This window comes from Acomys minous (genome assembly GCF_964271855.1).
Source record: "Acomys minous genome assembly, chromosome: 2".
NCBI classification, from domain to species: Eukaryota; Metazoa; Chordata; class Mammalia; order Rodentia; family Muridae; genus Acomys; species Acomys minous.
In genome coordinates this window covers 92,451,225-92,523,313 of record NC_140484.1, presented here as the reverse complement: position 1 = coordinate 92,523,313, position 72,089 = coordinate 92,451,225, and positions in this window count along the sequence as shown.

Below are 72,089 nucleotides of genomic sequence, written 5' to 3'. Positions count from 1 at the left end.
TCACCCAAGCAAGTTCATTGCTTCTGTGACTCACCTAACATCAGGAATTTCAAGGAGGCTTGACACAAACAGACTGCCTTAACATACTTTTATTTTCATTATTATGCCAAATGACTTAAGATTTCTCTTAAGGCTATGTCTCTTGTTGGAAGCAAAGTAAATGCATTACACAGCCATAGTGTACATATATAACATGTACAGTGTGAATATTGTTAAAACACAAGGGTTAACTCACAGCAAGTAAGTACTTGTAACCTTTCCAGAGGCTTACTTCACCCTCAGTCATGCTGGTTGGAACTGTCACCTACAAATCTCAAAAGTGAACAGCTGAAATAAGGTCTGTGCAGAACATTAAAAAGCAAGGCTGCAATACATCTCTATGATGTTCCAAATTAAGTGTTAGGAAAAGAGCAATTCCTCCACTTTACTTGTGAACTTGTCAAATGATCTCACACTTCCCTCTTTGGTGGAAAGTTAAAAGCTACACTCTCAATCATAAACAGCTATTTCAACCACATCTGCCTTTTGCCAACATGTCACTTCATATGTTCACACATCTTTGTTTTGTTTTGTTTTGTAATGAAGAGAGATTGCCACCAATTTCTACTCAATACCAAAGGCTTAGTCAGTGGAGAGGTCAAGGAGGAACGAACTTGAGAATGAGAAAGAGGAAGTTGTGCAATTTTCATGGAAAGGTCGTGAACTCTTCTTTTGTTTTAAACCTTTCCCCCATGCCTACACCATTCTAATGACTTTCCTGTGTGAGTATCTAACATTCTGTGACACGCCAACATAAACTGGACCATTTGATGACACTCAGACTGGGCCTTGTCCGTGGAAACTACTTAGTAGGAGCAGTCCAGGGACCTCACTGTGTCCAGAGTTCTAAGTGTGTTTTGTTCCTCGCAATGATGTAGTCCTGTGGGTCTGCACAGGTGAACTTGAACAATGAACTTTCCTCAAAGCCATTGATGTGACATTATTAGTCTACATTTTCATAACTTCTTTTATTTTGACCATATTGACAGCATAATTTGGAAGTTCTAGACTTAAACTGAATAATGTTACTCTGCATTTTTTCTCGTGAGGATAACATGGAAATTTAGCTAGTGTTTCAAAGTGGAGCATTTGGATGATAAAGAACTGGCCTCTTCACTGTACTCGGAATAGTTTTCTTCACAGATAAGGAAGAAATCTTTGCACTGTTCAAAGTAGGCTTTCTGACTTGCCTGGGCACACTAGTGTGAGAGGTTATTAAAGGTTACCCTCTGAAATGCAAGAACACTTTGGTAGAATGAGCCCTGCTGAATCCTTCTAATCATGTCATCATGATGGTGCTAAGTCAAGTTGTATTTATCTGGGCTGGACATTCTCATTTGCATATATTATCATAATTAATCTGCTTGACAACTTAAGAGGGCCATCATTATCTCCTTTCCATGGACCAGAGAAAGGTGTCAAAGAGATGTTAATTACCATTGTAAATCCTGTTAATTTTAGATCTCAGATTCTGTAATTTTAGAGTTTAATTCCATATAATAGAGCAAGTATATTATGGTTCCTTTTTTTATCCCACTCCACTGTTAATGAATAGATGAGTAATTGTTTCTAGACCCTAGGGTGAACCTTAAGTAAGATTCTGATGATTAAGAATTCTCACCTTTACTGTGGCTGGAGGAAGGCACAGTCCTCATAGGAGAAATGAAGAAAGTCTGCATTAACGCACATTGACATCTTACTTAGTTGGTCCATGGACTCCCGGCATAGCAAGCATTGTATTATGTTCCTACATGCTTTTCTAAACAAGAGATGTACAACTGAAAAGAAGGTTAAGGTGGGTGATCAAGTGCCCATAGTCTGCATTTATTTGATTATCAAGAATTATATGAATCTAGAATACAGTGTTTTTATTTTAGGAGCTATTCCATGTGCATTCTGCTAAAAAGATGAGCCTATTTCACATTTCTATGAAAACCCTCCACTGTTTCCCTCCTTGAACAGAATATTACCATAAATTAGTAGGTTTTTTTTAATTTGGTCTGTACTGGTCTAGAATTTTGAAATTAATTTAATAAATATCTATTTTCAGTTTGAATAAACTTGCTAGTTCCATGTTATAGTATTACATGTTACTACATGTTACTCATTGGAGGTGTCCTAAACAACACACTAGATTTGTAACCTAAGCTAATGTATCTTAGTATTGACAGAGAGACCTGGTTTAGCTACATGCTGCATTCTGAAATACACTTTTCAAAAATTATTCTTGCTGTTACTAACATAGATTTAACCCTTGAGGAAAAGTTAGGGAAATATCTAGGATACACATTTGTAGGAAGTCGTTTCAATAAATAGATCTCAAGATTATAAAAACACATATCGCTTCACATTAGAGCATAAGGGCTGACAGGCTCCAATTTGGCATGTCTTTTCAGTCAATTGTGTGCAGCAGTGAAAAAGCACTGACAATTCTCCTAACCACGGCCCAGTTTAGCTTTGGGCCAGCTCTCATTTCTGAAATGAACAGAGCACAGAGTGAGGAATGGGCTCTCCCCCTTGCTGTAACTCCCTTTACCTGTAGCCTGCTGCGTATCAGGACTGTGTGTGGTTGGAGAATCTGTTTAATCTTACTTTAGATTTTGCTGTAAATGGAATCCTCCTGATGCAGTGCAGGAGCCAGGTGTTCTCATCTTCCCTCATAGCAGGAGATTTGTTCTTGAGCAGAGTGACATGACAGAGGAAACTCTTCAGGAAGTTCTGGGGTTTGTCTGATTTTCCCTCTGTGGCCTTTGAGAAATCTCAGTCTAAGTCTCAGTTTTCCCTCTTGAAAATGTGGATCTTTGAACAAAACGGAGCCTTTATTCTCAGCTTGTCTTCTAACAGAAGACTCCTTCAAGTACACTTGAAGGGATTATCACTCCAAAGCTACAGGCAACAAGTCAGACATAATTACAGTGCAGACTCCACCCCTGCTTTAACACCTCAGAGGGTTTTTTTTAAAACACATTCTCGGAATAAATATGCTGGTTACTTGGTTGACCTTCATTTGAGTCTGAGTGGATTCAGATTCCTTTGCTGTGAATAATTCTGTGTGCTTTACACTCATGAAACAAAGTTTTTATGAATGTCTCCTTTTCTTTGTTGGAGTTTAATACAATCTTTACCTTTTATTTCCTCTTTCTACTACATCACCCTCTATGGTCCACTTACTTGACACATGTCATTGTCAACAAATATTCACACATTGGGAGATTTTCAGGCAACAAAACATACTTTTTTTCATGTACTTACTTAGAGCAAGGCATTTGTGGCTCCAAAGTTGCTCAGAACAGTGGCTCTGAAGGAACCCTGCATACAGTGGCTCTTAGAACATAGAATAGTTGGACTTATTTTCTGCTAGTGGTTTTCAAAATGTTTTCTGTATTATATACTATTTCTTGATGCAACATTTTTCCAAAGTTTTTCTGAGTGTTTATAAAATTTAAAGATTGCTAATGAAAGCAATGAACAAGTATAAAACGAAGTCAAGCAAATTTTTAAATCTACCCATGTGGTGAAAACAAAGTACCTTAGTATTCACTGATACCTCTAATCACGGTTTTGATTTGATATTATGGTTTATACAGTGTACATGCAATTACACCATAAACAGAAACACAAATAGCTAAATATACACTTCTGTGCTAAATCACATTCTATCTGATTAAAGTAAATGGGGCTAATTTTCATAATAATTAGGAAAGTACACAAAGCCAACCAGATGCTGTGACAGCAGATCAATGCTGAGAAAAGGGGCCCAGATATGAAGTCATGTTCACTGCTCCTGCTTGCTTTTCCCTGCCTACCTTTTGTTCCTTTAGCAAACAGAGTGTCTTACTAACTGGATCCTACCCAACTGATATACATGTGAGATTTACTTTACTTTTATGTCAGTACACATGAATTTATGAAAATTAAATTTTAGCAGTTGATAATAGTTTCACAATGTATTTACTTTGTTCCACAGAATACCCAAAACTCTTCCCATGAGCTACTTCTGTTTTTTTGCAACTTTGTTTGGTAGGGTCTGTGATTATTGCTATTTGCTACATGAAAAAATTGCACTCAAGGTTAAACTAAGTCTAAAATCTTCCATTACCACATGCCACATGGTGTGAGAAAGAAGACAAAACACCCTTTATCTTTTTGTCATTGGAAAGCAGATATTACAACTGAAGTATCTAAATATCTAAAATGGTATAATATTTAAAGTGGTATAAAATATTTTGTCCTAATACACACTTGTAGTTTTATGTAAAACTATGGCTGACACTCAATTTTGTGTAATATTTAACAGGAGATATATAATTATAACTAATCAGTTTTATTGGCCAAATGACTCAGGTGCTGAGTGACTGACATCAGTCTTATTTGTGTAAATATAAACCTCACAGAAAATACTAAAATAAGAAGGAAAGTGTCATATACTCTCTGTTTATATGAACTTCCAAGATAAGTCACAATTTAAATACTACCTGTTTAGTTGGGTAACATATAATTGAGCCCTACCTAAAAAAGTTGTTTTCAGCATGTTTTCTAACAGTTACTTAGAAACAGTTCCACATATGATGCCACAAATCACAGATAGTAAAATGTCATTTCACATTTCATAAATCTTAAGTGTCTTTTGGTTCCATGTTACAAGGTTAAATTCATCCTTTCAAATGCATGAATTTCGCCTTGTCTCAATTTCACAAACAACCCATAAATGCTGGAATTGTCACTGTCACTTGTCATAAAGAAAACAAGATCTACAAAGATTAGAAAAAAAAGAAAGAAAGAAAAGAAAAGAAAAGAAAAGAAAAAGAACCATTCTAGGTAATAAGTACTTAGGACTGGAACTGCAATCTCAGGATCAAATACATTCTCTTTCAGAGGCTCCTGCTGAAGACACTTCTCTGATCCATTTAAAAAGATGGTTACAATTATTTTAAAAAGTGTGTGTGTCTGACTCACTGTGTCAAAGAGTTGGGTGGGAAACTCGTATTACCTCTCACCATTTCATCATAGCTAAGGTGAGACTCCTTCCTACATCAATTGCATTTCCTTAAAAGTGTCTTCGTGTATCTCTGAGTTTGTAGCTGTCCTCTCTTCCTTTGATCCACATAGCAGCCTCATCCTGAGCCTGGAATAAGGCACAGAATTGCTGGGAGCCGTGGGCATCCTGAGTGCACTGTATCATCTGGGCAGAGATTCCCATGGAAGCATGTGGTACAGCTGCTGACCAAGGGCCCAGAGGAGACCTCACAGGTGCCCCCTAGTGGGAGGACAATAACCAACCATCTGTTTAAAGCTGTTCCTGGTGGAAAACCATCAGAGAGGATGGTAGGCTGTCACCTCTCCCCTGCTATGCCCTGCTGTCTCTCAGGACATTTGGAAGTTCACATTCCAAAACCACTGGGAGCACAGATACAGCATAGAAGATCTAAGAACCAACCACTACAGCACAAGCCTCCTCCAGGACTCCATGGCTCCTCTACAGGAAGAACTTCTGTGCAACTGTTCTCCCACCATTCTTCCTGCAAGTCCTCTTTCTGCAGTGTAGATATTGCCTTGGAATAGCAGTTTAATTCTCCGGTGGAACGAAACTATTTGAAAACTGCAGCCATTCTATTCCAAAGCTATTCAAGCTTCTCATACAGTAATGTTCTCTGACCGATTGCGTTTGTGCACCGGTTAAATGGATCTTGGTATTAGCTACATTTCAGATTCTTAGTTTGGCTGCATTATTTTATATTTCTATGTACTTTCCAAATGGCAGAGACAATATTCTAGGAAATTGAGGTCTCAGAAAAAAACCAGACCAAACCAAACCAAAACTCCATGGAGCTCACTAGGGAAAAAAGAGGAAAAAGCTTATCGGAATAAAGCTGAGCATTCAGGTTTCTTTCAGAGCAAATTAAGACTAAGTCAAGAGTGTTGCTATTATTCATATTGATGGAATTATGGGATGGATGCCTGTTTGATGTCTATGTGGTCTCTAGTTTTACTGGTACCTCAATAGAAGTATGGATAAAGAAACTGTGGTACATATACACTATGGAATACTACTCAGCTATTAAAAACAAGGAATTCCCGAAATTTGTGGATAAATGGATTGAGCTAGAAATGATCATAATGAGTGAGTTAAGCCAGAAGCAGAAAGACTCAAATGGTATATACTCAATTCTTCCTATTTAAAAGGCAGAATTATCTGAGAATTTCCACTCTGTAGCTAGAGAACACCACTATAAAGCACCCGTCTGCTTCCAGCTACAGCGTCTGTTTCAAAGCACTCATTCATTTCCTTCAAGACAGAGGTGAACACCTGGCCTCCTGCAGAAAGAGCAGGCAGTTCTCAGGAGCTTACCCAGAGCGAAGCATGGCAGAGTGAACGCGCTTCCACATCAGGAGTTTCTGCTCCACACTCCCCACACCTGAGAAGGATCTTTAGAGTCAAAGTGGCAACTGTCAAACTCTGTGAACTTAGTCAGAACACGTAAGCATGTGAGATGCAAATGCCTCACAGAATGAACCACTAAAAATGTCAGCTAACAGAAAACTCAGCCACAGGTGGCTGAACCACAACATGATGTTCCATAAAACAGCAGGCCCATCACGACTAGTGCAACTCTATTCATAGAGCTTTACATTTTTATGCTTGCCATACGACAAAGACAACTTCTGTCTGCGGGAAGGAGGATAGCCTTCTCTGAGAGGTCTGTAAAGCGCATTCTCTTCTGATGAGTGACATACTCAGAGTATCACATTCATTTTCAAATATGTTCACAATCATAATGTGACCTGGGTAATCTAGTGCAGTAAATTGGCCTACATAAATTATGTAAATGAGCTACTAATTATGAACATTCACTTTTCAAGTCCATCTTGTATTGTTTGTAAGACTAAAATACCAATGCCATAAAATGTTCCTATCTAATTTCAACTTAGAATAACTTAAATATTTTGTAACAAATGTGTGGGCTTCCAGTCTTTAAAATAGAGTCTTTCATAGATGGAGAAGTTGATGGCTCTTGCATTACAGAACTAGCAACAACCTTTGGGTAGAGATTACAGAGTTTGTTTACTAAAGTGACAGCTGCTTTAAAAGCCAATGAACCCTATGCTCCACTTAATGTTTGTCTATGGGTCTCTGCATCTCTTTCCATCAGTTGCTGGATGAAGCCTTTGATGACAACTGTACCAGGTACCAATCTATGAATATAGCAAAATGTGATTAGGATGCATTTCACTGACTTTTCTCCCTCCTTCCTGTTTGGGTCAATCATGGGTCTCTAAAGTATCCAGCCTCTGGCTCCTGACCCTCCAGATAATGTTAGTGGTGGGCTCCCTCTCATGACATGGGTAACATGAGCGACAAGCTGGACCAGTCATTGGTTAGCCACTCCCCCAATTTCTGAGCCACCTTTACCCAAGCACATCTTCTGGGCAGGACAAACAGTAGGGGGAGGAAGGATTATAGGAGTCAGTGGGGTCAAGCACACCACAAGAAAACACACAATAAACTAACCTGGGCACATAGGAGGTCACAGAAGCAACCAGGAGCCTGCATGGGGCTGACCTAGACCCTCTGCACATAAGCTTTAGTTGTGTAGCTTGGTCATCTTGTTGGCTTCCTAAGAGTGAGAGCAGGAGCTGTCTTGGACACTGCTGCCTGCCTTTGAGGCCCTTTCCTTTTACTGGGTTGCTTCATCCAACTTTAATGGGAGGGGGGGCTAATCTTACTGTAACTTGATAAGCCAAGGCTTGTTAATATCCATGAGTAGGCTGCACTTTTCTTAAGAGAAATGTGAATTTACTTTTAGAGAGATATAGAATCAGATACTGTTTCCACTCATGGGGATTTGAAAGAACTCCCACCCTGTGTGTTGCTTTATTTCATGGAGGCCAAGAGAAAGGGGTTGGTGCCAGTAGGATGTTCAAGGCATACAGAAGAAATTCAGTCCCGGGCACTGAAACAGGCCACCCTTGTGCTGTGCTTGTGGGAGAATAAAGCAAATCCATCACCAACTCTGAAACTGGATTCCCAGTAGCAGTCACAAAGCGCTCCTCAGTCAGTGCGTTTGAAATCTCCACTAAAAATAGGTCCTCTGTGCTGGGGCTGAAATTCTCATCCTTGGCCAGTGATGGAGCACAGTGCCTGATTGTTCAGAACTAGCTTCTTTGCCTCAGTACTGTCTTGTAACTTCTAAACCGAAGCCTGCTCCACACACAGCCAATGAAGTCACCTGCCACTAAGGAGATTCAAGACTTTAGCTTGGCCATCTGAGGCATTTGGGGATTATTGTACAAGTCTTAGCATCATCTGCTTTCTCTGGCTTGCTGAACCTTAGAATCTGTCCCTGGTAGGGGAGAGGAAAGGAGAGGGCACTTTGGCAACATTCCCTTCTCTCTCTACTTCCGCTGCATGCTGTCCTGCTTCTGTGTGATCACTGTTCCAGACAACAGGGCTCTGGGGATTGGGGTTGCCCTGGTTGAGGTTGAAGGACTCTGATCACTCAGCATCTTGCTTAAGTGGAGGTGCCTTTCTCAGATGTGTGTAGCCTCCTTGCTTGGAAAGTCATGCCCCAGGACTCACCTGGTGCTGAGGACCACTGCAGACAGCAAGCGCAGCTGACAGCAGGCACTGTGCCGCTGTGAATTTCTTGTTGCTGCCCTCAGGTGTACTTCCTCACTGGACTGTGTTCTTTTGCCTCCACTTGTTTTGTCAGTCTCTTTGGTCAGTCACTGCTCAGTGTCCTATTCCCTTCCAGGGATCCCGGAGCCCTCTCTAGAGGACCCGCCCCTCTGAACACACAAACAGGCACTGGACCAGGCGCGCGCGCGCACACACACACACACACAGATAGAGGTTTTGTAAGGGCAAGTATCAAAGCACAAGTATCTTTAGGAGAGATGACACTCATGAGCCATGCCAGGATGGTACAGCTCTGTGCACAGGGCGGGTTTAGCCAGGTCACTTGGTCATTCCTGTGCGCATTGGCACTGGAGCAGATCTCCTCTTCCAGGCTCCTCGTGAAGACAGGAGGGGAGAGCAGGGAGCAAGGAACAATCTCATATTCCAGTATCTGCAGGGTGAGAGACAATTCGCTGGCAAGGACTCCAGACTCTTTAGGTCTCACACCAGCTTGCTTTTGCAGAGATGTTGCTTGGAGGGTAAGCTTAAAATCTTGCTCTCATTTTATGCTTATTGGCTTGCCTGCTGTGTATGGGGTGGAACAGTAGCCAGTACAGACCAGAAAAAGGATCTTACTCAGTCCAGTCTAGGAGGTTTCTATCAGAGAGATGGTCCAGGACCAACAGAGAGTCTGAGGCTCTGGGTTCTGTTGCATCAGGTCCTTCCCTTTTTCTAGTCTCTGTGCCTGTCAGCTGTTCAAGGATGTACATCTGGCTGCAAGAGTGTGTATGCCTTCAAGGGTTGTTTCCTCTCAGCAAGACCACAGAGACCTATGCAAATAACTCAACGGTAGGGGCAGGGGACAGAGGACCCTATATATCACTATGCTTTGTATAGTTTCTAAATGTTGTATAGCAAGTATCCAATGTTCAATGAATTTTATTTAGGAAATTTTAATCAGAAAAAGGAAATAGCACAACTTTAATGCTATTTACTATTTTGCAAAATCTTTTCTAGAAGAAAGGCTAGCTTCACCTACAGATATTTGGAACTTCGCTATCTTCATATCATGCTGTGTGTGTGTGTTGTGTGTGTGGTGTGTGTGTGTGTGTGTGTGTGTGTGTGTGTGTGTGTGTGTGTGTGTGTTAGCAGGAAGCATACATGACATTCCTCTAGGGAATCAATGTATTAAAACATTACAGTTTTCCTACCATACACGTGAGGAGAACAAGGAACCCCAGTATCTGGACCTGACTTTTGTTTCCTAAACAAAAATGTTATCCCATGTCCTAAGACAACTTTGTTGCTGCAGTGAACATTATGGCCGAAGCTGGTCTATACTAATGAGTCTGGCACATGGAAAACCGATAGCATCAGTGCCAGCAGGTGTCATTCCAACTACTCAGATGATGGGCTGTGTTCTGCCCATGGCAGCCTTTTATAAATAAAGCTTGAAAGAAGAATCTGTGATTATCTCAGAACTGGAGACGCAGTTGAAATAAAATAATGCATTTAATATGAGGCTCTGAAAAGGGTGGAAATGCAAAACATTAACCTTCTAATTACTGTTTAGCTCCAGTTTTCTCATTGATGAGGCTAAATTTAAAGGTCTACCTACTGAAGAAGAGCAAGGATCTAATATAAATTCCTACTATTTGTATGCAAAACAGCCAAATTGCAAATCAAAATAAATTAACTAAATGTTTTTGCTTTTATTTATTTTTTTCTTTTTAGGAATACCCAGCCCAATGCCTTCAAAGTCATGTCTGAATGGCTTTACTGTGTTGAATGTAATTCTTCTTACTCTTCCTAGTTCACATGAATGATGCAGAAGCTCTCTAGTCACTGTTCTGTGCACTTTGATGCATGCATTCCTCCTTGGGTCCTAGCTTTTCTGGATGCCCTGAGAAGGAATTATTCTGTAGTGAAGTTCATGCACTCAAAAACAGCAGTAGGCAACCTTAATTAATCTCTTTAACTAATATTTTGGGTGGTGGCAACTAGAGACAAGGGCACCATGTGTAGACCAGACAACCCTGGCATTCCCACTGCTTCAGCTTCCCGAGGGCTAAAACACACCTGCTCCTAATTCTTAGCATTACATATACACTACTGAAAACCCTGCGTCCAAATTCAGGACTTACTCTGGGCCAACAGTCTCTCAGAGAATCCTTCAGGGCTCATGATTCCCACTAAGGACTTTACTAGAGAAATCTTTTGAGGAGTATAGAAATGCCTTGCTATGGGAATGCCCTTTTGTTACAAGGTTTTTTAGTCTTTTACTAGTTATTTTCAAGTCCTGATATGTATTTTAACATGGTGACTAACAAGTCTGTTCTGTCTAATTTTGAAGAATTAAATTATGCCTACATTTACAAATCAGTAATGTCTCTTATTTCATAATAGTAAATGTATATTTTCTTTTTCACATGTATATTTGCATCTTGGTGAATGTTTTAGCAGAAATTACACCACTATTTACTTCCCATTCTATGATGAATAAAATACAAACATAAACAAACAAACAAAAAACCTTTGAAGACTTAGTTCTGCCTCGCTAACTATATCTCACATTGCAAATTTTATTTGTTGAAGACAGCCTGTCATCACATGCATGTTTAATTCAAGTGAAAATTAATGAAATTCATGCCTCTGGACATATGGGGATAATTAAAAACATATATTTCTTGACTTCTGTACAAAACTGAAAAAAAGGGAAAATTAAGATGTGACAATTTGTGATATCTGTGAACCTGGAATAATGAGATCACAGAAGATCCCTGTTCTCCCTGTATCTACTGAGACCTCACAGCTGCCGCTGCACAGAGAGGACCACAAGTCCGGGACTCTCTCACAGGTTGCTGAAAGTCAGAACTTTTGTTGTGGGATGTACACAATAAGGGGAAAGATGTCTACAGAAAACAAACTTTACACAAAATACTCAAAGGCATGTTTGGCATTCAGTGAACATCTCTGCCCCCAAAGCCATGATATGCAAACAAAGGCCTGTGGTTCTGCAGGTCAGGTCGGCTAACCTCTTCTGAGGGAAGGGTGAGACAGGGTCAGACTAGCCGAATTCCCACAATGCCAGGGACAAAATGTAAATTTTCTTCCAGCCATAGAGACATCCAAGTGTTGAGTTAAAACACATGAAACGTTGTTTTAGAAAAAAACAAAACTCTCCTTAGTGTAAAGAAGTTTTTAGGGAGCAAAGAAAAAACTGATAGAAGAAACACTATAAAAACAATGTTAAAAAAAGAAATAGAGATATGTCTGAAAGTAGCACAAAGAGACCCACCTACAGCAGAAAACTTACCATTCGCTAAAGAATTCCTCCAGGATGTAGGGTAAAAATACAGAGCTGCTACAACATAACCATAAAAACTTTAGAACCAGAATCAGTAATAAATGAAAATTACAATAAAACTTAATAATGAACAATGAGTGGTGATGTAGTCTGGATGAATATACATGAAAAGGCTTTTTTTAAATGAAGGTGGAAATTTAACATATGACCTTAACTAACAAGGCATATAAAGTTCTCTAACAAACACATATTTGAAGTTCTACAGGATTAAGGAAAATTATTACCTTGCAGAAATTATATTTAAAATGTTGAACAAAATATTAGTATATTTAAAAAGAAGCATATTTTATGGCTTGCACAAATTTATAAAACTTGAGAAGAGTTATTCTGTATAGAACTGTTGTTAGAAATTTCATCCTCAAACTTCAAGAAAGTTGAAAATTAAATTAACTACACACTTCCTGATGAAGAGCCCTCCAAATTCATAACAGATCTACTGACAATAACAAATAATATTTGAGTGTGATAGGAAGTATTTGTAAATGATAAGAGGTTGTTAGCTTGGAAATCTATGTTGAACAAAAATATCTCTCAAATGTGGATATAATACATACTGTAATAATACCCCAATGCATTAGTGGCTGCCTCTATAATAGGATTGCTAATATTTTTTAGGCTGAAAAACATTATTTTATAGATTAAAATGAGGAGCTTTAGAAATTATGTATATGCATAAACACATATATTTACATATATTTCATTCTTCAAAGAAGAAACTGAAAGCAAACATGTAGCATTGAGGGTTGGAGTATGTGCCAGTCTACTGTCAACAACAATCTGGCAGAAATGGTGAAAGAATTCCATTGTTGACTGTAAACATCACCTGTAGGCAGAGTGTGGAACCTTTGTATGCACAACATGGTCACCAGAGTGAATACTAAATCAAAGTGAAATGCATGCAAAGAGATAGTCTGAGGCAGAAATAAAAACCAAAATAGAAACATAAACTTTAATCTAAATTAGAAAATAACAAGAAACACACAAAAATAAAATAAAATAAGTGAACTAACTGAAAAGCAAATCACAATTAGGATAATTAAATAATACAAGTTAATTGTTAGTTGATCAACTCATGGTCATGTCAATTACTAGTCTATTTTTATCACAAGAATACACATCCTAGGTTTAAGAGATTCATATGATTCTATAGATTGATAAATTAAAATAGTTAGATAAAGTCTTAACAATCTCAGAGACCTACAGAATATGGCAAAGATGTTTTTTTTTATTATTTTATAGATTCATTGACAGAAGACAGGTTAACTCTTGGTAACACCTGGCCTACCTCAAAGAAGATGATAAACATCAAAGAACCTCCTTATGGAGATGGCTTCAAATTTGGCAAACAATCCTGCCTAAAAATGCATAAGCTTGGATGCAGGCAGAGTTGACAGACAAATTCTGTCAAGAGAGAGTAAGTCCTCAGTATGGTTGTCAGATATATTGGGCCAGGAGGCTGAAGACGATGCTCCAACATTATAGAGAGTTTGGAGTGACTGTTCAGACAGTGGACCGTCTCTGTCACTTTTTTTTTTCATTGTGAAAGCTGTTAATCTGCACTCCTGTCTACTCAGATAATTAATTTTACTCCTTCTCAAGTCTCCAATGGAGTTGAAGACCAGATAGTTCAGTTTTACAATTAAGATTAGTTGTTTAGAGGTTAAGATGTTCTTATGTCTATATAGATGTTTTAGGTTGATAGAGATGAGATATGATAGATATTGATATACATTCAGAATTTTCCACTCATCAAGATAGGAAAGATATTTTCTTCAAGGTTGCCAAACACAAATAGCCAAAACACTATGAATGTAAAATTTAAATAATTCCTGATTGTTTTGTGGTTCTTCTTGCTGTATGTTTTTGTATATAAGTGTAATAATACAAATGTATGTGTAAAAAAAGAAAAATAATAAAAAAGAAAAAAAAAAGAAAACCAACAGCAGAAGCTACCAACTATAATAGATAGTTTCTCAGCTATGAGGAGAGGCTTGTGAGCTCCTCCTGCTTCCATATGACAGTGTTGATGTTTTTCTTGTGTAGTTCTTATTCAGGCACCCACAACTGCAGTTGTTATGTTCTTGAGTGGAAACTGTTCCTAACTGAGCACGTGATTATAAAAGAATGTTCCAGTTTCTGAACCTTTCTTCCTTTTCTCATGTGATTGCTCTGACTTGCACTTCTTCTTTTTATTTTGTGACAAACCAATGGTCCTACGAGAAAGCAAGCATATGTCATACTTACTATATTTGAGCTTCCAGAAGTGTGAACTAAGTAAAACTCTTCAAACAATAAAAAAGAAAAGTAAATAATAAAACTGAAGAGACAAACAAAGCCATATCACTAAATAAAGTAGATGATGTTAATACAAACTATCAAAGCGAGAAATGCTTATGCAACTAAGGCTGCCTATAAGACAAGTTTTTGAAAATATGAAGCCAAAAGTCTGTGCATAAAAATATTTGGCTGGCAAATTAATAAAAACAAAAAGCATTTTATGAATTTTCTACAAGTTAAAAAGAATGTTTTATGATAGATATATATATATATGTGTGTGTGTGTGTGTGTGTGTGTGTGTGTGTGTGTGTGTGTGTGTACCTCAATGTATATAGCAACAATTAGTTTAAAAAGAGTTCATGAATTTCAAAGAGAGCAAGGAGGTATATATCAGAGTATTCTGAGGGAGAAAAGGAATGTGGAATCATGTCATTATATAATAATTTCAAAAATAAAAGAAATATGGTGAAAGATGAATGTTTGAGCACTGTTCCCATAAGATTATGCATTAAACAAATATATGCTCAGAACGCTTTGAAATTAAAGGAAGAAAGCACAAGGCAAGCATTCTGTAACTTGGGAGCTTCATGTGCTAGCAAAATCATAAGGAGATGCCACTCACACCTGAGAGGATGGAAAAGAACAAGGGCAGGACATGACTGGCAATGGCCAATTGTGAAGACAGGAATCTCCGTGCTCTTTTACTGTGGTTGCCAATTACTGCATCCACTATGGAGAATACTATGGAATTTCCTTAAAATTTAATAATGAAACCACTTCATGTTTAAATAACCCTAGCTTTCGTTACATATCTGAGGAAATGAAATCTGTGAACTGAAATGTCAGCTCTCTTCCATGTTCACTGCAGCTCATTCAGGTACCAAGCTATGAAAGGAAACAAACAGTGTCCATTGACAAATAAAGTACTGAACATTTAACTATATATTTTGAAATATTCTATCCTTTGGCCATGGGTGTTACATGACAATATGAACAAACATGAAGACATTGAGGTCAGTGAAACAAGCCAGGTCCAGAAGGGCAACTTGTCCAGATGAAATGACAAATATTGACCTCACTGAAACAGAAACGCAATGGTGGGTCACTGGGGAGTTGCAGAGTATCCAGCAGATCTGAATTATAAGGCAGAGAACTGTAATGATTCAATGTCCAGACTGATGAAGTCAACAAAACTCTATAGTTTGAAATTTTTGTGGCGAATCAGAGGCAAATTTTACATAGGATGCTCTGGTTCTGTTGACAAGAACCATATTATTTATTTAAGTCCAAGTTGACGCTACAGAACTGCGAGGAAAGCCATTGATGACCCGAGGAATTACTAGGAGGCAGATCCTGGGTGAATATTTTCTGAATGGAAACAGGAAAGCCAGACTCTCCAAATATGATAACCAACATTTTACTCAAACTGATTAGCCACCATAACTTCAGCAAGTAGGACACATATTCCTCTAGTGGGTGTAAACATTTCTAGTCATGAATTAACTACAAGGAAAATGGAATTGCATCATTGTTTGGTAAATCTGGAACTCTGCTCTCTGCACATACTCAGAGGTATTTTAAGGAAGAGAACCATCATTCTGCACAGCAATTCAGTTTGTTTAATATATTGGGCATTTATGTTCTAAAGAAGTTTCAATAAAGACTCACTTGTAAATGTCCCAGGAATAGTGAGAATAGATGGAGAAACTGATGGCAAAATATGCATATTCCACATGACTCAGCTTCAGACAAAGCTATTCATAGTGTCTATGTTCCCCAATGAGCAGAACTGTATTTCTATCCCATAGTAATATACCTTAAGCATGTCCACAGTGTTACTGTGACATATAAACTATTTGTTTATAATGGACATTCATGTTTTATCTGATTATTAGTTTTTGATATCTTAGCTATGGTTTATGTCACCACACTGATCAGACATTTTAATAAATGATTTTTATTTATTGAATTTTGAGTTGTGGTTATGGATTGTAGGAATAAATTAAGTTTTGTTTTGTTTTACTGGCTCTCATCATGGGGCACAGGTTAGCTTTGACAGAATACTAATGAGAGATAAAAAGCTAACAAACTTTTGCTATTTTAATATGTGCTGTTCTTGTCAGAATATCCAAAGCATTAGAAAATCTTTTGCTTTACGGAGAAGCTGCTAACACATGTTAGATTCTTAATGAGTATGTTCTGATGAGTGAAAGAGTAGTTGCAAAATAGACAATTGTCCTCAATATTTTTTTTGTTAATTTTGTTATGTCACTGAAACTCAGGCACTTTAAAAACATTTCAAACCAGATCATATTTCAAATGTTGAGTCAAAATAGCTGCTATGCAATGAGTATGAAAATTCTACTCTTTGATGCTTTGCTAAGAGACATGAGAGTGTCACACAGAATGACAAAATATATAGCAACAAATCTACCTCAACAAGAAGTGAAAACAATGTCAGGCATCATGGCACACACCTGTACTCCGGGCACCCAAGAAACAGGAGGATCAGAGGTCAAGGTAAGCGTTAGCTACATATTGAGTTTGAAGCTATCCTGGTTTATAAAAAAAAAAAAACTCTTGTCTAAAAAAGATGAAAAAATAGAGGGACAATCACAAGAAATTGTGATTTGTGTAAATTGACAGTTGAATGTCTGTAGTCCAAGGTGAGGTCTTAAGCAATGGCTTATAATTGAAGTCCCTTTTAGTGACCACTGGGACTGTGGGTACTCAAAAAAAAACCGCAGTTTGGAAGGTATCCTTAGGAGAGTGAACTTGTTCATGAATAACTGCACAAGTAATCTAAAAACTGACATTTTAAGACCCGAATGAGCCCAAGTGTAAGTACACAAAGGTTATGTAGAGTCTCTTTCTTGGTGCCTATGTCTTCATAGATGAAGCCTGTGGCATAACTCAGTTATTGGAGCTGATGTTGACACATTTTGAAGTTGCCTAAGAGAATGCAACATGTCACTATTCCTGCTGACTTGTTTGCTGACCCCTAAACAGCTCTGTGATGAGAAAGAACACACGGCTTCAGGTACCCATCTAAACAATCCACTCACCATTAGCTCATTTGTGGGCATGAGGAGTCTCGGCCCTGGCCCCTGCCTTATTCATTGTAAAGCAGAGGTTAGCCTTCATACAAAGTATCATTTGCAACTTGCAAGTAAATGGGGGGTTCTCAATAAGCCCGACTTCAGGGGTGAGAATACAGGGGAGAGAGAAAGCCCATGGGTAGAGTAAAGTAGGAGCTACCCTAAACCGACACAGTATTCTCGGTCATGTTTTCCCATGATTACAAAGACTACAAATCGCTATTATAATATTTGTCATACCTTCATTTGCAGTGATATCACTTGGTCTGCAGAAACAGAGTTACAGGAAGTTGTGACCACCATCAGTAAAAACGTAGTGACGATAAAATTCATCTTATCATTTTCCAGTCATCACTAATCTTACAACACTCAAAATCTGCTGTTTGTGTAACTTCCCTGCTCTAGTAATGACAGATCAAATGCCTGTTCTTGCAATATTTGAGGAAAAACTGCTAGATTCTGACCACTAATGGGGCAAGCAATAGAGCACTGCTTCCCTGCCACATGATCCACACAGTGACTGACATATTATGTGTTATGCTGGAGACCACTGTCTGCTTCCTTCTCCCTATTACTCCCTGGGAGCATCACATCTGCATCAGGTGATTATATTTGTTTTTGAAACTCAGCATCCCAGCTACATTCTAGCCAATGAGAATGGGAGAGTAATGATGAAACTTCTTCATATAAAAATTCCACTTTTCATTCTTTCTCCTAAATGCTTGTGGTATGGACATAAAGACCAGGGTGTTGCAGTTATTGTGAATCTAAGATAAGAGGACAGACACACGAGGAACATTGCTTCCTTAGATACCAGCATCTATACTGGTTGACTGCACACTTACTAAGCATGTCCTGAGAACATGGTTCTGCATGTCATTCAGCTGCTCATATGGCCAGATTTGACTCTTCCGAATGTTGAATCCTGCCCTAAATTCATTTAAGGGAACATGATTTTCTGATGTGAAGAATAATTCATTACTGCCCATTTCTATTTACCCTCTTTTATAAATGACTATTACCTCATTGATTATTGGGATACCCCGTCTTCAAAGAAACCAAATAATGATATCAAAACCTGCTGAATATTTTCATCAACTACAGCTAATGTCTTAAATCAGGAACACAACATGCCCCCACTTCACAGTAGCTACACTGCATAAAGGCACTGCATACAACACCTGCTTCAAGACCATACTATACCTCCATGTTAATGTTTGTCCACTATCTGGGGTACCAGTTTTCTTACTTATAAATGTTCTCACTATTGCTGAAATTACAGCTGTTGTTGTTCTTTGGGTTCTTCTGTTACCACAAAATTCATGTGCTGGACCTCTAACACACAATGGCATGACCCTTGAGGGTGGAGCCTTTAGGAGTGTGCTGGTGTAGAATTGGTAAATAAGAAGTGAGTGAGAATGATGGGAACCATGTCTTTACTAATGGAAGGAGAAGGAACAGCTCTTCTGTGACGTGGAGAAAGGGTCACATAAGCATTCAGTAATACTGTAGTCTGCAATGCTGAGACCGTCTCACTATGGCACAGGTAATACTGACACTGCAACTGTGGACTGGAGGAAAAGTAACACCTACCATCTAAGCTACGTAGTACATAACACTCTGATGTTACTGAGTAACCAGTTCAAGTGGGCTTGCCTTCCTTCAAGTCCTCCTTCATGTATCTCCTCTACTTCTACATTTCTTTCCTCTCTCACAATCTTACAACCAAACGTGGATGTTTCTTATTGTAACACTTGGAACATATGCACTTGGCTTTGCCAGCTATATTGAACTTATTTCCTTTAATATGGCAGGCCTTGGACCGTGTCCTGCTCCAAGAAAGTAAGATCAATGACAGATAAATGAACATCTAAATTTTATTCAGTTAGAAATGGTACGTACATTCTGCTTTTATCTTTCTCTGTAACAAACAGGTGAAACAATGTTGTATTCCTAATCATTTCTCAAACAATTAGGATTTCAGTAACTGAGACTGACTTTGTTACCACATCTGGTAGAGGCACACAATGTAAGCTGTGGGAGAAATACATCATTTGAGGCTTGGTATGTAAGAATGAAACATATAGATTGAGTAAGGAATGGAAATATAGAATTGGTCATTGGAATTCTGCAGCAATTTAAATTTGATTTGAAAACTCAGTTCTTTATGCAAGATCAATACTGAGATAAAATAATAGGTCTCTTTGCTTTTGCTGATTCTTTTATATTTCTTCTAAAAGGAAATTAGATAGTTTTAGCAAAATGCTAAAAACTAGAGAGGAACACAGAAACATGTGAGCTACTAATTAACTCTATCTAAAATTGCATATCAGATATTTGAAGACAATAATTGCCTATTTCACTGCACTCAGGCAACAAAACCAGAGATAAAGCTTACTGAATAGATTTTGTTCTCGGATCTGATTTCACATCATGGCTTCATATCTCCCCTAGAATGACTGTGAACAAGTTCCTGACTTTATTGTAATCCTTTTTATCTCCAAGTAGGAACTGGATTATATTTCTACCTATCACTGGTGTTTGTGGGCCACAGGAATCCATGGAATAGGGGGAAGTCATTTATTTACCGTGTGAGTACTGAGGTGCTGCTGTTCATGAATGGTTGTCTTTAGATGGAGTTTCCTCTAGCTTAGCCTAATCTCAACCTTACTATGTAGCCAAGGATGACCTTGAATGCTTAATGTATCCACCTGGTCTCCTGGATCACAGACAGAAGCCAGAAAATCCATCACTGTGTTATTTATGTTTTATTTTTCAAAAGACTTCTCTGTGTGATCTGCCATGGTAACTTAATTGAAGGAAATTTGTTTCATATATGGTGGTAATAGTTCTTGTTAGAGAAGGCTGGTCAGGTGGCACACAGCAGGTCACAGTGCTTGTCACTAAACCTGATATCCTAGTTCCATTCCTAGAACGCAAATCATGGAAGAAGAGAACCAGTTCCCTCCTCAGATTGTGTGCATGTGTACACTGTGCAAATATTAAAATGTTTTACAAAACGTACAGATGTTCATCTCTGTGTCAAGTTCCATCCACTATAAGGAGCTCCTCTGATGAGGGCTGGATGATGCAGTGACTATAGGTATAGCAATAAGTCACTAGGAATTGTTTTATTGCTGCATTCCTTTAGTAGAATAGCAGTACTAAGTGCTAAGTACTAAGCAGTATGCCCTTCATTAATTCACTTTCTCTGTTAAAAAATTGACATAGTAATTTTTTCTTTTCTTTTTTCTTTTTTCTTTTTTTACATATACATTTATATTATTGCACTTGTATACAATAAACGAGCTACAGCAAAAAACAATCAGGAATTATACAAATGTTACCTTCATAGTGTTTTTGCTATTTGTATTTGGAAAACTTGAGGAAAACATCTTTCCTGCAGGACAAAACATTATTTGTGCTATCTTTAAATCCCTAAGTAGCCATTTATTGCTTTGGTGTGTAAGATAACATCTTTGTGAATATTATATAAATCCTTTGGAATGTGCAAAACACACCTACATCTACCTAGCAGAAGCTAACAATAGTATCAGATAGCATCTGAGGCCCGTGGCAGAGAGCTCCCGCTTTAACTCACTCACCTGATGTCTCTACCGAAGCCCTTGAAGTGTCTGACTTATGTAGTCCCTTGCTTGGTTACTGTAGCATCTAATCAAATGCTGACTCTGTTGGGACATGGAATTTGGTGTAACGTGAATCTGTGTTCCCAGGCTGTAGTCACTCATATTTGACTCCAAAATAAGCCACCTCTAATCTCCTTTGAGATGAAAGCTGTGATTTTCACACGAGCTACTTCTAGGATCTTGTATCTATTATTTTCCCAAAGCCTTACCTGTGAAGAGTCTCCTGAGTCATCCTCCTTGCAGAAGTGAGTGCTCCTACTGCAATTGCCAACGGGTCACCTTCCTTCAAGAAGGAAATAACAAAGAGTTCTAAATGCCAAAAGATCCTCCAGAATATGCTTGATGGAGCTATTTGAAATGAGGCAGAAGCCCTTCTACAATGTATTTCAAAGGTCCAAAGTGAGCTCTCTGTAAAATATCTCAAGGATTTCTTTCTGCAATAAGATTGCCTTTAAAGTGCGAGATACATAAATCTGCTTACGAGTAAGCCCACACACATCAGTCTCCCACTACTTCTACTGCATTGTTGTCTGTTAGCCACTCCCAGTTACTGGGCAGATACAGGAAGTATTATTAGTCTTCACTGGGGTTGGGGCTGGGCAGTGGCAGGGGTTAAAGTCTTCTATTAGTACTCCGTAACTCTGACACTGTTCCCCTGCCAGTTAAAACCAAGACACAGAACCAGAAAAGAAGAGAAAGGGAAATTCAAACAAAAGTGAAAATGAAATACTCTGAATTTTTTCCACAGTTAAAATGTGCTATGCTTGGAGGTACAGAGCTGTCATCCCAGAATTCAGGGGACTGAAAGAAAGAAGATTACAAGTTTGAGACTAGCCTGGCCACATGACAAGGAAATGTCTGAAAAACATATACCCCCAGAATGTCTTAAGTATTGAATTATTTATTACTTGGTGACAGAAAGTACAAGCCAAATTTATTTGTACTGCAGGAAGATGAAACAAAGGTTACCTCCATTAAATAGAAGCAGAAACAAGGAGTACAGGAGGGAAAATTTTGGATAAGGATATAAAACAACATACAACCCAGGAAGCATTTTAAATCAGTGTTTGTACCATAATGTCACTGTTATTAGCTACTCATTCTTTCTGACTATGTCTCTCCTCAACCCACAATAAAGAATACAGGTACTTTCAGTTTTATTAGGTTGTTCTTATGTTTATCTTTCAGTTCCTTGCCAAAACTATCTGTGACAGTTCTCTTCACACATACCCGTATTTAATGCAGAGCAAACAAGAATACACTCTGCAGGTTGCAGGTTGAGCCTTTTGTCATCATGCAAATACTATCCGACGGTGACTGCAGAAGTGACCTTTACCAACCAGGTATGTCACAAGCCACAGGATACACGCCATGCATACATCAGGTCTTGTGGTTCACACATCTGTTCCTACGATCCTAAGACAAATGTACAATGGAGATCATATACTGACCTTTAAACACCATCAAGTGATGCTGAAAATACAGATACAACATCATTTTCACTATGTCTGTCACTAATGGAACCAAAACACCATTTATAAATCGAATGAACAAAGACAACAAAAAGTCTAAAGAAGGCAGACTAGCTTAGCTTCCTGTAACTGAGACAAAGTATGCAGGACAAAAACAACTTAAAAGGAAAAGGGTTCATTTTGACTCATGATGTCAAAGATTCCAGTCCAGTGTCAGCAGGGACTAACACAACGGCTTCAAGTAAACATTCTGTATCAAGGATTCCTAAGCACACGGGTGCTGGGAACTGGTTCTCATTATTGAGTGGCAAGCTCTGTTGGGTGCTAAACCATCCCTTAGCTTCATTATTTTTAATTAATAACTAACACCAAATAAAAACAAGCTATAAAAATTAAATGTGCAATTACTTGATATATCACCTAGTTACATCTGAAATACCTAACAATGTTAAAAGTTATTCTAAAATTTTTTTTGTGTTAGGGAATGTTTAATTTTGAAGCTACTTTGCAAAGAATAAAATTCTTGACAATCAGCATCTTTTGTAGAAAATTAACAATTTCTGTCTCTAAGAGTGACATGTGCTGCCAAACCTCTGGTTTCATGTAGATCCTCTTTAATTCCAATCCTGTTCACATGGTTGAGCAAATGTTCTTGTTGTGTGCTGGAGCATCTTCTGGGTATATTCCAATAAGTGGAATAGCTGGGTCTTGAGGAAGCCCTATTCCCATTTTTCTGAGATAGCACCAGATAGATTTCCAAAGTGACTGTACTAGTTTGCATTCCCACCAGCAATGAAGGAGTGTTCCTCTCTCCCCATATCCTCGCCAGCATGTGGTGCCGCTTGAATTTTTGATCTTAACCATTCTGATGGGTGTAAGATGGAATCTCTGAGTTGTTTTGATTTTCATTTCCCTGATGACTAAGGAGGTTGAGCATTTCCTTAAGTGTTTCTCAGACATTTGGTATTCCTCTGTTGAGAATTCTCTGTTTAGTTCCAAGCCCCATTTCTCAATTGGGTTATTTGGTTTGGTGGTGTTTAATTTCTTGTGTTCTTTATATATTTTGGATATTAGATCTTTGTCAGATGTAGGGTTGGTGAAGACCTTTTCCCAGTCTGTAGGCTGTCGCTTTGTTCTCTTGACAGTGTCTACTGCCTTATAGAAGCTTCTCAGCCTCATGAGGTCCCATTTATTAATTGTTGACATTAAGGCCTGGGCTGTTGGTGTTCTGTTCAGGAAGTTGTCTCCTGTGTCAATATGTTCCAGGCTCTTCTCCACTTTTTCTTCTAAGTGACTTAGCATCTCTGGTTTTCAATTCCTAACACTTTTTGTTTATTTTCATATTTTTAAACATGTAATGTTGAAGTATGATTCCTTATTCAATAAAACCCTCCTTATCATATTTAAAAGGAATATATATATATATATAAAATACTGTGAAAAGACTTAGAATGACTCTAGATTGTAGTTGGAGTTGACTTGAGGGAACATGGCTCAGTTAAAAAAACAGCCCAATATATGCATAGCTGTACTTGCAAATCCTAAACACAGTCTAGTGTATATGCTTGTAAGTACAGCACCCTGGAGACTAAGGCAAAACAATTAAGCTAAATAGGGAGGTGTTGTCTCAAGAAAACCTAGCAAAGTGAAACACAGTTTGTGAGATCTGTCAGGAAATAGGCTCAGGAGCACATGTCACAGTGGTGTGTCAAGCAGTGACACTTCAGGAGAGAGTCTGAAAAAACGTTCTGGAAGGTGAAGAAGATGCTAAAAGACTTTCTCTGTGATTAATGAGACTTCAGAATTAAGCTGGTTTTTGACACTGGAATTTTGTAGCCTGGTTCCAGTAACTCTGGAAGACAAATGAGATTTCTGCTCTAGTTTAAATTACCAAGTCGTTTTACGATATAGTATTTCAGCTATTGCTGCTCACAGTTCTCCACTAGACCCCATGTGCTGTGCATGTCTACTTTCCAAGTGCGAACCAATTGTACTGCTTGAGCTGAAAAGCCTGCTACTGTCTCTCTGTCTTCCTCTTCTCTCTCCTTCTCCTGTTCGTCATGCCCTTCTTATTTCTCCTCCACCTTCTACTGTCCCTTCATCCTCCTGCAATTTCTCCTCCTTTTCTTTGCTTTCCTCCCCTTCCCCGGGTTCCTTCTCCTTCTCCATCTTCTCCTTTCCTTATGTTTGTCTTTTGCTCCCTGCTCCACTTCCTCATATTCCTCCTCCATCTTCAAGGGTCATGTAAACCTTAAACTAATAAGTAAAGGATGCTAGGTTTGAGCTGAGCCAGAACACTGAATAGCAATTGCCATAATTTTCTTTCTTTCTTTTTTTTTAACCTGCTCTTATTTTTTCTAAGAGACTCATTCTGCAGGATTTTTCCCATTTCACAGGCTCAGCAGAGGAGAAATATGTCTTCTGTTTGTTGTTGATGCATCATTTATACTTCTATTGAAATTTATTTGTTAACTGTTTGATCATTTTAATGTTTAATGTCTCTCATTATAAGATAGTTGCTGAGCTAGGGTGGGTGGGTAGGGGGAGGTCCCCTTTTCTGAGGCATAGGGGATGGCGAAATAAGGCAGGGTCTGGGAGCAAAAGGAGGAGTGGCCTATGCCTGGGATATAATTTGAATAAATAAATTAATTAAAAATAAGTAATTGTAGATACAAAAGAAGTTGTAAAAAATATCACAGAGTCTGTGTACTATTCAATAAATACTATATACATTGAAGAACAAAATCTAAGCATCTACTTCCAACCCGCAGTCCCTCCTTCATGGAAAGCCCCTCCATGCTCTGCCCACTGCTACTCACTCCTTAACCCCAGGCAGCCAGTAATCTGCTGTTAGTATAAATTTTCTCATCTCAGGAATCTTCTGAAAATGCTATCGTGCACCAAGCCGAATTTGAGGATTTAATGTCTTCATTTAGCATATTTTGGTGATTTGTGCAAGTTTGTTTGCTGTGGTTATGGACTTACGGCTGTTCTTTTCAGACCCACTTATCCCATGAAAAATAACCAGGTTGTTGCTATTTGGGGCCTTTTAAGGGAAGTAATTTCTCTGTCCACTTGAGAAACTAAGTGTAAACACATCCTTTATTTTTCTAAAACAAGTCCCCATGTGACAGATTGTTGGATCAAAATGTGGTTAATTGTTTTGTGTCTAAATAAACTGACAACTCTTTCCAAGAGAGGAAATACTGTTTCACGCTTTAATCCATGACAGGAGAAATAGCTTGTTTCTCTATATTTTCTTAAGGATAGATTTATTTTTGTGACATTTTAACTACTTCATAGTTCTGACTGCTGACATAGTGACATATCACCATGCCTTTCAAATAAAATTTATTCATATAACTAATGAATTTTTTTGTTTGTTTGTTTTTTGTTGTTGTTTTTTGTTTTTCAACTCAGGGTTTCTCAGTGTAATCTTGGCTGTCCTGGACTCACTTTGTACACCAGGCTGGCCTCGACCTCACAGAGATCTGCCTGCCTCTGCCTCCCAAGTGCTGGGTTTCCAGGCATGTGCCAACACACTGCTATTTATCTATTTTTATAGGCAAAGACAGATCCTTTTGGGTTTTGTTTTTGTTCATTTGATAATTGAAAGTTTATTGTTGGGGTTTTAAAAAAAGCTATTAAATTTTATTCAATTCCATTATTAGATATGTGTTATAGAATTTTTGTAGTCTATAGATTATCTTTCCATCCACTGTATATTATGATTTTTAAAAGTAAATCTTTTAAAATGTTCTTTAATTAAAATCAACTAATATAAGCATGGATCATAGTTCTTATCTTAAATACAACTGTGTTTTTTCTTATTTTGAATGATTTTCTAAAAACTGTAGACTGTATTTTATTTTAAATTTTATCATTTATTTGGAATTAAAGTTTTATAATTATGCAAGATCCATTTTCCTGCCCTGGGTTGTCAGCTGTATGAGCATAGTTTGTTTAAAGACTGATTTGCAATATCTGTGGCAGGTGTAGGCATAGGCCCATGTGAACTCCCATGAAACTGCCTTTAAACCACATTACTCAGTTTTGGTTCTTATATTCACTCTTCACTATTGACAATGTGAGATTTGAGACAATGTCCTCCATCCAACCAAACACCACAGTGGAGAATCTTGCCATCCCTGAACTCCTTCGATATAAGTTAGTGAGAGGTCTTCTCATGATTGTCTTCAGAGAGGAAGGGAAATATGTCTTAATTGTGGATCGAATAAGAATGGCCCTGAAACCCTATGAACATATACAGGGGGAGGTAATCCCCCTCAGGAACAGTCATAGGGGAGGGGAATAAGGGGAAAATGGGAGGGAGGGAAGAATGGGATACAAGGGATGGGATAACCATTGAGATGTAACAAGAATAAATTAATAAAGGAGAAAAAAGAAAGAAAGAAAGAAAGAAAGAAAAAGAAACTGTATCACTTAAAAAAAAAAAGAATGGCCCTGAAGACTCTTATATTTGAATGCTTGTCCACCAGGGAGTGATTCTATTTGAGATTAGGGGATGTGGCATTGTTGAAAGAGTATGGCATTGAGATAGACGTGGATTCTCAAAAGCTCAAAAGAGGACTAGTAGCGCTCTCTCCCTGATGAAGAACTCTCAGCTGCCATGAATAACGGACTAAACCTCTGACACTGTAAACAAGTCTCAATTAAATTCTTTCTCTTTATAACAGTTGGCATTGTCAAGGTGTCTCTTTACAGTAATAGAACACTGGCTAAGGCAATCCTGGTTCCTGAGTTGGCCTTTAGTGGTACTTCTCAGCCAAGCCTGCTATGCCTCTCAGTGGTGATAAGTACTTCAGTTTCTATTCATCTTTGTCGAAGAACATCCTGGTGGGTGTTTTGAGTTCCTCCTTACAGTCTGCTTGGGCTTGAAGTCCAGATTGTCCATTCAAATGTTGGGGAGTGCTGAGAGGTGGACTGTCATTCCTTCTGTTTCATTGGATAGCATGGAACAAATACTCTTCAAGTATTTTATTCTGAAATTAGGCTGCCTATGCTGGAACAAGTTACCCACAACTGCCTCTTCATGATTGTGGATCAGATATTAACCCAAAGAAACCTCAAAAATCTCCCTGAGGGTCTTGCTGTGCTTGAGTGTTCAGTGTTTGTAGATGGTTGGATTATAAGAGCCTTGACTTCATTAGAAGCTTAGTCCACTGATGACCCACCTCAGTAGAACAAAGAAAATTCATAAAAACTGATCAAGTTAGGGAACCATTTGGCCCTTGATGTGTGTCCTTGAAAGTATTGGTTTATCTCGCACTTCCCCACTTTTTCATGCCATGTGAGACCATTTACGTTTTAAATCTAAGTTGTTAAATAATAATAGTAAAAACAACATTTTAAAAATAAAATATATGAAAGTTAAACACTAGCTAAATAGGTCTATCACTGAAATCAAAACATTTTTACATAGGAAAGTTTAAAATCATAAATAAAATAAAAACATATGTCCATTGTAGACACACTCATAATTCAATAAATCCATCTTCAATATCCATTCTGACACGGTATGAATAAAAACTGGGATCAATGATAAACCTCAGATAAGTACAAAATCCTTCTGTGTAAATGGCAGACATCTACTTGAGCACTACACTGTCAAGTGCTAAGATTCTGGCCAAGATGCTCAGGACTGATCAGATCTCTCTGACTTTTCTCTGACTGTGTTTACTGCATTTGTTGATTTTAGGAGCAAAGAAGAGGAAAAGAACCAGGATCTCCCTAGGCAAGAAGAATCTGAGAAGGAGCCCCTCGGATTTGCTTTCTATGGTGAAAGAACACATTGAATTTCTACACACTTAGGTATGAAATTTACCCAATTCCTGTAGCTTTTCAAGGGAAAACCTGCAAAGTTAATGCTAGGATGAAAATATTTCAAAATCTAATCAGTGTTTGACTCTTCATAGATCAGTAACACTCAATAATTTTATGAAACAGTAATGGAAAAATGCAAGGAATTTCATGTGGATTCAAGAGAAAAAGAAACTATGTAAATGGGCAAACTGTGTATGTATATGGATGATAGTGTATGTGTGAGCACCCACAACTGCATACAAAACTAAGTAAAAATAAGGAAACAAAGTGAGAAGAAAGGGATCTCAGAGGAAGTGAGATCTTAACTTACCTTTACTGATTTTAAAGAAGGAAGCATCTCATAAACCAATAAATGAAGACAGGCACTAAGTACAGAGACAGTTAAGAAAGAGGATAATTTCACCCCTCAGAGCTCCAGACAGAATTCTGGCATTTTGTTACACTAGCCATAGAGGATGAACACAGTGCCTCAGATGACATCAGTAATGGAGGCATGCAAATCCAATGCCAAGTGTCAAGTGTCAGGGGTAGACATATTAACACAAGACAAAGGAGAACCTTCACATCTGGATGCAGAGAGAAGTTTCCTAGAATAAGAGAGGCACTAACTGAGGAAGAAATATAGTGGGGAGGGCTATACAATAGGAAAGCCGATATTTAAAATATCATTAAATAAAAAAGCAGACAGCAATAGTGATTTATGCCTGAAATCCCATCACTAAGGTAAGGCACATGGACTGTATAGTGAGTTGAAACGCTCTGTGTGTGTGTGTGTGTGTGTGTGTGTGTGTGTGTGTGTGTGTGTGTATGTGTGTGTGTGTGTGTTAGGAATTATTTGCTGACACATGCCTATAGTTCAATTCTAGGCACATTCTTTATTTTAAGAAAATTAAATGCTTCTGAAAACAATGTAAGGTATTCTAAAACTAATGAAGTACTTAAATTTTCATTGCTATATCATTTTTGCACTAGAGAAGATTAATGTCCTGAGGGGTATCATGCAGGTGTCATGTTTCCCCAAACAACATGCTCCCATGAGGAAAGATTACATGAAGCTCCATGTTTACACAATCAAAAACTAAACAGCAAGTCAATTTTCAAAATCGCATTGCTAAAAATATCAGGCAGGGAGGTTACAGCAAATCTCTCTGCAATTATGCAATAGATTTCAAAGCTTTCTGTTGGTGTTCTTAGGTCTGTGCTGGCATAAACTAGTGGCGTGTTAAGGTAATGTAATCCTAAAGGTTTTACCTGCTTGTCACAAGGCACTAAATCAGACACCTAAGTAGGCAATGAAGGACACAAGTAAAGAAACTAAGACAGCTCCAGATGGTTCGGTTGTGTACGTGCAGTATTCTATTCACAATGGCAAAGTCTTAATTAAACTGGGCATGGGGGTATAGGACGTTAATCCTGCACTTGTAAGACAGGGGAGGCAGATCTCTGTGGATTAGAGACCAACATGGACTATATAGTGAAGCCCTATAGTTTAAAACACACACACACACAGACACACACACACACACATACACACACACACACACACACACACACACACACACACACACACACACAAAGCACTTCTTTATCATCAATCAACCAAGCTCCATAATAAAGTTTTCTCTGCGGATTGAAGAAACAGTTTTCTGTGGGACAGTGATTCATTCATGAATATCCTTCAACCAGCAGTGGTGTAAAAAGTGTTTTTACACCAAATAGCAATTCAGGATTTGCTGTTCCTTATCCAGTCCCTCTATTGCACTGAATTGGAATATGTGTATTAGAGATTCATGTAAATTGGGCTGGGCTCCTTTACAGAGAAGTTCCAATTTCATTGCTGTTCACATCTCACTAAGTGCTTATAGCCTCAATGCATAACAGAAAAACAAAATAAAAAACAAGCCCACCCCCGAAATCTCTTTGTAGTAAGGCCAAAATATTGAGATAAGCATATTGCAAGGGTTTTTTATTTGCATTTTTATTTTAAACATTCTCTTTACCACAAAAGTGTTCTGTTGCCTCTATTTTTGAAATTTAACACAAATGTAATAACACTCACACAAGCACTTGAGATATCCAAGAGCTTGAATTAAGATATTATTAATGTATTATTTTATTTTCTTGATGACCTTAAAGATCTCATAATCTTATACTTTCAGGTGATAAAAGAGTATTAAGAGCAGGAAGGCTACAGAAGAATTTCCCGTAACTCACAGATCTAGTAAGAGCTATGAATAGAGACCTCATCTGATGACCATAATCACTTGTACAGACTTGAGTCTTCACGCTGTAGTTGTTCCCTTTATCCCCTCTCTGGTGGATCCTGAGGCTTCCAGTCTATGCCTGCTCTCCACCTCAGTTCCTCCCTTTACCCCCCAGATTCCCAAAGTGTACTGTTGCGTCTAGTGCCGTACCACATCTAAAGCATCTCCAATGTCATCTAAAGAAAAGCTCCATGTACCTCCTTTAATTAATCAAGCTCTAGAATTTTTCCTGGAACTACCTTGTTCTGATTAGTTTTTTTTTTTTTCCGCAAAGTCTTTGGTAAGCAGCATTTCTGTGACATTAAAGTGGGAATTCCAATGATGAGAAATGTAAATTAACATGCTTTTAGTTTTCAGAACAATCTTATTTGGAATATATTGTTAAAAAGTTGGCTGTCTTCTGAGATCTAAGAATCATTATTCAATGCTGCCTCATTCATATATTATAGAATTAGAGGGGAAGAGTGATAATTCTTCCTTAACCTTCATGTGTTTTCGGTTGCAACAGTCCCCTAAAGTAAACTGTAGACCACTAATGATACAGGAGTAAACCTATACATATGCATGCATGGGGGACAGCTGAGAAACAGAAGCTATCTGTGCCTTTCAAGTCTATTATTTAATTTTGATATTTAATATAAAATTTCATAATTTCTTCCATTTCATCCCTAAAATCTTTCTCATAAAGCTGTCTTTTGCTCTCTTTCAAACTCATAACCTCCCTTTTCATTAATTGTTGGCATATAAATACTTATAAATATATGTGCATATTTCATAAATATAACCTGCTTAGTCTGTATAGTGTTAATCGCATGGTTGTTTTCCAGTCCTGACCTCATTTGTCATTGGAAGACCAACTAGTGTACACTTCGTGGGGAAGACTATTTCTCTTGCTCTAGGCTTCCTTGGTTACCTGTAGTTCTTTGTTAGGCTTGAGGCCTCCTGGTCTTCCCACTTGGAAGTCTGTTGCTGGTGTTCTCGTTCAACTCACGTTCAGGCAGTCATGATGTGAGGCTTTCTGGGCGTAGCTTCCGACATTCACAGAAAACGGTCTCACAGGAACTTCCTCAACCTCTTGATCTTACAGTCTTCATGCCCTTTGCACAATGTTCCCTGAGACTTATGTATAGGATCATTTTACAGATGTATCCATTGAGACTAGCTTCCATAGCTTCCATAGCGTCATGTAGGCTGTGGGCACAAAGACAAGTATTTAACGTTGTTAGCAAGTATGGTGGTTTCGTAGAATGGTGGTAATGAGTTCTCCTCCAAGATCCATGGGTGTATGAACCCTGGGTAATTGTCTAGGTTTCTAGAGCCAGGAATAACTTTCCTGTAGTTGAACAGCTTTTAAGTCCAATGAAAGAGCTCTCTGTTAGCTCTGTCAGCCACCAATGCCAATATGAAAGCCTTGCCATGTTGTTAATTGCTGTTGATCATAGGTTTCATGTCTAGGTAGGACTGCACAACAAGAAAGGGAAATGTGAGCACTTTATGCTAGAGAATTGGGGATCAGGTTTCTAAACAGAGAGAGATAATCAAAGAAGTTTCTTAATGCGGCTCTTTTCTAAAAAATAAGAGTCTAAAGTCACCTTCCAGATTTATTGTTTCTTTTCCCTGAAAGGTGAGGTGGGTGTTATTTTTATTTCTGTAAATATGTCACTACTATTTTGGAAAATACAAGAAAAAATCAGGGCTTTTGAATCTATCCTATTGACTATTATCTTGTCAGGAGGTCTAGCTTCACTGTGTGCATTATATTTTGTTGGTACAAAAGCTTGTGAAGGCACTGCTGCGTCCAGATCCACAGGGCTGGATGTCTCCTTGTGGGGATCTTGAACTCTCTGGGTCCTTCCATCCCCCAATTCTTCAATACCACTCTCAACACCCCACTCAGTGTCCAGCATGGAGTCCCAGCATCTGTCATGATCCCCTGCTGGAGAGATTCTCTCAGAGGACATCTATATTGGGCTAATATCCAATTATAAGTGAGTATGTACCATGTGTATCTTTATGGGTCTGAGTTACCTCATACAGGATGATCATTTCTAGTTCCATCTATTTGCCTGCAAATTTCAAGATTTCCTTGTTTTTAACAGCTGAGTAGTATTCCATCATGCAAATGTACCACAGGTTTTTTTTTTTATGCATTCTTTGGTCGAGGGGCATTTAGGTTGTTTCCAGAATCTAGTTATTGTGAATAAAACTACTATCATTGTTAACAGCATGACAGAACTTCAAGTTTTAAGAACTGGAATGTGGCTATTCAAATAAGCTTAATTATGATAATAGAATTTGAAGTCTGAGAGTTTCAAATTCAGCATAACGAAAAGGAAAAAAATAGCTAAATGCTGAGAAACAATTTCTTCTTTATGTCCTTGCCAAAATGAGGACATTTTGACCAGTGGGTGGTTTGCCAAACTAGAAGACATCTCCATAAAGAAGTTCATCGATGCTCATCATCTTTTTTGAGGTAAGCTAGGTGTTGCCAGGAATTAACCTGTCTTATTGTCAAAGAATCTTTAAAATAATAAGTGTCTTTAAATGGCATATTCTATTTGTCCTTGAGAATTTTGACAGATAAATATGATTCTATAGATAGACAAGGTAAAATAGTTAGATAAGGTCATCAAAACAGAATATTAAATTTAAAAGTCATTGTGAAAAGTTTCCCTTCTGTGTTTTAAGACTTTGGCAGTTATATTTTATTAGGTTTAAAAATCATTTTAAAATGTTTATGACTGTTTTGCCTGTATGTGTAGCTGTGAGCTGCTTGAATGCCTTTTTCCTGTTGGTACCAGAAACTGGTGTTAGGTCTCCTGGAACTGTATGCACAAATTACTGTGAGACACCATGTGAGTGCTGCAAAGCAAAACAGAATCCTCTGCAAGAACAGCCAGTGCTCTTAATAAAAGATTAATTTCTCCAGGCCCACATCTCCCTGTTTCCAAAACAACTTTACACGAGAAAGTTAACACACCCCATTTATTTCTGTTATTATTATCTAATTATTTATTGCACAGATTAATGTGTTTTCTTCTATGGTATTCCCTATATTCCTATGCCGTGCTTTCTTCAAATTCATCCTAACTAATACTCTCTCGTGTTTTTTAGTCATCTTCTTACATTGAGCATGGGGAAAAATAAGTCAAATAATGAGCACATTTTCTCATAATGCTGCTTGCTGCTGGCTAACTGAGGATTGCCATTAATCAAAATACTTTATTGAGCCCACAGAACGTTTTGGTCTCCACTGAGTATACAGGATTTATATGTGGTAAATAATGAGTTTTAAATCATCTGTTTGCCCTTACTCTGTAGAAAGCATAATTATGGTGGGTTGGACTTTCCCAGCTCCAGAGACTGAGCATTGATTTCCCCTCCTGATCTGCCAGCCCCTTCCTTTGTGTTCTTATTTCTCCAGGAGAGGATGAATAGCTTGATGCAGGTAAACCAATGACCACAGTGAATGGTGAAGGTGTGATCACCTGCTTGCTCAGGCAGGGTTGATAGAGTAAATGTTCATTTTTATATAATGACTTTTTGGTGGGTTGAATGAAAATGACTCCATAAGCTCAAATAGAGAGGCCCTACTGGAAGGGTTAGGGTTAAATGTTTGGTGTTATTTCATTTACTTTAATTGGTCTTTTTCTCTGACATTACAGGGTATGACATGGTTGGAGTCCTTTTTATGTTAAGTGTTATTGTTATTTGTGGTGGGAGGATTGTCGAGTGGCCTTTCTATGGTTAATACATGGAAACTTATAGGTGATACTTTTCTTCCTCTAGTCACTCACAGCTCACAGGTGAAAACACCTTTATCCTGAGATTGTTTTCAGATGGAAGATTACACCCATCTCTGGGAGCAGAGGATTGGATGAGGTTTAATGAATTTATACAGGAATGGTAATTGCACATTTGATCTGATTGAAAAGAAAATCAGTGTAGATATTTTTGTGGGCTTGGAAAAAAATGAATAAGTGAATCAGGCAGCTGAGGCCCCGGAAGATCAGGTACAGACAAAATGCGCGAGGATGTAATTAGTTGGCAATTGTCGGCACTGACCCTTCACCATAAATTCACGATCCGCAAACATCAGGTGCTAGAGTATAGGAAAGAAGTTTCTGTTCTTAAGATTAAAATGGAATAGACTTTCAAGTGTCAAGTAAAAGTGAAACAAATAGTGGTAGTGAATGTAAGAGTTACAGTCTCTAAACACAGGAGCGCAAGGGAACCCGGAGAATGAGGTTTGAGAAACCATGCAGCTGTGCATGTAAGCCCCAGGACATAAGCAGCTCAAGACAGACATCCCTCATTCTGTTCCCGATGGCTTAATGTCGTGTAGAAAGCTAGACCTCCTGAGCTTTTAGGTGTACTCCTCCTCCTCATTATTTTCTAACAGCTGTCTATAATCAGTGGTCAACACACCCTTAGCTCCTTCCACGGTTGCCAATTGATACTGCTTTGGTTCAGGATATTAATGCATGAATTAATGTTTCCAAGTATGTTATTGTATGCTGGGCTAACGTATTTGTATTATTTATAATCTATCGCTCTTAAAGTTTTTCATACACCTTATTCACTATCTTTAGTATATGGGTGTTTGGAATTACCCAAATGATTGCTGCTACGTACTTACAACAATAACACAGCAAATATCCCATCATTTCCATTTTTGGACAGCTTCTCTTTAACATCCAATGAGGCAGTCACTGGTCTATATTCTTCTAATTTTTATGCTCCAAACATTGTTCCAGATGAAAACATGTGTACACTGCATGTAACAGTTGCTGATTCCTTTGGGTAGCTAATGATTCAAACAACACAAGTATTCCATTTTCTGAATACAGCACATTATTTGTACTCCAACAGAGTGAGTATAGCTTGTTTCCGCTTTGGTAGGACTGTGAGTACAATTGTATAAACTTTCCATCGTGCTTCTGTGTAAACACAAGCCTTCAGTACTATTAACACAATACTTCAAAATCAGATTGCTTAGAAGCATGCTGAACATAATGCTATAGGCACAGGAAGATGCCAGGATGTTTTCAAAGGAGTCAGCCCATTTTCACTCCCTACAGATGGTTCCCAGAAGCCATGTACCCAAATCAACACTTGTTTATTTGCCCCAATACTTCATTTCACTGGGGCAGCATTCTGACCAGTTTGTGTCTGTATCTTTTCCTGTGCACACTTGCATTCTCTAAAGAGGATATGAGTATTCAGTGTGAGTGTGTAAATGTGCCTCATGTGTGTGCCTGTAATCTGCAGAGGCTAGAAGAGAGCACGGGGCCTCCTGTGGTTGCAGATGGTTGTGAGCTGCCGTGTGGGTGCTGGAAACCAAATCTGAGTCTTCTGCAAGAGCAAAAAGAACTTTTAATCACTGAGCCATCTCTCCAGACCCTATTGGTTTCTTTTGTAATTACTTATGCTGAGACAGTACTTCTTTTTTTATTTTACCACAAGTTATAGTTTTTTTAAATTTTTATTCTTTTATACCTTGTTCTCTAACTTGTGAATTGATCACCATATCCTCAATGAACCTGCATTTTGTAGCTCAGCCTGGCTTTCTAGGTTTATTCTAATAGCCGCTCCAATGTTTACTTTGAAGTGAATTTTGTATGTGTTGAAATACTGGCAAGATAATTTTTTAAGTTGAAATGCCTGATAACACAAAATAAAAAACAATATTGATAAAATATAACCTAGAAATATTGTCACACATATACAAACACTAGTAGCTCCCAGGCAAGCATAAAATTGGCCTACCATAAACAATTTATAATTTCATTGCTTAAATTGGAAACTTGTACAATGTTAGGAAAATACAAATTTTAAATATAAACATGAGTATAAGGCATTTTGACACAAATTTGTAAATGGCAACATGTTGCCTTTAAGTGGGCAGAGCATCACCAGATTCTCAGACACTTGTTGGATTGTTGATTGAATCACACAAGCAAAGGTTCTTGAATTACTTTCAAACATAAAAATTATGTTGAAAATCTTGTAAATCAGCCTAAGATAAAATTGCACATCTGTATGCTTGCATGGTAATAACCCTCCCCCAAATTCAGACATTCTAGAGGAAAGGTGTTCAGCAAAATAATTTGTTTCTTGAAGTCTTTAACAAGAGTGAAAATTAACAACAGCAACAATGACAGAAATGACATCTTTTTTTTTTCACCAATCTCCATGTATAAAACGAGTGCACTAATTTGTCAATATTGTAGAAATAGAAATGGCAAAGTTGCTCAGACTCTGCAAGGAGAAAAAGGAGAAACATGGAGGGCTTTCACCAGAAACAGCAGAACAGGAGTGTGCAGATGTCCTCTAGTCTGTGTGTCATTACTAACACAAAGCTTTTTAATGGATCCAGAATAGTGGCATCGATCTTGTTACAGCTTAAGAGACAAAGAGATGAGACTGTGAGAGATCTGTAGTACTGGAGACAGAAAGCATTTACATGGCACAGATGCCTGCCCTGATTCCTGTACACATTTGACAGTTTCACCACTCCTATGAAATACCCTCATGCGGTTGAGAAATACAGGTACATGACTTGTTACTTTGGCTTCTGAAATTCTGACTTGCTGAGAATAAGGTCTACCTCTCCTCTGCATTAGAAATTCACACAACTGTGAGGCAAGGACACAGCGATGTTCTCTTGGAGGTTTTCAGTGCTTACATTGCTCTCAAGTGGAGAGATACTGTGTTTCCCCGTTAAAGTAAACTTTATGATAAATGTTTCCATATAGTAGCAATAAATTTATTATGTAGCTGCATGATATAAAATTCACTTACAGCACATTTTAATACCACAGTTACAGGTATTGTAGTATGTTCCACATGAGTGCAGTAGTGGAGTATGGAGGGAAGCTCAGAGTGACTAGGACTGAACCATGGCCTCGTACTACAGTGCCAAATTAATAGAACCCTAGAGGGTGAGGGTGTTGACTATTCATTGTATATAGTGTGTGTGTGTGTGTGTGTGTGTGTGTGTGTGTGTGTCTCCCATTATCTAGCTCTCTTATTCTTTTATTATGTAACAACAATTGATATGTCTGAAGGAAGGCGGGTGCGAGGGCAGAACACAGAAGCCAAGTATTTTATCTTCTCTTCAGTGCTCTCAGTGTTATCGTTATGATTTCAGGCTTATTTGCAAGCTGTAATTTTTGTATTACATCCAGAAGTACATCAGTGCTGGTCCTCCACAAGAATGTCTCCAGCAACTGTCCACTGCCTCGACCAGGGTTTCTCTCATTCGTTTGAATTGAAATTACACGTTGTCTTTCAACATTGAAGTTGTATCTTACATTAAATTAATTTGATTTACCTAAAGTGTTTATTAATTTGGGAAAAGATAAAACATATACAGCTATATCATTTAAAATAGTCATATGAAACAGTAATATATAAATAAAGAAGTAAATAAACCTCAAAACTAAGCTTTTACATCTTTCAGGGAAGGTGAAATTTAAAAAGGGCTGATTTTCAATACTCTCACATTTACCCAAACAGCATAGTCCTTCATCAATTGTGATTTGCAAATTTGATGCTGTGGGTCATATAAGCAGAGCCAAAGTTGTGGGGTCTGTACCCTCTGGGTTTTTGTAAGTACACAGCAAACTTCCAACATCACATACCTCGCTTCTCAGAATTTATCTCTGTTATTGACTCTCCCAGGAAATAAATAAAAGCAAATACAAATGAGTGACATCTGTGTTGCTTAAGCAATATTTGTGGTTATGGCAAGGTTTAAGTTCATATAATTTGATTATTAAAAAGCAAGATACTTAAATTGAAGCAATGGACTGTCAAATTAGCAGGAGAAATCTGCATTTTCTCTGTCTAAGCCACAGAATACCTTTGAAGAACATTTATTCCTCACTGAGGTGCAAACCCTTCATGCCTCATGCCATGCATTAGTGTGGGAAAGGGGAATTTTCCAGAGGAATTGGTAGTTAGCTGCAATCCTAACTCAAGATTTAAATATCTTTTACAGAAGCAGAACTTATTGATAATGGCTAGTTAGAGAGTGCTAGGCTAACAGTAGGGGGGTCTAAGGTAGTAAATTCTAAGTAGGGTGAGATAGGGGCAGTACATTTCAGGGTTAGGGTCAAGATGCAGGCTAGTGGAGAATTTTTAACTTGCTCCTCTCAGTTCACTGTTAGTTTGTTTGCTCTTGTTATCGGCCGGCAATTCTTAACTTGCTTGCTCAGCTGACAATGCAATTGGCATGATGGCTAAGTCTAAACCACCTGGAATCTTATATTTCCTTAGCTAATAATAAAACACCATCTCCTGAGCTAATAATGTCACTGCTGAGTTCAGGCCATCTAGAATCTTACAGTGTATGACAATAAAGAATACCTTTAAATTGATTACTAATGAATCTTTCCAATTTATTTATTTTTTCAAAACATATAAAAATAAGGTAATAATAAACTATATTTCTCTCCATCTGTGAATGATTGTTCCTTGATATTGTGAATTTATTGACATTTTGATAGCTTCTTTTTTTCTTTTTTTTTCCCTTATTAATTTATTCTTGATACATCTCAATGGTTGTCCCATCCCATGTATCCTCCCATTCTTCCCTCCCTCCCATTTTCCCCTTATTCCCCTCCCCTATGACTGTTCCTGAGGGGGATTACCTCCCTCTGTATATGCTCATAGGGTATCAAGTCTCTTCTTGGTAACCTGCTGTCCTTCCTCTGAGTGCCACCAGGTCTCCCCCTCCAAGGGACATGGTCAAAGGTGAGCCACCAGAGTATGTGAGAAATTAAACCTCTATTAAACAATTTTAGGTATAATTTTCCATCAAACATGTTGTACTATGTAAAATATAGTTTGGCATATATGTTATAATTTTAAAAATAAAATGGTATATTAAAGCAGTAATATTTTTAACCAAACATTATAGCATTAATTTTAGAAAAAATTATACTTGATACTTTATTCAACTATAAATTATTCTATTATTCAATTATTCAGTTATACTTTATTCAATATTTTACTGTAGATTGATTGTGTTTTTCATGTTCATTTTATTTACTTCTAAACAGTACTGATTTATTTCATGGGGTATTACATTATATTACTATGGTGAGCTTTTGATGACAATCTTATATTTCTATTATTCTAATAGCTTCAAAAGGGCATCTAATTCTTAAGAATCTATGTCAAACAAGAGAGACATTACCTTATACATTTGCATGTCCCAGCACTAGCTAATTTCATTTTCATTGATTATTTAATAGACATTATAATCCATGAGGGGAAAATTCTTAAAGCACACTTGTGCATTCAAGTTTTTTTTTCCAATGTCTTTGTGTTTCCAAATCTACCTCAGTTTGATTTTATTCTGTTGCATCAGAGTAGTTTATCAGTTTACCCTGACAGATAATGAGGAACCTGCCTGAATCTACTTTGAAGGCAGGCACCATCATTTTGTGTTGTTAAAAACAAGCTTCAATTCACTATAAGAGCATAATTTCTGTTTTTATGTCTTGATTTTCTTCAGGCAGACCTGGTCAACCCATGACCTTGACTTGTTTCTTAGAAGACCCAAATCCTCCCCAGCCCTCCCTAAACAGTGATCACATGGTTTTGTTGTTGTTGTTTGTTTGTTTGTTTGTTTGATTGTTTTGGTTTTGGTTTGAGATTTTTCTGTACTTCCTTACTGTTCTATTGTCTCACTTCTGTCAACCTGCTCCTTTGAAACTACTGTCCTCAGGGAGTTTACTCCTTAAAAGGGCTCTTAGAATCTTTCTCAGGGCTTTTAGAAGGCAATTGCTAGTCATTTCTCAGGTGCACCCCAATATAAATCAAATTTGCTCCAAATCTGGCTCAAAAACTGTGGTAGTGGTCTTCCTATTCTCACTTGGTGGGATTAACATTCACCACCAACTGTGTTGCTTAAAACCTCGAAACTAATGCTGTCACACTTCTGGAGACTAAGTCTATAATCCAGTAGCTCACAGAAACAGGCTCCAGGCTTCAGTCTTTCTGAATATATTTGCTTTAAAATCTTAGTAATATAAGGAAACAGGATCTTCCAAGTCTTCACACTCTAGTTCCCTCATTTTCACTGGACTTTCTCTTTTATTAATATTTTTTCTCTATTTGCATGTTTAGCTTGCATCTCACTATAAGCATTAAAGTGAAGCCAAGCCACAGTTGCTACTTTGCTTGCAAATCTCCTCAATTAAATGTCTAAGACCATTGCTTACAAATTCTAATTTTGAAACTCATACTAGAGGCTAAATTTTATGCAATATTTTTGTTAGATCATGCCAGTGATCTCTTTCAGAAAACATCTTCAATGTTAATATTTTGTCAATGAATCTATTCAAGGCAATGTATTTTTTCCTGCATGTACCTTTTGTTCATCTGTTTTTTACTAACTCTTTTTTTTTTTATTATTGAATATAAATAACTCATTTATTGATGATAGATAGGAGGAACATTTTTCCACAGAATGTCTTAGTTTTCTATTTTTTTTTTACTTTTTTTTTTCCATTTTTTTTATTATTAATTTATTCTTGTTACATCTCAATGGTTATCCCATCCCTTGTATCCTCCCATTCTTCCCTCCCTCCCATTTTCCCCTTATTCCCCTCCCCTATGACAGTTCCTGAGGGGGATTACCTCCCCCTCTATATGATCATAGGGTATCAAGTCTCTTCTTGGTAACCTGCTGTCCTTCCTCTGAGTGCCATCAGGTCTCCCCATCCAGGGGACATGGTCCGAGGTGTGGCACCAGAGTGTGTAACTCTTAAGTCACAGCTGTTGGCTACAGTATTAGCTTAATTGTGATACTAAAATCTGTATTTGTTTCTATGTCTCATATGATGCATTTCATTACAAAAGAGTAACTTAAATAAAAACAAAATTTTAGTCAAATCAGTAGAAACTGAAAGTATCAAGATGACATTATTGCAGAAGGGGCAGGCCTGCTCTGCACACAGAATTCCTTTATTTATTACTATCCTCTACTGCTTCCAATTATTCTTGATCCTCCATGTGATGCTGATAACATTTATTTCTTTGCCTCCATCTCCTTGTGATTTTCATTTTAAGAGTCACACTAATCCAATGTGTACTGTTTTTTTAGAAATTACCTCTTAACCTACCCTACATCCACATGAGGTTTTATTCTTAGACTATAAGACAAGGATTTGAGTGGCTACAATATACAATTATATATATATTGAAGACTGTTGCTTCATTAGGGTTCATCAAATTCTATGTAAAGGCTAAATAGCGACTGGGATGCAGGAGAACATTCTTTTTATTTAACTTTTATGGTTCAAGCTGTTGGCCTTTTATGGTGAGATTTTCATTAGATTTGCCTTATGTATATTTCTCTATACAAAAAATACCACATTTAAAATATATTATGTTTTTAAATATTTAAGTTTATGAAAAAGTATGGTTTAATGCAGAGGATTTATCACCAAGTCTATGTAAACAAAATAAGGCAGGGAAGGGTAGGCTCACCATACACGGTGAACTACATGCAATTTCCAATTATTGTACCAGCTTCATAGGATACTTGAAGTATAGAGGAATTTTAATCCTGCAGCATGGCTGCTCTGACAAAGGATTAGCAGTTCAGTTGAGTGAAACTGAGTTTGTACAGTTCAGTTCATAAAATTCAGAGGCAGTTTTTTTTTTTCAAGCAGAGCAAATCATTGAGAAGTGGAGAGAAGCTAATTTGAATCAGTCAGTTTGGAGAGGAGTTTTGTGCCAGAGCAGCTGAGCTGAATCAGCCAGCAAGAGGTCAGAAGGAACACAAAAGGGTGAGCTTATTCAGCAGTAAATCTAGGAAGCAGAAAATATTCCAAGCCTAGGTTAGCAGATGGAGGCGCGAAGTTGAAGCCTTTAAGGTCTAGGCTTGCAGAAGATTAGATTGTATGGAGGGTAGAAGCTTCCAGGCCTAGGCCTAGGGATAGATAGAAATGTGCTGAGGGTAGCCCATGTCATGTGTTTGTAAAGCTTGGGTATGGCTTTCATCTATTCTACTTTTCTGAGGAAATAAAAGCAACATTTACATTGAAATTCATTTTGAAGATGGTTTTGAGGCTGTTGCTTAATATAAAGGAGCTAACAACACTGTTTCATGGACTTCTTAGACAATAGAATAATCTCTCTGAATGTACATGGTATTTTCCTGGCATGTTTTTATATTTGCCTGTAATTTTAGGAACCGCATTATCAGTTGTAGGATACGTTTAATCTGTCTTTGCGTTGTTGCTTTTGGTGAAGTCCTGCAGTAACTTGCTCTAAGCAAAAAACCACAAGTGGCTTTGCTTCCCTGCTGCTAGCAGTGCTGATTTGATGACCAGTTTTTGTTTATTTTGTTTTTAAATAAAGCTGAATGAGCATGTTCAGGTCACTGCCCTCTTCTCTGAACTGCTTCTCAGATCAAGATTTAATTGTCACCACTTAGTCCAGTAGACAAGTAACTGGCTGCTACGCTATGTCTTGCCCAGATTAGAGCCCACTTAGGAGTTTTTCTCAGTTTTATCTCCTATATACCTGTTGAATGAAAGAAGTCCTCCATGGAATCACAGTGAGTGCACTTCTGCTCCATTTTTCCCAGCTTTCCTTGTGCCTCATTGAAGTTATCCTATGTATCTATGTATCTATGTATCTATGTATCTATGTATCTACGTGTGTGTGTATGTATGTATGTATGTATGTATGTATGTATCTATCTATCTATCTATCTATCTATCTATCTATCTATCTAAATATCTATCTATCATCTATCATTCATCTGTCTATCTATCTATCTATCCATCTATCATCTATAGGTATCCATTTTGTTCAGGAAAGCCATTCATTTTCTTATCACACACCTTAGTTTATATATTTGATTATCTAAAGGACTCCATGTAATTTTTAGCCGAACTTTAAAAGGGAAATATGCTGGGGATATTTGAATATCTCTCCCCAGGCTGTGGAAAGAGTTAAGATCTGTTTCCATGATATTAATATATTTTATGAATAAATGTTATTTCTCTGCTATACTCAAAACTTATAATCTTGTACCCTGAACCCACTGTGAATTTTCCATGTATTGTTTGAGTATACAAGTCATTAACTGTCGGCATGTTTCAGAGAGCTGAGTTACATTGGATTAGGTTCTAATCAAAGTCATAAAAGAGCCACAGGGATTTTTCTTCCCAGTAAGAACTCTTACTGCAGCTTCATCTTCAACTTTGTGCATTTTCCTAAATAACTGAGTCTTAATGGCAATACTAATGTTTGCTCAATAAGACTTTAAACCAATTTTTTTCTATCTAAAGTGTGAATTTTCCTATACACAAATCTCACTTTATTATATAAAAAAGAAATGTTAAAATAGTGTTATTATTTTTAATTGACAATAGTATCTTACCATGTACTCTGTCCAGCAAACTACTGTACTTTGATCTTTTTAAATATATTTTATTAATTTCTTCATATTATATCTCATTTGTTATACCTTCCCTTGTATCCTCCCATTCCTCCCTCCCTCCCTCCCATTTTCCCCTTACTTTGAGTCTTAAATATCCCCCAAGACCCATGTGCTAAGGATTTGTTCCACATATGTTTTTTTGACATATGTGCCTGGAGAATTTCTGTGATTATTGACCATGTTTGTGCGGAGGATTATGGAGTTTATGCCCAGCTGCTAGATATTCAATTGGATATGCTTTATTGAAGGCTATGACACCTTCAGTAGGTGGGCCAGAATACTGGAGCTGGTCCTAACCACCAGTCCTTTGAAGGCTATAGTACCTGTTTTCTCCTTGATGCACCACTTCGTGAATACCTGTGCTCCATACACCAGATACTAAGAACAGAGATCCGTGATGGATTAAAATGTCAGAACCTACAAGCCTTCCTTTTCATCTTTGCACTCCAAATCAAAAAATGGGCAGTGTCAAGGCATGAAAAGCTGCCATGATCTCTGACTTGCTATAATTCTTAAGATATGAAGAAACAGATTTTGGACAGGAAATTCAAAACTGTAAGACAAAGTTAACTTCTAGTTTTTGAAGTTAAGTACTACCAGCATTTTTGTATAGTGACAGACAGTTACTAACAGTATCATGGAAAACTCGTTAAAATTCCAAATTCTAAGACTGAGCCTAGATTTCATAAATTACAACTTCTGAGTAGAATCTAGAATTCTGTATTTGGGCAAGCTGTGTTGGTTATGGCTATGTGATGTACAAATCTCCTGCTCTAAGAAACAAATATAACTGAGGGTTGTTGTAGTAAACTTAGGGATCTGTTCCAAATTTTATAATTTTATTTTATAACCAATGACTCAGTCTAATAAATATATTAAATGAAGTGACATGTCAGGCTGTTTCAACAATCAATGCTGACTATTAGTGTTAGCAAAAATGTTCTTAGAGGTCTGCCTTAGTCTGAGATACTGTCAACTGAATAACCCTTTATTTCTCTTACTGTGCACAGGATCATACTTATGTCTGACCTCAGTAATATGGCAGTCATTGCAGATTTCCTCCTCTACATCTTGCAAAATATTTCCATCCAAATCTTCCTTGTATGGCTAATCCTACCTACTATCAACCTATTAGAGGCCCTGATTATCCCAACACCAGCAAGGCCAAAACCTAAAGAAGTCTGCATGTCTCTATTTTACAGGTCTAGACTAACCATCCGTACAGCAGTCCTGTAGAATACGAAAGCCCTTGGCTTTCCCAACAGTCACTGAATCACAGCAGTCCTACTGGAAATGAACCAACTCATGGCCTCCTGAGATTATCATGTGATGAGATTGTGTAGCAATACATTGCATTAGTGTTGTTTTGTAGGAAGCAAAGATGGTAAATAAAGAATTCATTGAGAATGTGACTTTTAAGGACTAAAAAAAATAAATCTTGTCAGGTTTTCAGCTGATGAACACTAAACTTTCCTTTATATGGTTCTTTGAATGCTTTTGATGCTGAATTTTTTATTATTATACTATTTGTACTATTTTATTTACAGTAAACCAATTTAGGATCACAATTATACCACATAATACATTAGCACAGATTTGACAAAGAACTCGTGTGTTACACATGATGATATAGACTACTCTTTTAATTTTTACTTTTTAATATATTTTATTAATTTATCCATATTACATCTCAATTATTATCCCATCCTTTGTATCCTTCCATTCCTCCCTCCCTCCCACTTTCCCCTTACTCTTCTCCCCTATGACTGTGACTGAGGGGGACCTCCTCCTCCTGTATATGCTCATAGGATATCAAGTCTCTTCTTGGTAGCCTGCTATCCTTCCTCTGAGTGCCACCAGGCCTCCCCATCCAGGGGACATGGTCAAATACAGGGCACCAGAGTTAGTGTGACAGTCAGACCCCACTCTCCACTCAACTGTGGAGAATGTCCTGTCCATTGGGTAGATCTGGGTAGGTGTTCAAAGTTTATTGCATATATTGTCCTTGGCTGGTGCCATAGTTTGAGCACAACCCAATTTTACAATAAATGAGAGATAATTAAAAAGAGTCAGCTAGTCAAAATATTTTAATTTAGCATTGAGTGAGATAGTGTCTTTTTAAGGGACTTGTTATAGCATTTTCTCATTACACTGCTGTCTCAGCAGTGGTTCTCAACCTTCCTAATGGAGAGAACTGTGGTGACCTCCACCTATAACATTAATTTGTTGCTTGCTACTCCATAACTGTAATTTTACTACTCTTATCAATTGTATTTTAAATATCTGGTTTCCAGGATATCTCTTATGTGACCCCTGTGAAAGACTCCCAAAGGAGTCATGAACCACAGGATGAGAATATAGGAATAAACATATAAAAATTATATCTTTGTATTTTTTAATTCCACAAACCAATGCTCTCATTTTTCAATGGCCAAGGTTAGCATGATACACAGGTTAGTAAAACCAAATGCATCAGCTAAAATCTTAATATATCTCTAAATATTGTTGCTTTCTATTCAGGGTCTTGCTGTTCATCTTTAAACTTTCAATTTCATTTTCTAAGAATATTTCAAGGTTAATAAAAGAATCTGGTAAGTGAGAAATAAAAATTAACATCCACATGATAGGCAGAGGTCAGATGTTAGTGGAGGGAGGAACTCTCCCTTCTTTAAGACTAGAGGAGGTTGAGGGGATTGGGAGAGGGGATGACAGAGGGAGAGGGAATGGGAGGTGATGAGGGAGGGGAATATAATATGGATGTGAAGAATTCAAACTACAGAACAAACAGGTAACTTATATTGCTATTCCCACTACATGGGAATAGCTCTGAGACTGGCTGAGACATGAATGTCTATGCATAGAAAATGCTTCTTGTTGGCTATAGAATGTCTGTGAATTATTTATTAGATGACATTCTTTGTATGGCATGAATGAAGATTCACAGATGTCTTTTTTTTTCTGCTCATACAATCAGCAGAGAACCAGCTTTAATTACTCTGTGCATCATGCACACCCTATACATTTATAACTTTATGACTGTATAATGCTTGTGAGAAATTATACATTTCCGGAACAAAAGAACTAGACGCTGACGCTAGATCAGACCTGACAGGATTCATTCCTCTCAGCATGCTGGACACTGACATCCTGTATCCTTCATGTTCCAGCAACAAGTGCTTAAGTTGCAGTTCCTCATCAGAACAGGACAGCTCCAAGGACAGCTTCCAATCCCAATTGGTCCAGCATGTGAGACTGTCCTACACAGAACTCTAATTAAGCCTGGAATTTCTCAACATTTACAAACTGGAGCACAAATGCTATTCCTTGCTTATTTACCTGTTCCCCCCAATTTTATTTGTGCACCTACAAAGGTATGATTCATCTCCAATCAGTCAGAAGAAACCCTACAAGAATGATGCCATGCCCCATTTCCTTTAAGGGGATTTGGTATTTTCCTGGTCAGATGGACTTCTTTGACCCAAACTTTGACTACAAGATGATCTCCAGGGGGACAGGAGCATTGTTATATGTCATCGACACACAGGATGACTACATGGAGGCTTTAACAAGACTGCACATCAGTGTTTCTAAAGCCTACAAAGTTAACCCAGACATGAATTTTGAGATTTTTATCCACAAAGTTGAAGGTCTGTCTGATGATCAAAAATAGAAAAACAGAAGGACATTGATCAAAGGACTAATGACTACCTTGCAGATGCTGAGCTGGAAGAGCTCCATCTTAGCTGTTATTTGACTAGCATCTATGATCACTCAATTTTTGAAGCCTTTAGTAAGGTTGTACAAAAATTCATCCATAACTGCCAACTTTGGAAAATCCACTAAATATCTTCATATTAAATTCAGGTATTGAAAAGGCTTTTCTCTTTGATGTTTTCAGCAAAACATGGAAGTGGATGATGGAAGTGGATATGCTTATGATAAAGAATCGATGACTATTATCAAGCTGAATAATACAACTGTTCTTTATTTAAAGGAAGTAACTAAACTTTTGGCACAGGTTTGAATTCCTAGGGAAGAGAGCTTTGAACTCTATTCCCTGAAGAGAGTTTGACTCTTCCCTGAAAGTCTTGGCACACAATGGCATGCCACAGAACACCATCTAGACGGAATTTCAGTGGTTGAGATTCAGTGACAGCTCACTCCTCAGTCCAGGGTCAGGTGTCATGTGCTACAGGACATGCGAGCTGCTGCCTATGGGAGTCTGGAGATGACAGTGGAGCTTCATGTGTTGATGAAAGCCCTTCAGGCATCTGTGTGCAACTGAAGCTACTATGTCTTTAAAGTACAGTGCAAAGGAGCTATAGAGACCTCAGAGCTCAGTGTGTCTTTCTCCTATTTTGAGTCCTACTTTAAACAGTTGGAATATTTTGGATCTGGAGACAATACCAGTTATCCATCATTACCAGTTGAACATCGCTGTCAATTACAGCCTAAAACAGTAGGAAACCTGAGTTATTTTTCCTTTATTAATTTATTCTTGTTACATCTCAATGGTTATCCCATCCCTTGTATCCTCCCATTCTTCCCTCCCTCCCATTTTCCCCTTACTCCCCTCCCCTATGACTGTTCCTGAAGGGGATTACCTCCCCCTGTATATGCTCATAGGGTATCAAGTCTCTTCTTGGTAACCTGCTGTCCTTCCTCTGAGTGCCACCAGGTCTCCCCCTCCAGGGGACATTGTCAAATATAAGGCACCAGAGTACGTGTGAAAGTCATATCCCACTCTCCACTCAACTGTGGAGAATGTTCTGTCAATTGGCTAGATCTGGGTAGGGATTTAAGGTTTACCGCCTGTATTGTCCTTGGCTGGTGCCTTAGTTTGAGCGGGACCCCTGTGCCCAAATCTGCCTATCATAATGTTCTACTTGTAGGTTTCTAGGACCCTCTGGATCCTTCTACTTTGCCATTCTCCCATGCTTCTCTCATCTAGAGTCCCAATAGAATGTCCTCCCCTCTGTCTCAGTTTCCTGGTAAGTGAAGACTTTCATGGGACATGCCCCTTGGGCTAATATGCAGATATAAGTGAGTATATACCATTTGAATCTTTCTGCTTCTGGATTAACTCATTCATTATGATCATTTCTAGCTCAATCCATCAGAATGGCTAAGATCAAAAATTCAAGCGACACCACATGCTGGCGAGGATGTGGGGAGAGAGGAACACTCCTTCATTGATGGTGGGAATGCAAACTAGTACAGCCACTTTGGAAATCTATCTGGTGCTATCTCAGAAAAATGGGAATAGGGCTTCCTCAAGACCCAACTATTCCACTCCTTGGAATATACCCAGAAGATGCTCCAGCACACAATAAGAAAATTTGTTCAATCATGTTCATAGCTGCCTTATTCATAATAGCCAGAACATGGAAACAGCCTAAGTGTCCGTCAGTAGAAGAATGGATAAAGAAACTGTGGTACATATACACTATGGAATACTACTCAGCTATTAAAAACAAGGAATTCCTGAAACTTGTGGATAAATGGAAACCTGAGTTTTATGTGCTTCCCTTAGGCTTGCTTTGCTTACGTTCTAACACTGCCTCTCAGCGCTCAGATCTCACTGTACCTCTAGACCTTGGAAATACATTAGCTTGCTGACTCAGAAGATGAGGCAAAGGATGTTTCTGTTTTTTTCCTTAGGAAAAGAGGAAGTTTCTGTGAGGCTTTGGGGAGAGCCCGGCTCATCAAGGGCTGCATCAATTTTCTGGATGTGTGAGGAAAAACTTTTGAAACAGAAGAGTTTTTCCACACCTGTGAAATGCATTCTCATTTGATCATGATCATGCACAATGTAACAAAGGAATTTTAAGACAGAAAGGCTTTCCCCACTGCTCCTCACACTGAAGTACTTAGCTCACTTTTCTTTACTCTTGATGCCATACCTTTTATTATACTTTGTGTGGGCTCTTTAAGAATTGTTTTTGATCGCAGATGGACCTAAGGTCTGGTAGACTGTGCACTGGAGGTTGGAGGGAGCATGCAGTGCTACAGCATGGGCTACTTTACATACTCTGTGGTCTCCCGGCACCAAGTGTCAGCTGTGGTACTTTCCTTTGCCTGGAATATGAATTCATAATCGTTTCTCTTGTTCATGGCTGATACCTTTACCAATGATTTAGACTTACACATTTTCTTTAGTGCACATGCCTAGTAGTCACATTCCAAAGCTACTGGGCCACTTGAGTGCATCAGTGCCACTGCTGAGTGACATGTACTCAGGTCTGTAACCTAGCAGTGAGACTTGCCGTGCTTCCCGCAGGTGACTGACTGTTGAGTATTTATATGGACCATGGTGATATATCCAAAGGAAAAATGCTTTTATATTTATAGATTATTTCTTTGAACTATATGTAAAATGGGTATCAATACATGTATTTACTCCAAAAAAGAAAAAGAATACACATCCTCAATGTAACAGATAGATATGATTCTATAGAAAGATAAAGTAAAATAGTTAGGTAAGATCTTCAAAAACCTGAGACCTACAGATTATGGCATTTAAAGGTGCTTTTATTATTTAAAGATTCAAGGAGACAGGTTAACGTCTGGCAGCATACAACCTACCCCAAAGAAGATGATTAACATAAAAAAATCTCCTTATGGAGATGGTTTCAAATGTGGCAGAAAAGCCACTGGGAAAAATGTCCTCATTTCTGCCACAGACAGAATCCAGCTTAAAAATGGGCAAGGTTGGATGCAGGCAGAGTCAACAGCTAAACACTTCCAATACAGGGTAAACAAGTCCTTAATAGTACCTGCCTCACAAATGTGTCTGTCAGATTGCACTAGAAAGCTGAAAGCGACGCTCCAATGTTATAGAGAATTTTAGGGGACCTTTCACGCAGCAAGCTGTCTCTGTCATCTCATTTGGGAAGGTGCCAGCCTGCACTCCCTGTGAACTCAGGTAATTAATATTATTTGTTCTCAAGTCTCTTATGGAGTTGAAAACCAGATAGATTTGTTTTACAATTAAGCTTAGTTTTTTAGGGGTTAAGATGCTTTTAGGTCTAGATAGATGTTTTAAGTTGATAATGATGAGATATGATAGATATTGATTTACATTGGGAATTTTAGATGCACAAAATAGGAAAGATGTTTTCTCCAAGGCTGACAAATACAAATAGTCAAAACACTATGAATGTAACATTTATATAGTTCCTGATTGTTTTATGGTTCTTGCTGTAAGGAGTTTATTGTATACATGTGTAACAATATAAATACATATGTAAAAATTTAATAAATGAAATTGTAAAAAAAATTAACATTCGTCCAGATCTAGCCAGGGGACAGGACATTCTTCACAGTTGAGTAGAGAGTGAGGTTTGACTTTCACATGAAATCTGGTGCCCTATGTCTGACCACGTCCCCTGGATGGGGAGGCCTGGTGGCACTCAGATGAAGGATAACAGGCTACCAAGAAGAGACTGGATACCTTATGTGCATATACAGGGGCAGGAGGTCCCCCTCAGTTATAGTTATAAGGTAGGCAAGTAAGGGAAAAGTGGGAGGGAGGGAGGAATTGGAGGATACAAGGGATGGGATGGGATAACAATTGAGATGTAATATGAATAAATTAATAAAGTATATTAAAAATTAACATCCATATATCTGCCTAAAATAAAATGTATTATTTTGAAACACATGTATTTACAAGTGTCAGATAATAGTAGCTGCTTTGTCCTGAGTCCTGCTGACTGATAATCTGACATTACACAAAAGTAACTGACACACACTATCGTCTGGGCATAAATATTCTGAAATAACAGGAAAGTGAAAGATTTCTAGATTACTACTATTTTCTTCTTTTTTTGTTTTGTTTTGTTTTACATATTTTTATTGAAAAATGAAATATTCTCATTTGCTATCCCATCCTATACATCCTCCCATTCCTCCCTTCCTCCCGCTTTCACCCCATTCCCCTTCCCTATAACTGTGACTGAGGGGGACATGCTCCCCCTGAATATGATGCCAGGCTATCAAGTCTCTTCTTGGTAGTCTGCTATCCTTCTTCTCAGTGCCATCAGGTCTCCTCATCAAGGGAACATGGCCAAATATGGGGCACCAGTTCCCAGTCTCCACTTAACTGTGGAGGATGTTCTGTCCCTTGGCTAGATCTGGATAGGGTTTTGATGATAACTATTCATATTGTCTCTGGTTGGTGTCTTAGATCGAGCAGAACCCTGGACCCAAATCTGCCCATCATAGTGTTCTACTGTAGGTTTCTAGGACCATCTGGATCCATCTATTTCCCTATTGCCTATATTTTTCTCACCTAGAGTCCCAATAGGATGTCCTCACCTCTATCCCACTTTCCTGATAAGTGAAGACTTTCATGAGACCTATGCTTTGGGCTAGTGTCCAATTATAAGTGAGTATATACCATTTGAGTCTCTTTGCTTTTGGGTTAGCTCACTCATTATGATCATTTCTAGTTCAATCCATTTGTCTACAAATTTTGAAAATTCATTGATTTTAATAGTTAGGTAGTATTCCATAGTGTAAATGTACCACAGTTTCTTTATCCACTCTTCTACTGAGGGACACTTAGGCTGTTTCCATGTTCTGGCTATCATGAATAAGGCTGCTATGAACATGGTTCAGCATATGTTCCTGTTGTATGCTGGAGCATCTTCTGGGTATATTCTAAGGAATGGAATAGCTGGCTCTTGAGGAAGCCTTACTCCCAGTTTTCTGAGATAGCGCCAGACAGATTTCCAAAGTGACTGCACTAATCTGCATTCCCACCATCAATGAAGGAGTGTTCCTCTTTCTCCACATCCTCGCCAGGTTAAAGTCCCTGAAGAAAGAGACTGAAGGTGACTTGAGAAGATGGAGAATCTCCCTTGTTCATGGATCAGGAGAATTAACATAGTAAAAATGGCCATCTTACCAAAAGCAATTTACAGATTCAATGCACTCCCTATCAAAATACCTACACAATTTTTTAAAGACACTGACAAGTCAATTCTCAACATTATATGGAAAGACAAAAACCCAGAATAGCTTAAACAATCTTATACAATAAAAAATTCTGAGGAGGAATCTCCATACCTAATCTCAAGCTGTACTACAGAGCAATAGTAATTAAAACAGCATGGTACTAGCACAGAAATAGGCTGGTTGATCAATGGAATTGAATTGAAGACCCAGATATGAATCCACACATATATAGTCAAATGATTTTTGACAAAGAAGCCCAATCTATTCAATGGAAAAAGGATAGCATTTTCAACAAATGGTGCTGGTCTAATTGGATTTCTTCTAATTTCTTACATTTTCCTTCTATCATAGCCTGAGTGAAACTTGTCCACTGAGAAGAATACTATTGCTGGCACATCATGCTCTCTCTATTCTTACTGGTACAAGTGTCTGTCTCTGTTACAGATGGCCCTTCTCTGTATCATGAGCTACATCCTGGTCCCCCAATTAGCTTACTAATGGGTAAAAAGAACAAGACTTTCCGTATTGATACAGGGTTTTGCCTTTTTTTTTGTTTTCATTTTACTGACACAATTGTTCTACTTCATTATTATACTTAGTCTCTGAATACTGTCCTTGCTTTCTTCCTGTCATTGTAATTAAACATGCTAATAAATATCAACTCACAGAAAGGAAGGCCTTATTTCCCAGGTCACCATTCATCACTGAGGGAAGTCAAGACACAATCTGGAGACAAGAAATACAGAGGAACACTACTTACTAACTCTTGTCTTACTCATTGTCTTGCTCATAGTTCACCAGCATATTTATAACTTTGAACCACACAAGGAACATTGTTACTCACAGTGGGATGAGCCTTCCCATATCAATGACTAACCAAAACAATCCTTTACAGGTTCTACAGAACAATGGGATCTGCATAGTGAAATGTTGTGTTTCTCCTCTCAAATGATTCAGGTATGACTTGACACTTAAAACTCACTTGAGCAATAAGATAAGCTTGTAGATACACCATTAGTATACACATATACGACAAAATGCAGTATATACAGGGGTCATATATTTTGAAAGCCAAGAAACACATTTTAACTAACTTAAAAGTGGGTTATTGGGGACTCCAAGATGGTGGCACCCAGCATGCACTGTGTCTGACAAGCAGGAGATCAGAGCATACAGACTAAGTGAGTGTCTATACCATGGACTCCAAAATGCCAGTGTCTGTATTTCTACGATGAGAGGAGACATCCCCTTAGCATTACCGCTGCATTCCAGAGACCGCCCCCTCCCACCTCAGCCTTTGGACACCAGACTCCTTCAGCTTCTCTGAGGACAAGTCCTGGATACTAAGGACAAGGTCTCAGCCTCCTGGCCTATGGTTCCATCCATTTTCCTGTGGAGACAAGCTGGACAATAGGAACATACAGGGTATTGTTCCAAGATGGTCGTGCACAGTGTGCAAAGAATCTGAGCACCAGGAGTACCAGTGACTGTGGAGTTTGCAAGTGGCTATGTTGCTGATTCCAAACTTCTATCCTAATGCTATAAGCCTTGAGTATTCTAACACAGCTGAAACACTGGAAAATGACCTTAAGCCTAAGTTGATAGAGGCTTTCAAAGAGGGAATGAATAAATACCTCAAATAAATAACGAAAATGCAATCAAACAAATACAGGCTTTTAACGAGAAAATGAATAAATTACTTCAAGAAATACAGGAAAATACAAACAGGTAAAGGAAATTAATAAAAGAGTTCAAGACCTGAAAATGGAAATAGAATATATAAAGAAATCCCAAACTGAGGAAACCCTGGAGATAGAAAACTTAGTGAGGACAGCATGAACTCAGAGGTAAGCATCACTAACAGAATGCAAGAGATGGAAGAGTGAATCTCAGGCATATAAGATACAATTGAGGAAATTGGGCATCTGTCAAAGATAATATTAAATCAAAGAAATTCCTGACACAGAATATCTAAGAAATCAAGGGCACAATGAACAGACAAAAGTTAAGATTGATAGTAATTGAAAAAAGAGAAGATTCTAGATCCCTGGACCAGAAATTATTTTTACCAAAAATCATAGAAAATATCCCCAAAACATAAAGAAAAAGAAGCCTTTAAACATACAAGAGTCTTGCCAATTTATGGCTTCTGGGAAGACAAAGTCTATTTTCTTCAGAGATGCACCCCTGAGAAGCTACCCATCTCTAAGGGATGATTTCAAAAGCGTGCACAAGCTGGCAGCACTGAGTGGACTTAGTGAAGGGGATGTGTCAGGAAATACACAGAGACAAGAGATAAAGTACAATAAGGGAGAGGAGAGAGAGAGAGAGAGAGAGAGAGAGAGAGAGAGAGAGAGAGAGAGAGAGAGAGAGAGAGAGAGACAGAGACAGAGAGAGAGAGAGAGAGACAGAGACAGAGACAGAGACAGAGTCAGAGACAGAGAAACAGCTCACAAGAAATCCAAAGATGAAATAGACAGGATAGGGGATAAATTGGAAGGAGGGAATGGAGGAAGGATTTGCCCCAAAACAAATTATAGGCCCATATGTCTATTAAGTAAAATGTCTTAAAAGAAAGAATACATTGAAGAATATAATGTATAACTTTTCTAGGTCACAAATTATCACCTTCATTTAAAACTTCTCTAATAATTAAAACACTGCCAGAAGATGCAAAGTAGTATTTGATTTAGATTTTTCAAAAATAAGACTGAAAGCCATAAGCGGAGAGTAAAACAACCATTAAAGATGAGGTTGCTTAGCAACAAGTTCCACATAGCTTGATGAAGCCCTTTGAGAGTCTCACTGGCCCAAACGCCCAGCATGCAGATCAGTTATCAAGACAGGAGATGAAGACAGAGTGAAGATGTTAGCAAAATGCTCCACAGAGTAAAATAATATTCTGAAGCTGCAAGGCAAAACTCTCATCAACACCTCTGCTTATACATTTCTTTCCTGCAGGAACACGTTTAAAATACACAGGACTTTAAAACTAAAACTTTTTTATTTAACAAGTAACAAATCCTAGGCCAGAAGGAATCACAACAAAGCCTCTCTGTTTCGCTCTTTTTTTTTTTTTTTCAGTTTTTTTAAATGCAGCTTTGATGAACAAATGGATATTGAGTATATTATTTTTAATCGGAATGGTATGATTTTACATGGTATTTTACATGCAGATTAAATAGTCACTTCAATCCCTTTGAACATGAAATTTTCACCTTCTTGTTGGAACTATTAGTGAGAAGGCCAAATAGACTGAGAGGCAGGAAACAAGCTTCCAATTCTGAATGTTTAAGTGATATGCTTGTGAATGCGTCCTCCTGGTTTTATAGACTTCCATTCTATATTCCAGCAACTGCAATATTAAACACAAGGCTTCTCACTAGTCTAAAGAGATAATAATGTTTGAACAATCAATTATACACATTTTAGTCCATGGGAGAGAGATCTATAGTTCTGATGCCTGAAGAATGGAACAGAAGAGTGTCCCATGCCCAGAGACAGAGAGAGGAAGACAGAGCCATCCTCCTCTCTGCCTTATTAGATTTCTATCCATAGCTGCCTATAGGGAATCTCCTTACTCAGGTCACTGATGTGAATCACAATCTCTCCTGGAAACACTCTCACAGACATACAAAAGTCAGTGACCTAACAGTTATCTAGGTGTTCCTCTATCCATCCAATGTGACACCTAAAATTAACTACTTCATGGATTCCAGCTTGTCTTGATATAAATGTGCAACAAAATGGTCTTCTGTTAATGAAAATAATTTTTAAAATGTGATTTCTGCGATGTTTTTCCCAATCTTTCAGAGTTGAACATTTTGACAATTATGAAGTATTTAGCTGCACGTCCATCTCAGGACAAAAATCAGGAAAGGCTATTTTCTGAGTGGATGGCAATGTGTTAGTTTTTCCTTACAACTGTAGCAGGCTCGCAGAGCTATTCATAACCTACTCCAGTGTGCCAAATAGTGATCCATCTCCTGAGTAACACGACCAATGAACCTGTGAGGAAGCATGCCCTTTTCTGGAGGTTTTGTGTATTTTACCCTTAACAGATGAGGGTGTTATAAAAAAGGGTTTATGAATAAATTAGATATAGTTATAATGCCAATTATAAGTCAACCATCACACAAGAAATTCCAGAATCCTTATACAACACTGGAGGTTTAATTCTAGAATTAAAGTGTCTTTTATAATGAAGTGGAATAAAGTAAAGTCCAACCTATAGACATCGAGAGTGCAACAGTATCTTCTGATGCAAATGAATAGGTCAGTGACAAATCTAAAGTATTTCAAAATCTTAAGCAAAACACAACAGAAGAGCAAATTATTGATGTATTTGAAAGGGTATGGAAGAAAAGAGAAGCGTTTATTTCATTAACAAAATAATTAATCCCTGAAAGTCGATTGATAGAAAGATAGGATTTTATACTGTAGTACAAAGATCTGACATACAGCATATTTTCCTACAGTGCTCATCACACTTTCCCTAAACCTGACATTTCACACATTTGAAACAGATCACATCTCACCACTCAAGAGAGATGAGCATGAAAGCACTGAGGACTTTTATATTCATCCCAAGTGAAACAGTGAGAAAACAACAAACCAAGATTACAAATTTAAGCATTTAAATTTCAGAGACATTATTCTTACAGATGTCTTGTGTCCCCTGCTGTTATAAACATTATGGCAGAGTTTCTCAGAACCACCGTGATCCTTGCACCATGCAAGCATCACCTCTCTTCATAACTGCTTCTGAATTTTAGGGTTTATGTGGAAAACTCATTCCATCCCTTTTTTCCATTGTATGTAAGTATTTTGAATGTTTGAAATTAAGTAAATAAATTCATTATTATATATTTATTATCCACTCTTTCAAGTTAATTTAATGTTAATGAAATGATATATTCAGTGAAATGATTTTATTTTTAATATTTTTAAATAGAAAATTTAAACCTATTTATTGTATCACATAAAATATAAAATTTACTTTTAAAATGACTATGGCATGATTCTGAATCGGTTTAATTTTTTATTATTTTTAATTTGTTCCTCTTTACATGCCCATTGGTCCTCCCTCATCTTTTCCTGCCCCCACCTTGCCTCCCTCATAACCCTTTCCTCTCCCTCCCCCTTCATGCATCTAGTCCTCAGAAAGGGGGAGGCCTCCTCCCCTATCATCTGACCTCAGCATATCAAGTCTCATCTGGACTGCCTGCATGCTCTTTATCTGTGGCCTGGAAAGTCTGCCACAACAGGGGGAAGTGACCAACTAGTGGGGACCAGAGTCCATGTCAGAGGTAGCCCCTATTCACCATATTTGGTTCCCACAAGGAGACTGATGCCTATCAGCTACATATGAGCAGGGGCCATGCATGGTCCTTGGTTGGTGCCTCAGTCTTTTCTGCACCATAACCACCACCCCTAGCCCAGATTGGTTGGCTCCATTGGTCTCTTTGTGGAGCCCCTGTTCCCTCCAGGTTCTTCTATCCCCTTCTCCCCCACAAGGCTCCCTGCAATCCATCCCATCTTACTCTCCTATGGGTCACTTTCAGCACCTAAGATGCACACTCGCTAACTGACTCTCAAATCCTGCGTTAAAATACTGAAGGCTTGTTTCAAACTTAAATCAGTGGAGGGAGATTTTTTTTCTTACAAACTATTTTCCAAAAATATAATTTTACAATGAGGCTATGAAAATATTTTAAATCTTTGATTTCTCTATATTTCTTTTACTTCTTTGATGCAGTAAAGCTAAACATGTCCTTTCCTTGTTAGATTTCTGGGAGTTTTTGTTTTCTTATTTTGATTTATTTAGCCACAGTGGTTCCATGAGAAATTTTGTATTATTTTTCTCACTAAAACTGAAAATGTGTACAGAACCGAATAATACTGTTAAAGAAACCAGTCTAATAGTGTGCAATTTAAGCATGTAAATCTATGTACCAAAAGCATATGTTTGAAATTTTTATACATTGAAAAATAATTAGATGCTCTAAAAACATTCTTTATTCATTGTTTCACAACTTTCTACCTATACAATATAGTTAGATCACATGCTTTACTTTTATATTTATCTTAATATGCTTTTGCTTTTATAAATATTTATATTTTACCATTTAATATTATATTTTCTTGCATGAAGAATAACATTGGAATGGTGTAACCAAATCTGGAAATACTGTTTTTTTTCCAAGATATATATTATTTTATTAATTTGTTCTTGTTACATCTCCATGGTTATCCCATCCCTTGTATCTTCCCATTCCTCCCTCCCTCCCATTTTCTCCTTACTCCCCTCCCCTATGACTGTGACTGAGGGGGTCCTCCTCCCCCTGTATATGCTCATAGGGTATCAAGTCTCTTATTGGTAGCCTGCTATCCTTCCTCTGAGTGCCACCAGGTCTCCCCCTCCAGAGAAAATTGTCAAATATGAGGCACCAGAACTGGGTTTTAAAATATAAATATGCCATATAATATTTGATATTTTAAACTGTAGTTGTTTTATTTTAAATCTATGTAGCTATCTATGATGCATAATTATTTTAGAACTAAAATAAAACATAAAACATAAATTGTTTAATATAAAAATCTTGTCTTCTATTTAAGAAAAATTATTTCTTGATTTTTCTATAGACAATTGTTTCATATGCTTTCTGGAGATCTTCAGTGGTCACAGTATCACTGTATGGACAATGTAGTCAAAGAATCATAGATCGTATCTCATTGGCTTTAAGTTGATTCTGACATCTCATTGGCCTGGAAAGCAATTGTTTTAGACAACATCAATATACAATAATGAAGCATAGCTTTTATATTAACAAAACAACAACAGCAGAGAATGGACAAGTTGGCTTAATGATGAAGGGACTTGCCACCCAGTATGACCTGAATTCTATCCCACAAATGACATGAAGTGGGGAGTATTAACTACACGAGGTGCCTTCTAATCTCTATACAGATGCTGTGGCACATATAAGAACACAGAAGCAAGGAAGGAAGGAAGGAAGGAAGGAAGGAAAGAAAGAAGGTAGAAGGAAGGAAGGAAGGATGGAAGGAAGGGAGAAAGGAAAAAGGCCCAGAGTGCCACAAGAGAGGGTGGTTAAAATTCTAAAACTGCTAGAGCCTGGGAATGGCACAATCAGAAAGAATTTTTGCAATACACTTTGTGATGAAGGTGCTCAAAAGTGAGCTATGTTGATGTTTTGATACTAACTTGTATATTACTGTTTCCATGCTTTTCACTTCAAAATTGGAATCTAATGACATCTCCTTTGAAGTGTCTGAAAACAGGCTGAGAAATGTGCCTTGATGCCCACATACCTGTTAACAAATATGGTTGTAATTATAAATGAGAGGGGTGACAGGAAAGAAAGGTTTGACTAGGAAGGAAAAAGAATTGCTCTGCTTGGCCTCAAACTAACTCTAGGAATCTGCTCTAACCTCCCTTCTCCTTCTTATTCTATGGTCCATTCTGCATTCACCTGTTTCTAGCTTGTTCTCTCTCTGTAGCTTGTCTCTTAAATATGTCCCCAGTGAAACTGCCTCCTCTGTCTTTCTCTTCTCTATGTTGCTCCCTTAATTAGCTTCCCTTTTCTCTCTCTTCTCATGAGAGTTAGGCGTATTCTATTCTGTCAAAGCTTCTCTGGTTTGTCACTTTTTCTGTCATTCAATTAAACATCATTTTCAAGTATGGGTGCTTCCTTCTACAAACTAACTTTATCTTCATTGCATGGATTAAAACTGTTTACCACCATGCCTGGATCTAAGCTTTTCTTTACCTGAAACTTGTTTTATACCACTTGGGCCTTGAAATCAGATCTGTTTACCTCTGTCCCCTGGATTAAAAGTGTGTTTGTATTCCAGCAAGATCACATAGACATTGAAGGTCCTTGGATGTAACCTCTTGCCAGAGAATTAAAATTCCTCTAATATATATATATATATATATTGAAACATAGTGATGTCTTTGTAGAATTCTATGATAGCACACAGAACTTTTCAGTATTGGTTTTCATTCAATTCAATTTTGTATAACCTTTTAATGATGAATAGAAAATAAATACTGTATAGCTATGTTTAGTTTTAGACTATTTATTTTCTTTTACTTACGTGCCATAGGATTGGTAAGACACACTTTTTGAAAGATATTGAGCTTCTTTTTAGCTTTGAAAACATACTTAATAGTTGGAAATTTTATGTTAAATATGTTTACTGTGGTCTGAGTTCTCTGCTGCTACAAAACTTTTATCATAAAATATCGTCATCCAAGCTGTAGATACAACTCAGTGGTAGAGAAGTTGCCTACCAAGCTCAATTAATAATGACTAAGTGAACTAAAAATATATAAATCAAACCCCAATCTATTAATGACAAACTAAGAAGCACCTGGGATAGGAGGGTGTCATGAGAATATCCCTCAGGAAAGAAGTCAGTGTAATAATTCATTTTTCTGTAAGAACAGCAACAGAAGTTGCCGTCGTTGAACTATGAGCCCTTAGAAGACATCTGATGGTGAGGATTTCAAGCTAGAGATCTCTGAGTGTGGAGGTCCTATTGTTACTCAGTCTCAGATATTTCACTGTAGCAAGCTGAGATCAGGACGGTAGTGGAGAAGCACACAAACCCATAATTTCCTTCTTCTACCACTTCCTGAAAATACATAATTAAATGTTATACATTCAAAGCCAAGAAAACTTGTAGGATAGAAGAAAATGGAGAAAATAAGACCAATAGTTAATGAACTGTTTAGCAACCTGAGATGTCAAATCATCTATGTATTTTCTCAGCACTAAGATGAACAAAGCTCCCAGAATTCTATGAAATTAAACAAACATATAGCGTTAGTCACTTGCTATAACAAATGGAAGAGTGTGACAAGTACTCTGTTGTATATCTAATTCATCCTATCAGGTTTGAATAAAGTGCATAAACTCGATATCTATATTGAGAAATCCATCTACCCAGACAATAAATTTTTTAATATAATTTAATGGTTTACAAACTGAGAGTGTACCAAAAGATTCTCTAGGAAGCAAAACAGCATGTTCTATTCATAATTACTTATGCCATGAACATCTCACACATTTATGCAACCATGTTTTCTAAAAATCCTCATAATTCAATTGTCTTCCAAGCATATACATGCGTGTGTGCATGTGTGTGTGCGCACGTGTGTGAGCGCACGTGTGTGTATGCTAGGAAGACAATTTCATATATGTGTGTATGTATGTACATATGTATATGTATGTATATATATAATGTATATATGAGGACACATGCATGTATAGAGATACACACAAATATATATATTTGAGACGATCTCCACATTAATTAATTCATATGATTAGCATGATGTATTGGATTTTGATTCTCTTCTAGCTCTCATATATTAGTCCAAGTTATTTCCTTTTCTGTCTCTCCTCTCTTGAAGTTACCACAATCACTTTAAATACATTCTCATTTCTAGTTATGATCTAGGCTATAGAAAGTTTGCCTAAAGTGATAATTTTGGAAGTAGCTTAATTTTTGGCTTGTTACATGGGCTATTCGTCTTCAAAGTAGAAAACTCATAGATATATGATGGCTGGCATATGATGGAATACACAAAAGCAGAAAGAAAGTTGTCTGGAAGAAGCTGTTAAAAATTCAGGAATATTTATAAAATGTTGATGGTTTTGAGATAAATGTTGAACAGCCATGCTTAAAATGTTATAAATGATGATCCAGCTACCAAATATAGAACTTAGAAATATTACATAGAAAATGTTTGCCTAAATTTATTCAACCTAGGATCCCAAACTCTAAAGAATAGCAAATGCATCATCTCACTTATTAATCTCAAGTTAAATATGATACTATTAATCAAGACTTCACTTACCAGGAAACTGAGACAGAGCGGAGGACATTCAAATGGGACTCTAGATGAGAGAAGCATGGGAGAAAGGCAAAGTAGAAGGACCCAGAGGGTCCTAGAAGCCTACAAGTAGAACATTATGATAGGCAGATTTCGGTCCAGGGGTCCCGCTCAAACTAAGGCACCAGCCAAGGACAATACAGGCGGTAAACCTTAAACCCCTACCCAGATCTAGCCAATGGACAGAACACTCTCCACAGTAGAGTGGAGAGTGGGATATTACTTTCTCACATACTCTGGTGCCTCACCTTTGACCATGTCCCCTGGAGGGGGAGACCTGATGGCACTCAGAGGAAGGACAGCAGGTTACCAAGAGGAGACTTGATACCCTATGATCATATAGAGGGGGAGGTAATCCCCCTCAGGAACAGTCATAGGGGAGAGGAGTAAGGGGAAAATGGGAGGGAGGGAAGAATGGGAGGATACAAGGGAGGGGATAACCATTGAGATGTAACAAGAATAAATTAATAAAGGAAAAAAATGTGTGTGATTGTGCAGTAACTGATCTCTCTATCCCTGTCCACATTTTTCTTTGTGCCTTTAGGTCAGTAAGATAGTTGAAGTACTATAAATAAGGAATATAAAATTTGTATGTAATTGGTACATTTATTGTTTAGATTGTCTAGTTAAGATTGCCACCATGATTCTAACCCAGAAGACACTTGTCAAAAAAGAAATGAAGACTTCAAGGGAGCAACAGAAGTGTGATCCAATTACCCTCTCTCTCAGAGGCAAAGAACTCATTCTCCTGTCTTTCAGTGTGCTGTGTGTCAGGATTCCTGTTTCTGTTTGCTTTGTGTCTGACTTGTTCACAATACTGAAGCAGGAATTTCAAAGTAACGTGTTTTAAAGAATATAACTCTGCGAGGGCGCAAAGTCCGCCAGACGATGTACCAACTCTTTGTGCTGCTGGTAAACAGCACTCCTTCCAGTCAGCCTGTGCAAGCGGCATAAATCTTATTCTGTTTCACAGAGTGAACATTAGCCTTTGGTGTGTTATTTAGCATTGAGCCCACTCCCTGTGCTGCTGGAGACAAGGAGAACATAAGAATCAGTTCCTGAAAAATCTAAGCATTAACTCTTTGAGCATTATTTGATATCGAAACCTGGAGCTCATTAATTTTCTTTATTCATGACATGATAATATCACACAAGCTTTCCTATTCCTTTATTCCTTTTCCTCCTACAAGATTATTAATATTAATGGCAGTAGTTGTTTACAAAATCCTCCATTTCCTTTGCTTCAGCTTCCACTGTAGGTCAGTCTATATTCTCAAGGCCCCACAGCGACTTCTTATGACAGCTAGTCCTCATCTGGACCCTCAGTGGCCTTTAGAATCAAGAGTGAGAAAAAGCTCTGATTGTAAAGGGGTTTACAGTGATTTTTAAGGAGTAGAAAAGACTGGTTTTGAACATGGGCAATACTATCCCATGAGAAAAATTAAGAAGAATAATTGGAGCAAAAACCCCACTCATCTCTCTATATATACTGTGGATTCAGCCATGGTTTCCCTTCTGTGATAAATAGGATTTCATATTTCCTTTTAAATTGTGAGACAAAATAATCTCTTCCATTAAAAAATGTTTGTAATTTTAAAACATAACTACATTACTTGTCTTCTTTCTTTTCCCAGTTCCAACTCTTTCCAGTCCTCTCTTTGTTCTTACTCAAATTTATGGCCTCTTTTCTATAATTGTTGTTTACACACACACACACACACACAAATGTTGCTTAGTCAATTTGTGTCACTTGTGAGTTCACAGCTGGCCAACTAGTATTGGATAAACAATTAAGGGACTCACCCTGAGGAAGAGGATTTCTCCTGTCTCAGCATGCCTCAACAGACTGTAGTCCTTTGTTTAGAGTCCATGTTAGCATTTCTATTGATGCTGGACTTGTTCAGGCCTTGTTTATACAGCTATGTTGATTACGTGTCACCGGTGAAGTGATGCTCAGCAGCAGTGGCTTCTTTATAACACAAATCCTGTTAGTAAGGCTTTTAAGTCACATGTTTATACCTCACAGCAATGAAAAATGCAACACACTTCTCCAGGGGAAAGTGGCTAATCCAGAACTAGTCACCTTAACCTGGACTTAATGAAAATGCATTTAGTTAATTTTACATTATGTTAATGAGAAATTAAATAGACATTATCTGTTTATTATCTGATTTGTATTCTATACAAGTGACAATATATATATTGTCTTGGCTAAGATAAGGTAAGATGTTTCTGTAATCAAAGTTTCCTGTCCAGTGACGTAGCTCTGACATATAACATTTTAGTTTCCTTTGAAGTTTGAAGTCTTTTTCAGATGATTATTTTTTGAGACATGGATAGTTTTCATAATCCCTCAAAAGTAGGCACATTCTCAGACCATGTTCTAAATGTTCCCAGGTTGATGTGCACATCGTATGACTGGCATCCTAACGGGAAGGAATTTGAAATGGTAAGTATTTAAAACTGGGCATCATACTTTAAACATTAGAACCTAGAATTGGTTTTTCCTCACCTGTTTCCGTGTCATTCATACTCAGGTTTTCAGATGACCTGTATAGAACTCTGGTCCTCACAGGCTATCTTTCTGTCTGTGATTGTCTCCTGTTCCTTTAGGATGCTTTGCACACTTACATTGAGCACAAGCCTAAAAAATAAATGACACAGAATATAAGTTAAGGATTACAGGCCCAGGAGTAATAGGCAAGCTTTTTCTTTTCTGATTGATCTCCATTTGAAATGAAACCTGAGTTAAAACTCTTCCTTAAAGGGACTGACTTACATAGAGAACAGGTCAGGAGTGATGAGAATGGGTCAGAATGTGGCCTGCTGGATAGTCTGTGCCTAGACAGAGGTTCTTGGTACGTCCTTGAAATAAGTCTTCGCATCTCCATGAAGCCTGGCAATATGAAGCATGAGTTATAAACATAAAAGTCACAGTCATAGGGGAGGGGAGTAAGGGGAAAATGGGAGGGAGGAATGGGAAGATACAAGGGAGGGGATAACCATTGAGATGTAATATGAATAAATTAATAAAATAAAGTTTAAAAAATAATAAAAAATAAAAGTCTAAGAAAATATAAATATGTGATTTTTTAAAATTTGTGGGTTTTCATCCATATGTGAGAAAAATCTATACTTTCTATCAAGTCTTTGTAAATTGTTGCCAACTTGGTTGTGTCTATTCTGAATGTTTACACAAGCCCAATGGAAATAAGTAGAAAGAAAAGAACTCTCAGGATGCACTATGAGTCACAATATTTTCACTCCTATTGTTCACTGCTTCATTTGCCATACACTGCAGTCTATTCAACATAAAAGGAAGCACTTACAAATCCACAGGGTGGCAAAACCAATTGAGTTCCTGTGATCTGGCCTGGCAGGAACACAGAAGATCACATGACTAGTGTCCTTTGTCATGAGGTACCCAAAATGGTTATTTGTCATGATGCAAAAGAGTTGTCATGCTGATCCATGCTAGGATGGCCTTGGCTCTCCTTGCACAGGATACTACATTTCTCTGTTCCTGGCAAAACTAGAAACTATCAGTACAGTATTTCACTTGTAGAAACTCCCTATTTTACCTCATTTAGGAACAATCTGTTAGCTCTTGAATTTAGGACATTAAGACTATTTCTTTTGCATTTGAATTTGAAACCTCTGTTCTCATTAAAATATGAGCTCTCTGTGTGAGACAGCAGGAGGTTTTGCTGGTGGTAGTGGTTCCTCAATTTCCAGGTGGCAGGTATGAGACTTCACAGGTGAATCTTTGTACAATCTGATCAGAGCTGATGAGCTTGTATTACACATGAGATTTTTTCTTCCAATCACGTGTGGAAGATAGTTTTCTGTATCAGTACCCTCAGTTTCCACATCATTACTCCTCTGCTGTTGAAATCTGCATGGGAGATCTAGCTGAAGCAAAAATTTGAAGCCCTGCTAAGAAGTCTGCTCACAAGAAATCATACTGAAATTATACTACTATAAGATTAGTCTCTGCCAGTGATCAATACTCAGCAGCATTTGGATTCAGAATACAGAAATAAATTATTGCTTACATGCGTGTGTAACTATCTACACACAGTAACACATATAATCCCACTTTACATTGAAACATCCAATAACAAAAAGGTTGCAAATATTATTAATAAATACATGGTTCTCATCACCAACCTTAAAGAACTATTGTGAAAAAACACAATAGCTTAAGAACTTCATAGGAAACATGTGAAAAATCAAGTGCATGCATCTAATTTAGAACTGGACCATGGTCATTTTCTGGATATTTCAGGAAAAGTGATGAGCTGAAATGCTATGAGATCCCAAAAGTAAATGTTCAGGTTCCTGCTGCTGTGTGTTAACATTTACCCAAACACACATTAAACTGAAACAAAAATTTGAAGCCCCACTAAGAGGTCTGCTCACAGGAAATCATGCTGAAATTATACTACTCTTAGATCGCCATTAAGGCGATCTCCAGAGGAAGTATGTATGCAACCTAAAATATCACAAATGATACAAAATTCCTTAGCTTAGAAGTATTTAAGTAATTTAGAATTTTACAATCAGGGTTGAAAAACATGATACAGCATGCTGCACCTTCCCAAATCTGGCTCCACTAAAGGTCACGCTATACTAAATTTGGAAGCATTTTATTTATGTGTTATAACTCTACTTTGAAAAATTATTAAAATGGAAAAGTACTGATCTATTACAGGTGATAATTTACATATTTTATAGATATTGATATTGGGGTACTTGGAAGTATATGGTTTGGTATTTCTTTTTTCTTCCTTGCTGTCTCTTTAAATTTTTAAATTTATTTTACTCTTGCATCACTAAGGAAGAAATCCAGGCCTTCAAAATGCTGAGAGAGCTCCTAATCCCTTGAAATATACCATAAACCCTCACCATTGTTTTAACAAGAGATTAAGAAAGATATTTACTTCAGATGGTACTTTCATATGGAATAGGATGGCAACAAAAGCATTACATGTCTTTGAAGTCTATATTATTAGCATGCCTAAATTATATGATAATCTTGCTATAATGTTAACATATGGTTTTATAAAATGAAACATGTTAGCTTTAGAAAGCTCTTGTGAGGTAGATTGTGATTTAGTAAAAAAAATAGTATAGTGTAAGAACAATGGAAATAATTTTTCAGGGTTGGGAATAGCTTAGGGACAGGTGAAGTCTCATTTAATCTCCGGTACCAAAAATGTACAACAAATTCTCCTCTGTTCTTTTTTGATGGCCTTCAATTCATTCTTCATGCTACATTTTGGTGTTTTGTCTACTATCCCAATCAATTAATTATCTATTTGTTGCTAAGTTAATTCATCCTTCAATTGGAATCACATTATTTTGTTTGTATTTAAGCATCACCATGTTTCCATTAGATTATTTTGACTACATTTTGTGCTACAGTTTTACCACTTTTCATTCTAAAGCTCTTCCCAATCAACACAGAACATGATTGGTAACTGCTAAAAACAAAAACAAACAAACAAAAACAAAAAAACACAAAAGAAAAACACAAACTTCTTTTTTACTTTTTTTAAAAATAAAATTACTTTATAACTGGACCTCAATACCATTTTCTCCTCTCCTCCTAGTCCTGTCCTCATGCCCTTTCACCCTACTTCCGCACTCCTTCTCAGAGAATGTGGGGCCCTAAGGAGTACCAACCCACCCTGGCACCTGAAGTCACAATAATACTAAGCACATCATCTCTCACTGAGGCCAGAGGAGACAGTCCAGATAGCGGGAAGGGATCCAAAGGCAGGCGATACAGTCAGAGACGGCCTTTATTCCCATTGTTAGGGAAACCACATGATGACCATGTTGCACATCTATTACTCATGTGTAAGGAATCTAGGTCCAATCCATGCAAGCTCTTTTGTTGGTGGTACAGTCTCTGTTAACCCAATGGCCCTAGGTTAATTTACTCTGTAAGTCTTCTTGTAATGTCCTTGACCCCTCTAAATTCCTCAATCCTTCCTCCCATTCAGGAGGGGATATAGATGACAATATAGTTATATAAGAGCTGTAACTGAAGCTCTAGATGTTGCTGATGGAAATGGATAAGTGACAACAATGTGAGAATATTGAATTCATTGAAGTTAGACTCTTTGTTGTTTAGTTCATTCCATTTTTAATACAGGACATTCTCAGTGTTTGAATTTATAGCTTGGATCCTGCAAAAGCATATTATTTTAATTAGATAAGATAATGAGAAACAAAAGGACTTGAAATAGGAAAGAAATTGGTCCACATTTTCCTTGCTCAGAAATGTTGAAGCAAATTTCCAAGAAAACATTAGTGAGTGCTGAACATGTATCATCTTCATGCTTCACAACTGTATTTTAAAATACAGAAAAATATTCTTTAAAAATTTTGTTATCTATTACAATATATTTAAAATGTTTTAGCTAAAATTTTCAAAGAGCGCACACAGTCACATATAGCAGCTGCATTCTAACTTTCAGTTTTGAAGAAATGTTGTAATTGCTTGGCAGCAGCTCTACTCTTGACAGGTTTGAGAACAGAATGCATTAAAAGTTTTATTTTAGTAGAATTTCTCTACTTCCTCTCTGGGTATGCAAATGTCCATTGCAATCTTTCTAAGAGATGAGTTCCAGGAAGGAGGCTATACTTAGGATGCATCATTGACATCTTCTAAGAGACCTTCATGGTGAATTCATCCTACTGACATCCCTTGATAACCCAACCACCTGACATTCAGTGCTCATAACTTATACCTCATTCATCTGTGTGAAATGCTTTTCCCTACCCTGTCTTGCAGTTGCTCTTTTATATCTCAGATTCTTTCCTTCATCTCTTATATTTTATTGGTGATGGTTACCTCTATAGTTCCTCTTTTCTTCCCTAAATTCTCCCTCTCCATGGCTTTCTCTTGTGTTTCTTTTTTGTTTCTATTTCCATTTTCAGATCTTGAACTGGCTTATTCATTTCCTTCAACTGTTTGCATTTTATTTAATTTCTGTGAGTGATTTATTAATTTTCTCTTTTAAGCTTCAAGTTATATATATCTTCCTGTATTACTTTAATGGTTTCTTCTCTAAAGACATTTATCATCTTCATTAGTACGGCTTCAATGTCTTTCTTTTTGTGTGTTTCAGTTGTGTTGTGGTATCCAAAGCTGCTTGCCAGTGGAAAACTGGGTACTGGAGATCCCATATTGCTCTGTTGTTGTTGTTGTTGTTGATATTGTTTTTATACTGATCTTTAGCCAGCTAGTTGTCTCTAGTATTTGTGAGTAGCTCTGCTGCCATTTTGGAGAAGCTGTAAGTTCAGAGGTCTAATTTTTCTCCTTGGGAAAACAGGTTGCATTTTGGAGTGGCAGCTGGGGCTATTTCATTTAATCCCATGTGTCAGGGGGCCGGAGTTTGTAGCCTTTTACCTTGCTATCCAAAGAGTGTCTACCCATGGGATACTAGAAGTATGTGTGTGGCTGGAAGTTGAGACTCCACTCCTGCAGAAATTGGAGAATTTTTCCAGGGTTAGTAGGATGACCTAAGGTTGGACCAACTCATTTTCTCACCTTGGGCTTTCCTCTCACATGGACAACACAGAGTTTTGGGGCCCACAGTCATTGCCTCTTGGTTGTTCTACAGTCTCTGCTGTTCTGCTGATCTAATACCATCAATGATCCCACCATGTTGGATTCTTTATCTATTACTACATTTTTCAAATAATACCACAGTCGACATGCTCAAAAACTTTCTCCTTTCACACAATAAAATTTAACTCCCTTACTTCTAAACCTATACTTCACAAAAACCTTCTCAAAAGACAGACTAGCTAAACATCAGGGCCCCAGTTTAAAAACAACAAAGAACTACTCTCATGTCATTGTTCATTTCCTTGGTATATTCTGGGCTTGTTGTATGGCCATATCTGTTATGTCCACTTTTTGCAAGCACACTAATAATAATATGTTGTTTTATTTAAATGATCTTGTTGACTGTTCACTGGAGGTATGGTCAGCTGGAATTTCTGGGGATGTGAAAGCTGAAGATACTATAGGCATGGACCACCAGGGCATTAAAGACTACTTGTTATCTCCATGTAGCTTTGTAGGGACAGCAGATATCTAACCGATGTAAGGATTGGTGTTTTAGTTGAGAAATGAGTAGTAGCTATGAGTTTCATGTACACATCATAAGAGGATTATAGACCAGTATTTGTCTGGTATGAACTTGACTTCTGCTAGAGAGGAAGTGCCTACCCTGTCTTTGTAGATTATTATTATTACTCATTACCCGATGTGATATAATAAATAGCATCTACACCCACTTTGTAAATTCTCAGCTACAACTAAAGTGTAGTGCTACCACAATTTATTCAGAAAACCAAAGCATTCATTAGGCTTACTTACAGAGCTTGGGTAAAGGATTATTGGGAGGTGTGTGGGTAATCCTAAAGCAACGACAGTGGGAAGTCTCACTCTCCATGGAGATATATCACTCCTTATGGTTCCATAGACAGAACTTTAATCAATAAAAACAAGCAAAAATCTGAGTTAGACTTTATTATAGTTACATCTCAGATGGGTTTTTAATAATACTTTATGAATTATCTAAAACAAAGATTTTCTATAAATACATATTAACTGCTTTAAAAAGTCATTATATAACAACAATGGCTGTAGGTATGCTATGAACTGTGCAGATTTTATTATTTCAGTTCTTGAAAAATATTTTGATAATTAGGAAATGTAGCCTTGTAAGAGTCTCATCATTTCCATTTGAAAATTTCCTTTTGTATTAAAGTTATTTAAAAATTTTTCTGGGATGCAAGGTGGTGGTGGTGCAGGCCTGCATTCCCAGCACTTGGGAGACAAAGGCTGGCAGATCTCTATAAATTTGAGGGCAATCTGTGCTACAGAGTGAGGTTACATGACAGTGAAGGCTACAGAGGAATTCTGTCTCAAAAACCAAAACATAAAAACAGAAAACACACACACACACACACACACACACACACACACACACACACACACACAAAACTACAACTAAAATATAAAACAAAACAAAACAAAAACTACTCAAATTCTTTGAGCAACTCCTACATAGATAAAAACA